The sequence below is a fragment of the Nerophis lumbriciformis genome, linkage group LG35, assembly GCF_033978685.3.
Source record: "Nerophis lumbriciformis linkage group LG35, RoL_Nlum_v2.1, whole genome shotgun sequence".
Taxonomy (NCBI): Eukaryota; Metazoa; Chordata; class Actinopteri; order Syngnathiformes; family Syngnathidae; genus Nerophis; species Nerophis lumbriciformis.
The window spans coordinates 25,907,075-25,979,163 of record NC_084582.2 but is presented as its reverse complement, the minus strand read 5'-3'; the positions used below and the strand labels follow the sequence as shown (position 1 = coordinate 25,979,163).

The following is a 72,089-nucleotide window of genomic DNA, read 5'->3' as shown; positions in this document are numbered from 1 at the left end:
AGAAGGAGTGACACACGGGGAGGAGGACAGGACAGAGGAGGGGGGGGGACAAGAGAAGGAGTGACACACAGGGAGGAGGACAGGACAGAGGAGGGGGGGGGACAAGAGAAGGAGTGACACACGGGGAGGAGGACAGGACAGAGGAGGGGGGGGACAAGAGAAGGAGTGACACACGGGGAGGAGGACAGGACAGAGGAGGGAGGGGGACAAGAGAAGGAGTGACACACGGGGAGGAGGACAGGACAGAGGAGGAGGGGGGGACAAGAGAAGGAGTGACACATGGGGAGGAGGACAGGACAGAGGAGGAGGGGGGGACAAGAGAAGGAGTGACACATGGGGAGGAGGACAGGACAGAGGAGGAGGGGGGGACAAGAGAAGGAGTGACACACGGGGAGGAGGACAGGACAGAGGAGGAGGGGGGGACAAGAAAAGGAGTGACACACGGGGAGGAGGACAGCACAGAGGAGGAGGGGGGGACAAGAGAAGGAGTGACACACGGGGAGGAGGACAGGACAGAGGAGGAGGGGGGGACAAGAAAAGGAGTGACACACCGGGAGGAGGACAGGACAGAGGAGGAGGGGGGACAAGAAAAGGAGTGACACACGAGGAGGAGGACAGCAGGGGATGGAGATAACGTTGGCCAAACAAAGAAAGAGGAGAGATGAGTGTGAGATCCAGAGACTGATGAGGCCTGATAGAAATGCACTGAGACAGTAGTGCGGTGTGTGTGTGTGTGTGTGTGTGTGTGTGTGTGTGTGTGTGTGTGTGTGTGTGTGTGTGTGTGTGTGTGTGTGTGTGTGTGTGTGTGTGCGTGTGTGTGTGTGTGTGTGTGTGCGTGTTGCATTGCAGCGTGCAATCAAGCAGCCCTGTGGCGCTGACATATGTTGGCAGTTGGAGGATAAAACTCCGCTCACTTCCAACTCTGCCAGCCTCGCTCACAACCTGCACTGGGAGCAGCAGGGCAGGGCGGACCCTCGCTCAGCCAGACCTTTCCGTCCTGACCACGGCTTGGAGACACTGCGTCTCATTGTGTGTCCGTTCCCCCCCCCACTCCCACCATCCCACTACCACCGCCGCCACCCGCCGCCCTCCCCTCCTTTCCTGCCTCCCTTCCCCACTGTTAGGAAATGTGTCGGAGGCGAGCGGAAACAACGCCGCATCTTTGCTGAGGTCACTTTTCTGCGTGTGGATTAACTGAGGTGGAGGCAGGCCCACTGCGGCTACCCCCCCCTCTAAGGAAAACACAAACGTCTCCGCTTCCTTGAAGAGCTCAGGCTCATCTTGCCCTCTGGTTGTATTTTGGTGACACCGGGGGGGGGGGTTCAAAGGGGACTGTTGACCTTTGACCTTTAAAGCTATTCAAGGCGGCCGACGTCTATAAACGTCTTCACTTACTCTTGCTGCAGAAAAAAACATCAGTGAACGTGTCGTTCAGTCCTGTAGGCCAGTGGTCCCCAACCACCGGTCCGTGGATCCATTGGTACCGGGCCGCACCAGAAATGTAAAAAAAATAAAATTGATTAAAAAAAATTTTTTTTTTAATTAATCAGTCAATCAATGTTTATTTATATAGCCCTAAATCACAAGTGTCTCAAAGGGCTGCACAAGCCACAACAACATCCTCGGTATAGAGCCCACATAAGGGCAAGGAAAAACTCACCCCAGTGGGATGTTGATGTGAATGACTATGAGAAACCTTGGAGAGGACTGCATATGTGGGTGACCCCCCCCCCCTTTAGGAGAGACCGAATGCAATGGATGTCGAGTGGGTCTGACATAATATTGTGAAAGTACAGTCCATAGTGGATCCAACATAATAGTAAGAGTCCAGTCCATAGTGGGGCCAGCAGGAGACTATCCCGAGCGGCGCAGAGATGTTCCCAACCGATGCACAGGCGAGCGGTCCACCCCGGGTCCCGACTCTGGACAGCCAGCACTTCATCCATGGCCACTGGACCTGTGTAACTCCCCCTCCACAAGAGATAGGGGGGAGCAGAGGAGAAAGAAAAGAAACGGCAGATCAACTGGTCTAAAAAAGGGGCGCTATTTAAAGGCTAGAGTATACAAATAAGTTTTAAGATGGGACTTAAATGCTTCTACTGAGGTAGCATCTCTAACTGTTACCGCGAGGGCATTCCATAGTACTGGAGCCCGAATTAAATCAACATAAAAAACACAAGATACACTTACAATTAGTGCACCAACCCAAAAAACCTTCCTCCCCCATTTACACTCATTCACACAAAAGGTTAGTTTCTTTTTGTTATTAATATTTCTGGTTCCTACATTATATATCAGTATATATCAATACAGTCTGCAGGGATACAGTCCGTAAGCACACATGATTGTATTTTTTTATGACAAAAAAACCCCCCCAAAAAACATACCATACCCCCCCTTTTGACCACTCCTCCTGACAAAATTGGTGCAGTTCAGCTAAATTTGCTGGTTTTCTGACATGGACTTGTTTCTTCAGCATTGTCCACACGTTTAAGTCAGGACTTTGGGAAGGCCATTCTAAAACATTAATTCTAGCCTGATTTAGCCATTCCTTTACCACTTTTGACGTGTGTTTGGGGTCATTGTCTTGTTGGAACACCCAACTGCGCCCAAGACCCAACCTCCGGGCTGATGATTTTAGGTTGTCCTGCAGAATTTGGAGGTAATCCTCCTTTTTCATTGTCCCATTTACTCTCTCTAAAGCAGTTCCATTGGCAGCAAAACAGGCCCAGAGCATAATACTACCACCATTATGCTTGACGGTAGGAGTGGTGTTCCTGGGATTAAAGGCCTCACCTTTTCTCCTCCAAACATATTGCTGGGTATTGTGGCCAAACAGCTCAATTTTTGTTTCATCTGACCAAAGAACTTTCCTCCAGAAGGTCTTATCTTTGTCCATTTGATGTCAGATGAAACAGAAATTGAGCTGTTTGGTAACACAGGTAAAAATGTAATCTGCAGGAGAGAGTTCAAAGGGGACTGTTGACCTTTGACCTTCAAAGCTATTCAAGGTGGCTGTAGAAGAGGCCAACATCTATAAACATCTTCACTCACTCTTGCTGCAGAAAAAACATCAGTGAACGTGTCGTTTACTCCTGTTGGCGATGTTTTGGTCGAGCTACGTCACTACAAAGATGAGTGAGGGAGACTCCGACTGGTGTGCTCTCTGGCAAATTTCACTTTAAAATACACTCTGACTGGATTTTAGATAAAACTGTTACCACATTTTGAGCAATTAATGACGTGCATTCAAATACAACTTTAAACTGTGTGACATTCTAACAATAAAATTGCATTTGTGTCCAAATATTGGTGTCTTTTTTTAAGTAAATGTAAATGATCCAAGTGAGTAATAACCTGTGTCATGATTAATTCAAATTCAAAAGTGTGATTAATCTGATTAAAATAAATAATCACTTAACATTATGTGTTCTTTGTAACCGTATCACCAAAAAGCATGTAGAATTTCATTAAATCCAACAAAATATGCTATTTGCACGCATGTGGGCATAGTTTAGAAAACAAACATTGATTTGTACTTCTTTTATTGTTTGGCAAAGTAACTAAACAAGTAAACAATTAATATTAAACATGGCTGGGGTGTATCAATGTATATTCTATCTGTTTTTATTTTGCAGGACTGAGGGCTGAGTGGACATGCACAGACTTAAACACTCTAAATTATTATTCAGGGTTGGTAAAGATCAATCAATCAATCAATGTTTTTTTATATAGCCCTAAATCACAAGTGTCTCAAAGGGCTGCACAAGCCACAACGACATCCTCGGTTCAGATCCCACGTCAGGGCAAGGAAAAATACTTTGACTTGCTGTTTGTTTGAACCCACTTATACAAAATATGAACAGTGTATGACGTTTTATGGAACCGTTGAGCGCAAAATGGTGATTCAACTGTCAATGTAAACAAGGAAGTAAGGATGCGTTGCTAAATGTTTACACACTATATTACCCAGAAGACTTAGCGTTGCAGACAGGAACCAGAAGAGGATTTGAGCTATGAGTGAGTCGAGAGTTAGAGCAATAAAGAGCAGAGATATTGTTACACATCGGTTAGGGTTAGGGTTAGGGTTAGTGTTAGGGTTAGGGTTGGGGTTAGGATTAATCCTAACCCTAGGGTTAGGGTTAGGGTTAGGGTTAGGATTAATCCTAACCCCAACCCCAACCCTAACCCTAACTCTAGCCCCAACCCTAACCCTAACCCTAACCCTAACCCTAACCCTAACCCTTTGTAAACACAAGAAGCAAGCAGGTTTTGATTAGACAATAACGCCACATGTCGGTTGTTGGCGTGATTCCAGGATGCGGAGAAGGTAGGCAGGCAACTCGCAGGGAGGAGGTCATTTGATTAGGTACCAGGCAGACGAAAAGTGACACAGGATGAGCAAGCAGTGAAGAAGGGAACTAAGTGGAACTAAATAGAACTAATTAACATAGTGGGACAGGTCTGCTGATAGCAGAAGGCACAGGAAGTAGAGGTGCCGCAAAACACAGAGACCAAACAGAAAATACCACCAGGAAAAGTAATCTTACCAAAAACAGGAACATAAGACAATGTTTGTTTCGCCCAAATGAGAGGGGAAATTGTAGAAGTTTTCGCTCGTTGACATCGCAGTGTGGTGGCCAGTAGCTAACGAGCTAAATCTGTTATGCGTCTTAGCCAGGGGGTGTCAAACTCATTTTTGATGGGGGGCCACATGGAGAAAAATCTACTCCCAAGTGGGCCGGACTGGTAAAATCACGGCACGATAACGTAAAAATAAAGACAACTTCAGATTGTTTTCTTTGTTTAAAAATAGAACAAGCACATTCTGAAATTGTACAAATCATAATGTTGTTGGGTTTTTTATAAACTTACACTACCCTAATTAATTAACACCAATGAGTTAACTGTTGAACATTATCGCATAATTTTTATCAGAAAATATAAATAACGACAAATAAAGATAAAATACTATTGACTGCAACATGTACCATATTTTTTGGACTGTAAGTCGCAGTTTTTTCATAGTTTGGCCGGGGGTGCGACTTATACTCAGGAGCGACTTATGTGTGAAATTATTAACACATTACCGTAAAATATCAAATAATATTATTTAGCTCATTCACGCAAGAGACTAGACGTATAAGATTTCATGGGATTTAGCGATTAGGAGTGACAGATTGTATAGCATGTTCTATATGTTATAGTTATTTGAATGACTCTTACCATAATATGTTACGTTAACATACCAGTTGGTTATTTATGCCTCATATAACGTACACTTATTCAGCCTGTTGTTCACTATTCTTTATTTATTTTAAATTGCCTTTCAAATGTCTATTCTTGGTGTTGGCTTTTATCAAATAAATTTCCCCCAAAAATGCGACTTATATATGTTTTTTTCCTTCTTTATTATGCATTTTCGGCCGGTGCGACTTATACTCCGGAGCGACTTATACTCCGAAAAATACGGTATGTATTGTTTGTTTGTAATGCTGCCTTTTAATGAGAGCCACAGTGTCTGATATCATTCACATTGAACCTTTTCATCCAATCTAATAAGGTGTTGTCATCTCTTACATATGTATTGGATTTCTCTCATTACATAATAAACATTGAGTCATTCAGGGCCATTTCACACTTTTGGCTGTCATTTTTAGGCAGGGTCTTTCAGAGGTAATGTGTGCACAAAATTCTGTTAATCTTTAGCCTGCTGCTGCTCGCAGAGAAGCGGGGAGGGGGAAAAAAAAGCCACCGTGGCTCCAGGAAGTTAAGCAAAGCGCTGAGATAAAGTCTGCCTGCCTGCAGCGATAGTTCATTGCGGCCTCTTGTCACGCCATCTCATGATGCGGAATCGATTGTTACCACTGAGGATTGAGCTCCAAGTGGCCTTCGCTCCCCCATTTGCATCACTCCCGAGAGCATTTCCTTTTTAACGCAGGGATAAATCATGAATAGAGCCGTTGGTTTGCTTGATTTATAGCAAACATACACAAATAACAGATGAGAAAAATGAGAAATTTATTCTGCTTTACTGAGTGATCAATTCAGGAAACAGTTAAATCTACCAAAATAATCTCCAAAAATTAGAGATGTACGATAATGGCTTTTTTGCCCATATCTGATATTCCGATTATGTCCAACCCTTAATTACCGATTCCGATATCAACCGATACCGATATAAACAGTCGTGGAATTAACACATTATTATGCCTAATTTTGTTGTGATGCCCCGCTGGATGCATTAAACAATGTAACTTTACCATGAATTGATTAACGTGGACTTAAACAAGTTGAAAAACTTATTGGGGTGTTACCATTTAGTGGTCAATTGTACGGAATATGTACTGTACTATGCAATCTACTAATACAAGTTTCAATCAATCAATCAAAAACAAGGTTTTCCAAAATAAGAGAACAACTTCAACTCCAGTTATGGAAATAAGAGCCAATATGGCACTGCCATATTTATTATTGAAGTCACAAAGTGCATTCATTATTTTAACATGCCTCAAAACAGCATCTTGGAATATGGGACATGCTCGCCCTGAGATAATCCTAATACCCACTAAAACTATGGGAAATACTATACTTTGACTTTCACAAAGTGCATTATTTTTTTTAAACATGCGTCAAAACAACAGCTACAAAAACAATGAAGGCACCCAGCTTCAGTGCAGAGTATACTAGAGCATACTTGCCAACCTTGAGACCTTCGAAGTCGGGAGATGGGGGGGTTGAGGTGGGTCCCGGAAGCGTTAGTGCTGCAAGGGGTTCTGGGTATTTGTTCTGTTGTGTTTATGTTGTGCTACGGTGCGGATGTTCTCCCGAAATGTGTTTGTCATTCTTGTTTGGTGTGGGTTCACAGTGTGGCGCATATTTGTAACAGTGTTAAAGTTGTTTATACGGCCACCCCCAGTGTGACCTGTATGGCTGTTGATCAAGCATGCCTTGCATTCACATTTGTGTGTGTAAAAGCTGCATATATTTTGTGGCTGGGCCGGCACGCTGTTTGTATGGAGGAAAAGCGGACGTGACAACAGGTTGTAGTGGACGCTAAAGGCAGTGCCTTTAAGGCACGCCTCTAATAATGTTATCCGGGTGGAAATCGAGAGAATGGTTTCCCCGGGAGATTTTCGGGAGGGGCACTGAAATTCGGGAGTCTCCCGGGAAAATCGGGAGATTGTAACCGATACCGATGATTTCCGATATTACATTTTAAAGCATTTATCGGCCTATCGGCCTGCCGATATTATCGGACATTTCTACCAAAAATGGTTATTGAATAATTAACACGTAGATTTTTTAAACATTTGTTTCAGAACTATGAGAAAAGTGAGACATAAAAGTCTAATATGTGTCATTTGCCTGTTGAGACTTTCTCAAAACAAACTTACATTTCTGCCTTTTTACTAGTCAAAATCTGATAATACACGTATTGAAGCATTCAAAATGTGTATCGGCCAATCTCATCTCTCTCAATCTCTAACTTTTTGTACAAGGTTTCTTAATTCATTTGCAGTGATGGGTAGGGATGTATACCGAGTACCGTTAGTATTTTGGTACCGGTTCCTAATTAGGTCGTTTGAGTAACAGGACTGAAAGTAAAAGGAGTGGGTTTTTAGTAGAGATACTTTAAAATGCTTTAAAATGTAATATCGGAAATGATCGGTATCGTTTTTTTAATTATCGGTATCGTTTTTTTTAAATTGTTTTTTCTATTTTTATTAAATCAACATAAAAAAACACAAGATACACTTACAATTAGTGCACCAAGCCAAAAAACCTCCCCCCCATTTACACTCATTCACACAAAAGGGTTGTTTCTTTCTGTTATTAATATTCTGGTTCCTACATTATATATCAATATATATCAATACAGTCTGCAAGGGATACAGTCCGTAAGCACACATGATTGTGCGTGCTGCTGGTCCACTAATAGTACTAACCTTTAACACTTAATTTTACTCATTTTCATTAATTACTAGTTTCTATGTAACTGTTTTTATGTTGTTTTACTTTCTTTTTTATTCAAGAAAATATTTTTAATTTATTTATCTTATTTTATTTTATAATTTTTTTTAAAAAGGACCTTACCTTCACCATACCTGGTTGTCCAAATTAGGCATAATAATGTGTTAATTCCACGACTGTATACATCGGTATCGGTTGATATCGGTATTGGTAATTAAGAGTTGGACAATATCGGAATATCGGATACCGGCAAAAAAGCCATTATCGGACATCCCTAGTTTTTAGCATAGAATTAGCAAATATGTATGTTGACACTAAGCACTAAAGTGATTCAACCAAAAAAATATAAAAATGAGAATAATTTAAGTAACAGGATAGAGATACTTCATATAATTGAATAAACAAAACAATACATGTTAGAATTTACTTTTGGCTTTTTCGTGGCCTGCGGAGAGTCTAATGATGCAACTTCCTGTGGACCATGTGACTTGAAGAATATTCAACATTTTTTAGAGGGGCTAAAAGGGCTGGGTGAAAAACCTAGACATACTTGCCAACCTTGAGACCTGGGGGGCGTGGTTGGGGGCGTGGTTAAGAGGGGAGGAGTATATTTACAGCTAGAATTCATCAAGTCAAGTATTTCATATATATATATATATATATATATATATATATATATATATATATATATATATATATATATATATATATATATATATATAAAATAAATACTTGACTTTCAGTGAATTCTAGCTATGTGTATATATATATATATGTATATATATATAAATAAATAAATAAAAGAAATACTTGAATTTCAGTGTTCATTTATTTACACATATACACACACATAACACTCATCTACTCATTGTTGAGTTAAGGGTTGAATTGTCCATCCTTGTTCTATTCTCTGTCACTATTTTTCTAACCATGCTGAACACCCTCTCTGATTATGCATTCTGCTTCGTCTCCTTGTTGTGTGCGCAGTTGTGTACTGCACTCTCTAAAAGCCGTAGATGTTATTGTCACATATGCATGTACAGTAGATGGCAGTATTGTCCTGTTTAAGAGTGTCACGACGTTGCTGTTTATGGCAGACGAACTGCTTTACGGTAGACGAAAACGTGACTGCTGTTGTTGTGTGTTGTTGCCGCACTGGGAGGACGTTAATGAAACTGCCGAAGCGCCGCCTGAATTTCATGAGATTTTCGGGAGAAAATCTGTCCCGGGAGGTTTTCGGGAGAGGCGCTGAATTTCGGGAGTCTCCCGGAAAATCCGGGATTGTTGGCAAGTATGACCCTAGGACACAATTAAAGTGTGATTTTTTACTTAATTATTGTTGTTGTTGTTTAAAAAAAAAAAGAAAAAAAAGAAGTATAGTTGGAATAGGGAGTAACATAAAACATACAAACTAGGGCTGTCAAAAATAACGGGGTAACACGTGATTAATATCAAAAAATTATCACATTAATCATGTGTAGTTTCAAATTAATCACATATTTCATTTTGACTTTGACTTTATGACAGTAGGATGAGTGAGAAGACTCCGATTGCTCCGCTCGCTGGAATATGTCACTTCAAAATGCATCCTTGACTTTATATAAAACTGTTACCAAGTCTTTCATGGATAAATGACGAACAATCAAGTAAAACATTAAAAAAATAATTGTGCATTACATTCTGACAATAAAATAGCGTTTGTGTCCAAATATCAGGGTCAGTTTTTAGGTTACTTCAAATGATCTGAGCAAGTGATATACTGTGATGATTCCCAATTAAACCAAATTCAAAATGCAGTGGTTCTCAAACTTTTTTTTCACCAAGTACCACCTCAGAAAACACTTGGCTTACCAGGTACCACCTTAATGACCAATGTCAAAATACAGTCACGTAGTATGCATAAATATTCATTGAAAACAAGGCAGAGGTTTTATTTAAAAAAAAGTATATTTAATATTCTTGGCCACTGTAACATTACACACAGTTTGAACAGTCACACTGTGTTTGAATATTTATCTAAGTGATTTTTTTTGGCGTACTACTAGATGGAGCGTACCACAGTTTGTGTAATGTGAATAAACGATTATATATTTCATTGGGAAATCTAATTTTAAAGTTTGGTATTGATTTATCTTTATTGAATATGCAACCAGATCCACGTGCAGTACACTTTCCTTAATGAAAACAATATTCAACAGTACATTTTATTGTGCATTCATACATTATATTTCCTGGGGACTCAAATGCCCCAATAAATAACATATGTAAAAGAGGTATGTAATAGAGACTGTAATAAAAGACTAGAGTAGTCTGCATTAAAGGGTTGTTACTAATAACAAGATGGTTTCTTTAATGAGCAGAAATGAAAAACTCATCATGAGTTTTTGGTCTTGCGAGAATCATCATTGATGCCTCGAGGCGTACTTTGAACAAAAAGGGTTTGGAACGGCCGGCAGAGACATACCAAAGATGTCACACAGTCGAAGGTGTGTGTTTGTGTTGTTTTTTGTGACGATGAACCATAATGCAGTTTTCAGAAATGTGTGTTTGTAATAGATAACATCATCTAATGCAGTGTTTTTCAACCTTTTTTGAGCCAAGGCACATTTTTTGCGTTGAAAACATTCGGAGGCACACCACCAGCAGAAATCATTAAAAAACAAAACTCAGTTGACAGTGAAAAGTCATTGTCGCAAGTGTTGGATATGAATTCAAACCATAACCAAGCATGCATCACTATAGCTCTTGTCTCAAAGTAGGAGTACTGTCACCACCTGTCACATCACGCCCTGACCTATTTGGAGTTTATTGCTGTTTTCCTGTGTGTAGTGTTTTAGTTCTTGTCTTGCGCTCCTATTTTGGTGGCTTTTTCTCTTTTTTTTGGTATTTTCCAGTAGCAGTTTCATGTCTTCCTTTGAGCGATATTTCCTGTATCTACTTTGTTTTAGGAGTAAAGAATATTTCAGTTGTTTTTATCCTTCTTTGTGGGGACATTGTTGATTGTCATGTACATTGTGGACGCCGTCTTTGTTCCACAGTAAGTCTTTACTGTCGTCCAGCATTCTGTTTTTGTTTACTTTGTAGCCAGTTCAGTTTTAGTTTCGTTCCGCATAGCCTTCCCTAAGCTTCAATGCCTTTTCTTAGGGGCACTCACCTTTTGTTTATTTTTGGTTTAAGCATTAGATACCTTTTTACCTGCACACTGCCTCCCGCTGTTTCCGACATCTACAAAGCAATTAGCTACTGGCTGCCACCTACTGATATGGAAGAGTATTACACGGTTACTCTGCCGAGCTCTAGACAGCACCGACACTCAGCAACAACACATCATTTGCAGACTATAATTACTGCTTTGCAAAAAATGTTTTTAACCCAAATAGGTGAAATTAGATAATCTCCCACGGCACACCAGACTGTATCTCACGGCACACTAGTGTGCCGCGGCACAGTGGTTGAAAAACACTGATCTAATGCGATCAAGTGCCATAAAATGACTTTTTAACTGTAATCATGTAAAATCAAGTTTGGATTGTCACACACACGCACACGCACACTAACACAAACACAAACACACACACACACACAACAATGTTGTGAAGCAATTTCTGATTAGCAGAGGAGGAAAATCAATGCAAAGTTGCAATCAGCTGAGTGCTGACAACAGAAGACGAACTGATGTGACCTTTCACCCAAACATAAGCATCCTCATTAGGACTCTTGTTTGACTAAGAGAAATTATCCCCGCAAGTCTGAAGTGGATCGCTTGAAAAATGCAACCAGTTAGGGTTCATAGCTTAAATGGCTCCCTGTTGACAAACATCCTGACTTGATGAGCACACATACCGTGATTTCCAGGTTACAGCTTGTATTCTTCTGACGCCACGTCCGGCTCATTCAATATGTGTGACTCGAAGTGACGGGCCTGTTGTCAAAACGTTCTGGGGGGCATTTTGTCTTTCCCGAAGAAAAATGCTTCATGCCTGCGTTGTTTTAGGCTGTTGGAAAAGCGAAAAAGGATAAAAGTATCTTCAGAGTTCCTCAAAAGGTAATCAAGAAGGGCGAAAGAGTGCAGGATTTTACAAAAAAACGACAAGACAAGTGGCACGCACTCTATTTCAAGAGTTTGCAGTGGTCACTTCGTTAAAAACTTTGTTTGATATACTTTTAACTAGGGATGTCCGATAATGGCTTTTTTGCCGATATTCAATATTCCGATATTGTCCAACTCTTAATTACCGATACCGATATCAACCGATACCGATATATACAGTCGTGGAATTACCACATTATTATGCCTAATTTGGACAACCAGGTTTGGTGACGATAAGGTCCTTTTTTAAAAAAATAATAAAATAAAATAAGATAAATCAATTAAAAACATTTTCTTGAATAAAAAAGAAAGTAAAACAATATAAAAACAGTTACATAGAAACTAGTAAATAATGAAAACGAGTAAAATTAACTGTTGAAGGTTAGTACTATTAGTGGACCAGCATGTGTGCTTACGGACTGTATCCCTTGCAGACTGTATTGATATATATTGATATATAATGTAGGAACCACAATATTAATAACAGAAAGAAACAACCCTTTTGTGTGAATGAGTGTGAATGGGGGAGGGAGGTTTTTTGGGTTGGTGCACTAATTGTAAGTGTATCTTGTGTTTTTTATGTTGATTTAATAAAAAAAAACAAAAAAACAAAAAACAAAAACAAAACAAAAACGATACCGATAATAAAAAAAATGATACCAATAATTTCCAATATTACATTTATCGGCCGATAATATCGGCAGGCCAATATCATCGGACATCTCTACTTTTAACGTTTAGAATTGACTATTTAAGTATTAACTTGATATTATATGTATTTGATCTTGTTTCGGAGTTTAAAACGCATTTTTGCTACGAGTGTTTCGTAAAGCATCATCTCGGCGAGTCCACATAACCCAAAACCAGTGAAGTTGGCACGTTGTGTAATTTGTAAATAAAAACAGAATACAATGATTTGCAAATCCTTTTCAACTTATATTCAATTGAATAGACTGCAAAGACAAGATATTTCATGTTCAAACTGAGAAACGTAATTTTTATTTGCAAATAATCTGTGACGATCGGTCACTTAATTTCTGTTTGGTTCCTTGTTTTTGTATTTACTTCCCGTCGGTGCTCTTATTTTGTTCCATTTCCTGTTTGTTCTGCGGAGCACTGTTTTTTGATTGGCAGCCGGTCCACACCAGCTGCCAATCAGCATATGTTCTATTTATGCCTTGTCTCGAGCACTCCTCGGTGCTCGAAGATCGCTTTATGTTGTGGAACGTTTTCGTGCAAGACTGCTTCATTTTCTGTTGAATGAGATTAAAAGTCATCTTACCTCCTCTTCGCTTTCCTGGTTCCTGCATCTTGGGGTCACAAAAACGGCAGCCATGCGAGTTCCTAACATAATCATTAACTTGGAATTTAATGGCATTGCGAAAAAAGTTGACACAGGGGCATTTTTACCACTGTGTTACATGGCCTTTCCTTTTAACAACACTCCGTAAACATTTGGGAACTGAGGAGACCAATTTTTTAAGCTTTTCAGGTGGAATTCTTTCCCATTCTTGCTTGATGTACATCTTAAGTTGTTCAACAGTCCGGGGTCTCCGTTGTGGTATTTTAGGCTTCATATTGCGCCACACATTTTCAATGGGAGACAGATCAGGACTACAGGCAGGCCAGTCTAGTACCTGCACTCTTTTACTATGAAGCCACGTGGTTGTAACACGTTGGTAACGTTGCTTGGATGGCAACATATGTTGTGCATATGGTGAGCAAAACCTGAAAGAGTTAAGCTTTTACCAAAGGCAACAATCGTAAATGAAGCTTTTAGCACATACACAACGTTGACATCTGCAGTTATATTTTGATAAAGACGGGGAAAACACGCATACTCGTAATCGGCGCTTGCAACAACAATAAGGCAACAAACATGGCTGTAGACACAAAGTTATATCATGAAATGCAACCTAACCCGAGCAAAAGCGATGCATATTTATCAGAGGGAGTCTTGATACCAATGTCCTTAACCCAGTCACACACAAATAAGTTGTAGACTTCTATGCTTTTCCTAGTGTTTGTCTGTTTTGTCGTGCAGAATGACATCTGCAGCACCAGATTGTTCGACATGTCTGGGAACACGACGGATAATCCTTGAGATCACTCGACAAATCTTTTTTTTTGATAACACATAGGGATTGAATCCATTGCATAGTTCTTGTTGGTATCTGCTTTTAATGGTAAGATCCAGGCCCTCTTTGCTTACTCAGATAGTTTGCACTCAGCTTCTGCACAGTTGCCATGTTATGTATATTATGTATATATTCGTATATATGTTAGATTTTTTATCGCTATATTAGTCTATTTATACCTGCATTGTCCTTTCCATCCTTACACTTTCCATCATTGTAACTGAGCTACTGTGTTGAACAACTTCCCTTGTGGATCATTAAAGTTTGTCTAAGTCTAAGTTGGTTTGGTTGACCACCACTCCGTGTGCTTCCGTTCGAAAGTCATGTGACGGAATACAACCTATAGAGCGCACCGGTATTTAAGCCGCACCCACCAAATTTTAGAAGAAAAAAACATGTTTACCGGTACATATATTAGTTGTACTGGACCGTGACTGCGTGGGTTCCCTCCGGGTACTCCGGCTTCCTCCCACTTCCAAAGACATGCACCTGGGGATAAGTTGATTGGCAACACTAAATTGGCCCTAGTGTGTGAATGTTGTCTGTCTATCTGTGTTGGCCCTGCGATGAGGTGGCGACTTGTCCAGGGTGTACCCCGCCTTCCACCCGATTGTAGCTGAGATAGGCTCCAGCGCCCCCCGCGACCCCAAAGGGAATAAGCGGTAGAAAATGGATGGATGGATGGACCATAAGCTGCAGACATATACTGTTACAAAAAATATTTTGTAAATGTTTATTTCATCCATCCATTTTCTACCGCTTGTCCTGTTCGGGGTCGCGGAGGGTGCTGGAGCCTATCTCAGCTGCATTCGGGCGGAAGGCGGGGTACACCCTGGACAAGTCGCCACCTCATCTTCTAAACCTTAATTGTTTCCAACTGGAGCCTGTCACATGGCAGTAAAACGGCTGGTCAAACAAAACAGAAGTCATCGTCATGGACCCAAGAGCCGCAGAAGCTAGCTCTCCAATCATTATTCAACAGGAAGTACATTTTCAATCCGCAGCACCTGCAGAGAACTCGTACAAAAGATGGCGCTGTAGTACAAAATAATAACACACCTTTTCAGTGTCTTTGTCGCCGTAATATGAAAACTATTCATGGCCGTTAGCAAAGAAAAATCCATGAATTAGCCGCACCGTTTCATAGGCCGCAAGGGGCAAAGCGTAGGAAAAAAGTAATGGCTTGTAGTCCGAAAATTACGCTAAGTAGTGGCATCCTGATACAACTTCTACCTTCCGATACAATACCGATATTGGAGCCAGGAGTATTGGCTGATACCGATATTGATCTGTTTTCCGCAGGTATCATGCATACTTTGAATAGTTTGTAGTGTGAAATGTCAGAAAAGGTTTGGTCAAGTGAAATTAGTCAAACAGAAAACCATGGTAGGTATAAGAAACATTAACCTATTTATTATTAACCATCTGCAATGGACTTTTGCTTTCTTTAGGTAAAAGTGGAGCAGTCACTTTTTTTGGCGACACCTAGTGGCCACAATAATTAGTTAAATTAAGCTCACGACGCAGCAAGTTGAATGATGCGGACACGTTTGTTACTGTATACTTTCTAATATGCCTTGGAGATTTTGTATGTGTAAGTAATATGCAACTATAATATATATCTTGATAAATGTTGTGTTTGGTTGTTAAATTAAGAATATTTATTACGCATGTCTAGCTTGTGTGCTATTGTGTGCTTTGCTGTTAGCTAGCTCCTAGGCCTATAGCCATACCATGTTTACCTTATGTAAATGACTTCATGTGCTTATCGGAGCACATTTAGATGTTAACTGGCTGTCCAAATTTGCACAAGTAAACATGCTGCAGGACTGCTTGTATCGAAGCAAATATTGGACATTTTTGATGCAAGCCGATATGACCTATTCTTGTTGTTTTGCTTATATTGGACCAATATCAATATCAGATTGGTATAAGTATATATTTTTTACTTTGCCTCCTTGTGGCGTCTCCTAGAAAATATAGCACATATAGTTAAAACTGCCACTGACTGCAACCATTGGAGAAGTGACAAGAAACATGCAATAATTTGGCCTCAGATTTGGTGGCCGACCCGGTGAGCATGATTTAAAAGTCCTCATCATGTGACTTCAGCAAATCACATGAGATGTCAGCTCAGTGGTTTTTCTTCTTCTTGTAATGCTACCAATGGTGACCAAGAAAAAAAAGTGTGATGATGACCATAGAACCTGATATGATGTGGTAATGCAGCAATGAAAGTGGTAGTCTGTATATGGCTACAAGTTACAACAATATTAATAAAAAATATACAACAATATTCATACAAAAATGCACACCTCAGAGGCAGTTGTGATCAGTTTTGACAGGAAGAGACTCATCTCCCAGCACACACAGTCCTTTGTCCTTGATCTTGATGAATATTCTTCGAAACCAAATTATCATTTAAACGTTTTAATGTAGCACAATTACACTTTTTAATACCCAATTTATAATGTAAATTTTATTATGTTTACACTTTCTAAGGAAGGCTTTACAGTCGCAACATTTCGATATATATATATATATATATATATATATACCGTATTTTTTCGGACTATAAGTCGCAGTTTTTTTCATAGTTTGGCCGGGGGTGCGACTTATACTCAGGAGCGACTTATGTGTGAAATTATTAACACATTACCGTAAATGATCAAATAATATTATTTAGCTCATTCACGTAAGAGACTAGACGTATAAGATTTCATGGGATTTAGCGATTAGGAGTGACGTTTGGTAAACGTATAGCATGTTCTATATGTTATAGTTATTTGAATGACTCTTACCATAATATGTTACGTTAACATACCAGTTGGTTATTTATGCCTCATGTAACGCACACTTATTCAGCCTGTTGTTCACTATTCTTTATTTATTTTAAATTGCCTTTCAAATGTCTATTCTTGGTGTTCGGTTTTATCAAATACATTTCCCCCAAAAATGCGACTTATATTCCAGTGCGACTTATATGTGTTTTTTTCCTTCTTTATTAGGCATTTTCGGCCGGTGCAACTTATACTCCGGAGCGATTTATAGTCCGAAAAATACGATATATATATATATATATATATATATATATATATATATATATATATATAGAGAGAGAGAGAGAGAGAGAGAGAGAGAGAGAGAGAGAGAGAGAGAGAGAGAGAGAGAGAGAGAGAGTACACGCCAAAAGTTTGGACACACCTTCTCATTTCAATGTGATTTCTTTATTTTCATGACTATTTACATTGCAGATTGTCACTGAAGGCATCAAAACTATGACACCTGGGAAGTGAAAACCCTTTCAGGTGACTACCTCTTAAAGCTCATTGAGAGAATGCCAAGAGTGTGCAAAGCAGTAATCAGAGCAAAGGGTGACTATTTAGAAAAAAATTGAATATAATACATGTTTTCAGTTATTTGACCTTTTTTTGTTAAGTACATAACTACACATGTGTTCATTCATAGTTTTGATGGCTTCAGTGACAATCTACGATGTAAATAGTCATGAAAATAAAGACACTTTGAATGAGAAGGTGTGTCCAAACTTTATATATATATATATATATATATATATATATATATATATATATATATATATATATTGTAGGAGACAGAATGAAGGTTTTTGGGTCGCAATTTGTGAGGGGTGTGTCTGCAGGGCTGAAGGAAGGTGCTGGTCATGTGGGCATGGCCATGGGTGTGTCATATGCATACAGGAAGTATTTAAAAGACTAGCATATATATATATATATATATATGTAAATATACATATATATATATATATATATATATATATATATATATATATATATATATATATATATATATATATATATATATATGTACATACATATATATATATATATATATATATATATATATATATATATATATATATATATATACTGAAAACCATTATTGAATAATTTATTTCCAATTAATTCATTTTAGTATAAAACAGGCAATCGAACGACATTAAATTAGATTTAAAAAAAGTATAAAAATAATTTCATATAAAAAAAAGGTCCGGAAAAACTTTTGCAATTCTGCTCGAGTCCCAAATTTAGCCAGGGGCAGTCCTGGGTGTTTTGTCCAATCAACAGTTACCTGCACGTTTTCCGATCTACTACAGTATTTATCCACATTAACACTTGTATTAATATATTGTATCATGTTTTCTACGAATATGTTGTTGTATTATGTTTTTGTAATATTATGTTGTTGTATTATGGCAGGACATGATCTCGGGTGTCCAGCCGGTGATCTTGGCCAGGTGCTTTGTCACAACACATGAGAAGTGTCCTGATTTCTCCATCTGCGCCAGACACTAAAAACACCTGCACACTCTTACCAGACGCACACACACAGGGGCACACCCACACACACACACACACACACACACACACTCACACACACCCATATGCATTGACGTGCACTTTTCTTGTGTGACAAAGTCGAGCACTGCGGTCCCCACAATGCCTGCCTGGGAAACCCAACACTGTCCTGCTAAATATAGTGGGCCTTTTCACACTGCGGGCATGTGTGTCAGGTCACATGATCCAAGATATGAGGCGTACACACACACACACACACACACACACACACACACACACACACACACACACACACACACACACACACACACACACACACACACACACACACACACACACACACACACACACAGACAGTGTTCTCACACACACAGACGCCAAATCCTGAGGCTGAGGGTGCGGAGGTGGTGAGGGAATGCGAGGCGCTTTAATGAGTTGGCTGTGACGTGTTGCTTCTCCCGTGACCCGACTCCCAGTTGCTCCGTCTCCTCGAGCGTCTCGCCCTCTGTCTCTGCGTCTTAACCACGCGCTAATCAGCTTTATGTGCTCGCCGTTTGATCTCTGGTGGGCTGTTTGGCTGCTGAATAGACAATCATTGTGCGAGTCGCCGCTATCAACAACTTCTCTGTGTCCAACCCTATCAGGCCACCCCCAACCCCACTCGGAATGCCTTCACGGCTTTGGTAAAGTACAAAATAAAGTCTTTCGTTCTGTTTTTTCCTATATTCTAGCTCATTTGGAGAGTATGAGTACGTTCATGTGGGTGCTCTCCGGCTCATGTCACGGTACACTGACTTCTGTTTTGATGTGGTTTTCTCTGGTCTAGAACGCCCCAATAGGGACACAGTGCAGTTCGGTCTGTCAATATTTGACATGGTTTGACTCCTTGTAGTGTGTGTTGATGTACACCCGCACGCTGGACAAGAGGAAACAGGTCTGACTACAAACTTTGATAAACAGACCCATTCCACCACAATCTACTACATTAGCTACACTGTAATGTCACAATATCAGCTAAGCCAGGGGTGTCAAACGTACGGCCCGAGGTCTGGATTAGGCCCGTTGGATGAGTTTGTTAAGTGTAAAAATGTACCTGAAATTTTTGAATGAAAGAAACAGCTGTTCTGAATGTGTCCACTGGATGTCACAATAGCAATTCTTTGTATCTTTGTAGATGATGCTACATATGCACAAAATAAACCACATGATGTTAGTACAAACCCCGTTTCCATATGAGTTGGGAAATTGTGTTAGATGTAAATATAAACGGAATACAATGATTTGTAAATCCTTTTCAACCCATATTCAGTTGAATATGCTACAAAGACAACATATTTGATGTTCAAACTGATGAACATTTTTTTTTTTGCAAATAATCATTAACTTTAGAATTTCATGCCAGCAACACGTGGCAAAGAAGTTGGGAAAGGTGGCAATAAATACTGATAAAGTTGAGGAATGCTCATCAAACACTTATTTGGAACTACTATTACTACTACTACTATTACTACTACTACTATTACTACTACTACTATTACTACTATTTGGAACCTACTCAGTGGCCTAGTGGTTAGAGTGTCCGCCCTGAGATCGGTAGGTTGTGAGTTCAAACCCCGGCCGAGTCATACCAAAGACTATAAAAATGGGACTCATTACCTCCCTGCTTGGCACTCAGCATCAAGGGTTGGAATTGGGGGTTAAATCACCAAAAATGATTCCCGGGCGCGGCAACCGCTGCTGCCCAGTGCTCCCCTCACCTCCCAGGGGGTGATCAAGGGTGATGGGTCAAATGCACAGAATAATTTCGCCACAACTAGTGTGTGTGTGACAATCATTGGTACTTTTACTTTAACATCCCACAGGTGAACAGACAAATTGGGAACAGGTGGGTGCCAAGATTGGGAATAAAAGTAGATTCCATGAAATGCTCAGTCATTCACAAACAAGGATGGGGCGAGAGTCACCACTTTGTCAACAAATGCGTGAGCAAATTGTTGAACAGTCTAAGAAAAACCTTTCTCAACCAACTATTGCAAGGAATTTAGGGATTTCACCATCTACGGTCCGTAATATCATCAAAGGGTTCAGAGAATCTGGAGAAATCACTGCACGTAAGCAGCTAAGACCGTGACCTTCGATCCCTCAGGCTGTACTGCATCAACAAGCGACATCAGTGTGTAAAGGATATCACCACATGGGCTCAGGAACACTTCAGAAACCCACTCTCAGTAACTACAGTTGGTCGCTACATCTGTAAGTGCAAGTTGAAACTCTCCTATGCAAGGCGAAAACCGTTTATCAACAACACCCAGAAACGCCGTCGGCTTCGCTGGGCCTGAGCTCATCTAAGATGGACTGATACAAAGTGGAAAAGTGTTCTGTGGTCTGACGAGTCCACATTTCAAATTGTTTTTGGAAACTGTGGACGTCGTGTCCTCCAGACCAAAGAGGAAAAGAACCATCTGGATTGTTGTAGGCGCAAAGTTGAAAAGCCAGCATCTGTGATGGTATGGGGGTGTATTAGTGCCCAAGACATGGGTAACTTACACATCTGTGAAGGCGCCATTAATGCTGAAAGGTACATACAGGTTTTGGAGCAACATATGTTGCCATCCAAGCAACGTTACCATGGACGCCCCTGCTTATTTCAGCAAGACAATGCCAAGCCACGTGTTACATCAACGTGGCTTCATAGTAAAAGAGTGCGGGTACTAGACTGGCCTGCCTGTAGTCCAGACCTGTCTCCCATTGAAAATGTGTGGCGCATTATGAAGCCTAAAATACCACAACGGAGACCCCCGGACTGTTGAACAACTTAAGCTGGACATCAAGCAAGAATGGGAAAGAATTCCACCTGAGAAGTTTAAAGAATGTGTCTCCTCAGTTCCCAAATGTTTACTGAGTGTTGTTAAAAGGAAAGGCCATGTAACACAGTGGTGAACATGCCCGTTCCCAACTACTTTGGCACGTGTTGCAGCCATGAAATTCTAAGTTAATTATTATTTGCAAAGAAAAAAAAAGTTTACGAGTTTGAACATCAAATATCTTGTGTTTGTAGTGCATTCAATTGAATATGGGTTGAAAAGGATTCGCAAATCATTGTATTCCGTTTATATTTACATCTAACACAATTTCCCAACTCATATGGAAACGGGGTTTGTATAAATAACAACAAATAAAGATAGAATACTATTTACCGCAGTATGTCAGTGTAAAAAAATAAAACCCAACAACATTATGATTTGTATAATTTCAGAATGTGCTTGTTCTATTTTTAAACAAAGAAAACAATCTGAAGTTGTCTTTATTTTTAAGTTATAATGCCGTGATTTTACCACTTGGGAGTAGATTTTCCTCCATGTGGCCCCCGATCTAAAATGAGTTTGACACCCCTGAGCTAAACTGTCACACTCCACAGCATTAGCTCCACTGTAACAATCCACAACATTCCCTACACTCACTACGTTTCCATGCACTAAATTAGTCTGATTTCTCAAATAGTTTTTTGTTGTTGTTGTATTTTACGTCTTCGTATGAAGTCCAAGTGTCCATACACACTCTCTAATGCGACTATTGGTCATATGTCATGTGCCTCCCATACACTGGGGGGCGCTTCTCTCACTTTAGCGTGGTTAAATAAATTCCTTTTCCGGTTGACCTATGACGTCACGCTAGGCACCTGCGGATTCTTTCAACTTGTTTTTAGTGATGTCCGCTGTAATATTGGCACAGATTACAAATATTACGTCCCTAATGGCTATGCTGATGTTAAATAATAAACACTATCAAGAAATGATCTTGGATTGTGCGACAAGTATGACGCTACTACCAAGACTGTATCGGGGCGGATGCAGGTCGGATGCAAGGAAAGACTGGTGGAAGAGATTTTCGAAATAAATCTTGGACGAAAATCATTTTGAAGCATGAAGAGGTTTGTGTACACTTCATTATTCACCTTTAATATACCTGCTTCATTATATTTCATCTCATTCGTATTTTGTTCAGGAGTCCGAATTAAGTCGAATTAAGCTACCTTCTTAAATAAATCTGTTTCTTTTCTTCTACCATCAATGCACGTCAAAATGTTATGTTCTTTTAATTTGTGAAGCAAATATAAAATATCCTCTTCATTACAATTGCTGCTTTGTTTTTATTGAATGGTATCTGCTTCCGATTTGTATCCCGCGCGTTGAAACTGGCGCATGCGCAATACAAAGGATCCCCTCCGGCCGCACATACTCACTCCAGGGATCTAGTTTCCAATCGCATAATCCAGGTGTGTTTAGTCCGGCTTTTCAAAGACCGAACACCATCAGAATAAGGTGTTTCCATGGGCCATAGGTGGCTCAATTAGAGACAAACTATTTCAGAAATTGAACTAATTTAGTGCTTTGACTCGTACTGATGATCACAATCCTCAACATTAGCTACACTGTCACAATCCACAACATTAGCTACACTGTCACAATGTGCCAACATTAGCTACACTGTCACAATCTACAACATTAACTACACTGTCAATATGTGACAACATTATCTACGCTGTCACAATGTGACAATATTAGCTACACTGTCACAATCTACAACATTAACTACGCTGTCACAATGTGACAACATTATCTACACTGTCCCAATCCACAACATTAGCTACACTGTCAAAAACCACAACATTAGCTACACTGTCACAATGTGACAACATTAGCTACACTGTCAAAACCCACAACATTAGCTACACTGTCACAATGTGACAACATTAGCTACACTGTCACAATGTGACAACATTAGCTACACTGTCACAATCCACAACATTAGCTACACTGTCACAATGTGACAACATTATCTACACTGTCACAATCCACAACATTAGCTACACTGTCACAATGTGACAACATTAGCTACACTGTCAATATGTGACAACATTATCTACGCTGTCACAATGTGACAATATTAGCTACACTGTCACAATCTACAACATTAACTACACTGTCAATATGTGACAACATTATCTACGCTGTCACAATGTGACAATATTAGCTACACTGTCACAATCTACAACATTAACTACGCTGTCACAATGTGACAACATTATCTACACTGTCCCAATCCACAACATTAGCTACACTGTCAAAAACCACAACATTAGCTACACTGTCACAATGTGACAACATTAGCTATACTGTCAAAACCCACAACATTAGCTACACTGTCACAATGTGACAACATTAGCTACACTGTCACAATGTGACAACATTAGCTACACTGTCACAATCCACAACATTAGCTACACTGTCACAATGTGACAACATTATCTACACTGTCCCAATCCACAACATTAGCTACACTGTCAAAAACCACAACATTAGCTACACTGTCACAATGTGACAACATTAGCTACACTGTCAAAACCCACAACATTAGCTACACTGTCACAATGTGACAACATTAGCTACACTGTCACAATGTGACAACATTAGCTACACTGTCACAATCCACAACATTAGCTACACTGTCACAATGTGACAACATTATCTACACTGTCCCAATCCACAACATTAGCTACACTGTCAATATGTGACAACATTATCTACACTGTCCCAATCCACAACATTAGCTACACTGTCACAATGTGCCAACATTAGCTACACTGTCACAATCTACAACATTAACTACACTGTCAATATGTGACAACATTATCTACGCTGTCACAATGTGACAATATTAGCTACACTGTCACAATCTACAACATTAACTACGCTGTCACAATGTGACAACATTATCTACACTGTCCCAATCCACAACATTAGCTACACTGTCAAAAACCACAACATTAGCTACACTGTCACAATGTGACAACATTAGCTACACTGTCAAAACCCACAACATTAGCTACACTGTCACAATGTGACAACATTAGCTACACTGTCACAATGTGACAACATTAGCTACACTGTCACAATCCACAACATTAGCTACACTGTCAAAATGTGACAACATTATCTACACTGTCCCAATCCACAACATTAGCTACACTGTCAAAAACCACAACATTAGCTACACTGTCACAATGTCACAACATTAGCTACACTGTCAAAAACCACAACATTAGCTACACTGTCACAATGTGACAACATTAGCTACACTGTCAAAACCCACAACATTAGCTACACTGTCACAATGTGACAACATTAGCTACACTGTCACAATGTGACAACATTAGCTACACTGTCACAATCCACAACATTAGCTACACTGTCACAATGTGACAACATTATCTACACTGTCCCAATCCACAACATTAGCTACACTGTCAATATGTGACAACATTATCTACACTGTCCCAATCCACAACATTAGCTACACTGTCACAATGTGCCAACAATAGCTACACTGTCACAATCTACAACATTAACTACACTGTCAATATGTGACAACATTATCTACGCTGTCACAATGTGACAATATTAGCTACACTGTCACAATCTACAACATTAACTACGCTGTCACAATGTGACAACATTATCTACACTGTCCCAATCCACAACATTAGCTACACTGTCAAAAACCACAACATTAGCTACACTGTCACAATGTGACAACATTAGCTACACTGTCAAAACCCACAACATTAGCTACACTGTCACAATGTAACAACATTAGCTACACTGTCACAATGTGACAACATTAGCTACACTGTCACAATCCACAACATTAGCTACACTGTCACAATGTGACAACATTATCTACACTGTCCCAATCCACAACATTAGCTACACTGTCAAAAACCACAACATTAGCTACACTGTCACAATGTCACAACATTAGCTACACTGTCAAAACCCACAACATTAGCTACACTGTCACAATGTGACAACATTAGCTACACTGTCACAATGTGACAACATTAGCTACACTGTCACAATCCACAACATTAGCTACACTGTCACAATCCACAACATTAGCTACACTGTCAATATGTGACAACATTATCTACACTGTCCCAATCCACAACATTAGCTACACTGTCATAATGTGACAACATTAGCTACACTGTTACAATCCACAACATTAGCTACACTGTCACAATGTGACAACATTAGCTACACTGTCACAATCCACAACATTAGCTACACTGTCACAATGTGACAACATTAGCTACACTGTCACAATCCACAACATTAGCTACACTGTCACAATCCACAACATTAGCTACACTGTCAAAATCCGCAACATTAGCTACACTGTCACAATGTGACAACATTAGCTACACTGTCACAATGTGACAACATTAGCTACACTGTTACAATCCACAACATTAGCTACACTGTCACAATGTGACAACATTAGCTACACTGTCACAATCCACAACATTAGCTACACTGTCACAATCCACAACATTAGCTACACTGTCAAAATCCGCAACATTAGCTACACTGTCACAATGTGACAACATTAGCTACACTGTCACAATGTGACAACATTAGCTACACTGTCACAATCCACAACATTAGCTACACTGTCACAATCCACAACATTAGCTACACTGTCACAATGTGACAACATTAGCTACACTGTCACAATCCACAACATTAGCTACACTGTCACAATCCACAACATTAGCTACACTGTCACAATGTGCCAACATTAGCTACACTGTCACAATCTACAACATTAACTACACTGTCAATATGTGACAACATTATCTACGCTGTCACAATGTGACAATATTAGCTACACTGTCACAATCTACAACATTAACTACGCTGTCACAATGTGACAACATTATCTACACTGTCCCAATCCACAACATTAGCTACACTGTCAAAAACCACAACATTAGCTACACTGTCACAATGTGACAACATTAGCTATACTGTCAAAACCCACAACATTAGCTACACTGTCACAATGTGACAACATTAGCTACACTGTCACAATGTGACAACATTAGCTACACTGTCACAATCCACAACATTAGCTACACTGTCACAATGTGACAACATTATCTACACTGTCCCAATCCACAACATTAGCTACACTGTCAAAAACCACAACATTAGCTACACTGTCACAATGTGACAACATTAGCTACACTGTCAAAACCCACAACATTAGCTACACTGTCACAATGTGACAACATTAGCTACACTGTCACAATGTGACAACATTAGCTACACTGTCACAATCCACAACATTAGCTACACTGTCACAATGTGACAACATTATCTACACTGTCCCAATCCACAACATTAGCTACACTGTCAATATGTGACAACATTATCTACACTGTCCCAATCCACAACATTAGCTACACTGTCACAATGTGCCAACATTAGCTACACTGTCACAATCTACAACATTAACTACACTGTCCATATGTGACAACATTATCTACGCTGTCACAATGTGACAATATTAGCTACACTGTCACAATCTACAACATTAACTACGCTGTCACAATGTGACAACATTATCTACACTGTCCCAATCCACAACATTAGCTACACTGTCAAAAACCACAACATTAGCTACACTGTCACAATGTGACAACATTAGCTACACTGTCAAAACCCACAACATTAGCTACACTGTCACAATGTGACAACATTAGCTACACTGTCACAATGTGACAACATTAGCTACACTGTCACAATCCACAACATTAGCTACACTGTCACAATGTGACAACATTATCTACACTGTCCCAATCCACAACATTAGCTACACTGTCAAAAACCACAACATTAGCTACACTGTCACAATGTCACAACATTAGCTACATTGTCAAAAACCACAACATTAGCTACACTGTCACAATGTGACAACATTAGCTACACTGTCAAAACCCACAACATTAGCTACACTGTCACAATGTGACAACATTAGCTACACTGTCACAATGTGACAACATTAGCTACACTGTCACAATCCACAACATTAGCTACACTGTCACAATGTGACAACATTATCTACACTGTCCCAATCCACAACATTAGCTACACTGTCAATATGTGACAACATTATCTACACTGTCCCAATCCACAACATTAGCTACACTGTCACAATGTGCCAACAATAGCTACACTGTCACAATCTACAACATTAACTACACTGTCAACATGTGACAACATTATCTACGCTGTCACAATGTGACAATATTAGCTACACTGTCACAATCTACAACATTAACTACGCTGTCACAATGTGACAACATTATCTACACTGTCCCAATCCACAACATTAGCTACACTGTCAAAAACCACAACATTAGCTACACTGTCACAATGTGACAACATTAGCTACACTGTCAAAACCCACAACATTAGCTACACTGTCACAATGTAACAACATTAGCTACACTGTCACAATGTGACAACATTAGCTACACTGTCACAATCCACAACATTAGCTACACTGTCACAATGTGACAACATTATCTACACTGTCCCAATCCACAACATTAGCTACACTGTCAAAAACCACAACATTAGCTACACTGTCACAATGTCACAACATTAGCTACACTGTCAAAACCCACAACATTAGCTACACTGTCACAATGTGACAACATTAGCTACACTGTCACAATGTGACAACATTAGCTACACTGTCACAATCCACAACATTAGCTACACTGTCACAATGTGACAACATTATCTACACTGTCCCAATCCACAACATTAGCTACACTGTCAATATGTGACAACATTATCTACACTGTACCAATCCACAACATTAGCTACACTGTCATAATGTGACAACATTAGCTACACTGTTACAATCCACAACATTAGCTACACTGTCACAATGTGACAACATTAGCTACACTGTCACAATCCACAACATTAGCTACACTGTCACAATGTGACAACATTAGCTACACTGTCACAATCCACAACATTAGCTACACTGTCACAATCCACAACATTAGCTACACTGTCAAAATCCGCAACATTAGCTACACTGTCACAATGTGACAACATTAGCTACACTGTCACAATGTGACAACATTAGCTACACTGTTACAATCCACAACATTAGCTACACTGTCACAATGTGACATTAGCTACACTGTCACAATCCACAACATTAGCTACACTGTCACAATCCACAACATTAGCTACACTGTCAAAATCCGCAACATTAGCTACACTGTCACAATGTGACAACATTAGCTACACTGTCACAATGTGACAACATTAGCTACACTGTCACAATCCACAACATTAGCTACACTGTCACAATCCACAACATTAGCTACACTGTCACAATGTGACAACATTAGCTACACTGTCACAATCCACAACATTAGCTACACTGTCACAATCCACAACATTAGCTACACTGTCAAAATCCACAACATTAGCTACACTGTCACAATGTGCCAACATTAGCTACACTGTCAAAATCCACAACATTAGCTACACTGTCACAATCCACAACATTAGCTACACTGTCACAATGTGACAACATTAGCTACACTGTCACAATCCACAACATTAGCTACACTGTCACAATGTGACAACATTAGCTACACTGTCACAATCCACAACATTAGCTACACTTTCACAATGTGACAACATTAGCTACACTGTCACAATCCACAACATTAGCTACACTGTCAAAATCCACAACATTAGCTACACTGTCACAATGTGACAACATTATCTATACTGTCCCAATCCACAACATTAGCTACACTGTCACAATGTGACAACATTAGCTACACTGTCACAATGTGACAACATTAGCTACACTGTCACAATCCACAACATTAGCTACACTGTCACAATGTGACAACATTATCTACACTGTCACAATGTGACAACATTATCTACACTGTCCCAATCCACAACATTAGCTACACTGTCAAAATCCACAACATTAGCTACACTGTCAATTTGTGACAACATTATCTACACTGTCCCAATCCACAACATTAGCTACACTGTCATAATGTGACAACATTAGCTACACTGTTACAATCCACAACATTAGCTACACTGTCACAATGTGACAACATTAGCTACACTGTCACAATCCACAACATTAGCTACACTGTCACAATCCACAACATTAGCTACACTGTCAAAATCCACAACATTAGCTACACTGTCACAATGTGACAACATTAGCTACACTGTCACAATGTGACAACATTAGCTACACTGTCACAATCCACAACATTATCTACACTGTCACAATCCACAACATTAGCTACACTGTCACAATGTGACAACATTAGCTACACTGTCACAATCCACAACATTAGCTACACTGTCAAAATCCACAACATTAGCTACACTGTCACAATGTGACAACATTAGCTACACTGTCAAAATCCACAACATTAGCTACACTGTCACAATCCACAACATTAGCTACACTGTCACAATGTGACAACATTAGCTACACTGTCACAATCCACAACATTAGCTACACTGTCACAATGTGACAACATTAGCTACACTGTCACAATCCACAACATTAGCTACACTGTCACAATGTGACAACATTAGCTACACTGTCACAATCCACAACATTAGCTACACTGTCAAAATCCACAACATTAGCTACACTGTCACAATGTGACAACATTAGCTACACTGTCAAAATCCACAACATTAGCTACACTGTCACAATCCACAACATTAGCTACACTGTCACAACGTGACAACATTAGCTACACTGTCACAATCCACAACATTAGCTACACTGTCACAATGTGACAACATTAGCTACACTGTCACAATCCACAACATTAGCTACACTGTCAAAATCCACAACATTAGCTACACTGTCACAGTCCACAACAATAGATACACTGTAACAATCCACAGTAGCTACACTGTCACAATCCACATTAGTTACACTATCACAATCCACAACATTAACTACACTGTCACAATCCACAACATTAACTACACTGTCACAATTCACAACATTAACTACACTTTCACAATCCTCAACATTAACTACACTGTCACAATCCACAACATTAACTACACTGTCACAATTCACAACATTAACTACACTTTCACAATCCACAACATTAACTACACTGTTACAATCCACATTAGTTACACTATTGCTATCCACAACATTAGCTACTCTGTCACAATCTACAACATTAGCTACACTGTCAATATGTGACAACATTATCTACACTGTCACAATCCACAACATTAGCTACACTGTCACAATGTGACAACATTAGCTACACTGTCACAATCCACAACATTAGCTTCACTGTCAAAATCCACAACATTAGCTACACTGTCAATATGTGACAACATTATCTACACTGTCACAATCCACAACATTAGCTACACTGTCACAACGTGACAACATTAGCTACACTGTCACAATCCACAACATTAGCTACACTGTCACAATGTGACAACATTAGCTACACTGTCACAATCCACAACATTAGCTACACTGTCAAAATCCACAACATTAGCTACACTGTCACAGTCCACAACAATAGATACACTGTAACAATCCACAGTAGCTACACTGTCACAATCCACATTAGTTACACTATCACAATCCACAACATTAACTACACTGTCACAATCCACAACATTAACTACACTGTCACAATTCACAACATTAACTACACTTTCACAATCCTCAACATTAACTACACTGTCACAATCCACAACATTAACTACACTGTCACAATTCACAACATTAACTACACTTTCACAATCCACAACATTAACTACACTGTCACAATCCACATTAGTTACACTATTGCTATCCACAACATTAGCTACTCTGTCACAATCTACAACATTAGCTACACTGTCAATATGTGACAACATTATCTACACTGTCACAATCCACAACATTAGCTACACTGTCACAATGTGACAACATTAGCTACACTGTCACAATCCACAACATTAGCTTCACTGTCAAAATCCACAACATTAGCTACACTGTCACAATGTGACAACATTAGCTACACTGTCACAATGTGACAACATTAGCTACACTGTCACAATCCACAACATTAGCTTCACTGTCAAAATCCACAACATTAGCTACACTGTCACAATCCACAACATTAACTACACTGTCACAATCCACATTAGTTACACTATTGCTATCCACAACATTAGCTACTCTGTCACAATCTACAACATTAGCTACACTGTCAATATGTGACAACATTATCTACACTGTCACAATCCACAACATTAGCTACACTGTCACAATGTGACAACATTAGCTACACTGTCAAAATCCACAACATTAGCTACACTGTCACAATCCACAACAATAGATACACTTTCACAATCCACAACATTAACTACACTGTCACAATCCACATTAGTTACACTATTGCTATCCACAACATTAGCTACACTCTAACAAACCACAGCATTAACTACACTTTCACAATCCACAGCATTAACTACACTTTCACAATCCACAACATTAACTACACTGTCACAATTCACATTAGTTACACTATTGCGATCCACAGCATTATCTACACTGTCACAATCTAATGAGAACTAATACTAAAATACTGCTCCATATCAGTGTGTTTATTATTGTGTGTTGTTTGCTGCAGCATTTTCACACCACAGGCTGTGGAACAAGGTTAACAAAATATTAAGAATATCTTACCTAATAATGTTGTGATGTTTCAATGGAAGAAAATGTCACAAGATTTTCTCCTCATTGATCTTTATCAGCATCTTCAACTTTGCCTCTCTGTCTTTCTTTTGATGTGTCACTCGTTTTACCTGAGGTCCCAAAAAAAAAGGCCCGAGTTGGCCCTTTTTCTTTCCTCTTTATTCACACTTTAAATTTTGGTGAAATAATTTTTTTTAATGTTTTAATCAAACTTGAATTATTTTGATGCAGGTTTTTTTTATAAAAACGAGTTAATGGGAAATAAATTGTGTGGTAATTCCTTTTTTTGTGCAAAATATCTAATTAAACATTTATTTACATATCTTTATGATAAATCTCCGACCGGGATTAGATCCCAGCATTACTGTTTACACTAATGCCGACAATGCAAATGTCTGGGTGAATTTGCCATTATATTCCTATCAGTGACGGAGCAGGAAGGGGCTTCGTTTACGGTAAACTATCATATGAAACACCATGTCACTCATTAATTAACATTTTAGATGCGCTTATTCATGCAAAACGGGACCGCCCCATGGGTCGTGGGGCCCTATTCAGACCACATGATCTGCGCTGGCTTAATTGGGGCCCCAAGAAGAATACAATTTTGAGGTCCCCGGGCCACATTATAAAGTTTTACATGCATGCAAAATGCGATCTTTGGTGTGCACGAGTGACGGGCAGAACAGTTCAATGTGCTGCCACTAGATATCAGAAGGTACATAATTAGCCTTGAAGAAGTGATGAAGGACTTGGTCAAATAAAATAGTACCTCGTTTTTTGTTGTATCAATATGTTACAAAAGCTTTGACAAAAGCTGAAACGTACAGAAGCAATTTTTGCTATAAGAATACATGCAAATACACTTATTCTGTTACATACATCCAAAATGTTAATACACAAAACATTTGAGGTAGATTATTTATACTTTCACATGCAGAAAACAATGGCAATTACAAATAAATGAAGGACTTTTACCTTCGCCGTTATTGGAATCTAGGGATATTAATCTCACAATTCTTACAAACTTAAGAAATCACGATTCAATTCGATTCCCATTCTTGGGCCGGCAATTCGATTCAGAACCAGTTCTTGACTCAACAAGATGATCTATTTGAACTGATTCTTGCAATAGAACATTTGGTATATTAATTGTATGAAAAACTTTTCAAAACGGGTCACAGGCTACACAAAGTAAGCGCTGAAACGGACGAAAAGACGACTTTTTCAAAATAAAGTTTTAACATGTTGTTATAATAAATAAGAATGGCAATTTGGATGTCAATCGATATTTTCCAGGACCCCTATTGAAAACTCTTGTTGGCATAGCGCTCGTACTTTGCTACGAGCGCTGTTTCTCACCTTTTTTTTTTTTAAATCAAAATGCTGGTACTCACAACTTTTTTTGGCCCCATAGTGGCTCGCTGTATTCTTTGTTTGGGCACTCCATTTAATTTTTGGTGAAACTATTTGTTAAAAACCATGACATTTGTTAAGGAACATGCCTCCCTCACTCCTTTTTGAGTGCGCCTTTTTTTTTGTTCAATCAATCAATCAATCAATCAAAGTTTATTCATATAGCCCTTAATCACGAGTGTCTCAAAGGGCTGCACAAGCCACAACGACATCCTCGGCTCAGATCCCACATCAGGGCAAGGAAAAACTCAACCCAATGGGTTACAATGAGAAACCTTGGAGGGGACCGCAGATTTGGGAACCCAAAGTTAAGTTAAGTTGTTATTCTTATTTATTTGTTGCTGTGCGTTGGGGTCCCACTCTGGCTGACAGGTTGTGAAACACTGACCTAGGATATGGTGTCTGGAAGCAGTAGAAAAATGGAATAATGTCAACTTGCAATAAGCGGTCTTGTTCCACCAGTGCAGTAGTTTCACTGATGTTTTATTTATTTATAAAAGCCAACATTCAAGGGAAATCTGGTGGATTTTTAACAGCGTCACATTCTAACAAAGGAGTCAACTCACGACAGTCTTCATATCAAAGCCCTAAAATACTTTACAGCAGGTCAGTTGTGAGTGATGTGTTGAGAGCAGAGGTGGGTAGTAACGCACTACATTTACTCCGTTACATCTACTTGAGTAACTTTTGGGATAAATTGTACTTCTAAGAGTAGTTTTAATGCAACATACTTTTACTTTTACTTGAGTATATTTATAGAGAAGAAACGCTACTTTTACTCCGCTCCATTTATCTACATTCAGCTCGCTACTCGCTACTAATTTTTATCGATCTGTTAATGCACGCTTTGTTTGTTTTGGTTTGTCAGACAGACCTTCAAAGTAGGATCTGTCGCATGCCTGCGTTTCACCAATCAAATGCAGTCACTGGTGACGTTTGACTCCGTTTCACCAATCAAACAGAGCCAGGCGGTCACATGATTAACTGCACATAAAGTTTCAGCTTACATGAACTCAACGTCAAATTTGAGGAAGCACATGGCGGTAAGTAATGTTAGTAGATATTTTGGCTGTCACCGTAGGCTGATGTTAGCTTCCCTGCTATGAATCACTGTCAAATGTACATCGTGTGGGGACATTTATTAATGCACTGCAGCCTCATAGACACACACACACACACACACACACACACACACACACACACACACACACACACACACACACACACACACACACACACTCACTCACGCATGCTTAGAAACACCAATCAGAAGTGCACAGTGTGTTCCCAGTTTATGGTTTGCGTAAAGGCTAACTTGTTATTTTCCTTTGTAATCTCTGCCGACTGAGCCTATGGTGCTGTTAAGTTATTGTGGCTCAATTTGCCTTAATTTTTTTAATGTAAATGTATTATTATTTAATATTTATTATTGTTTAAGTTGCTTAAGAGATATTCCTGGCTCTGAATTTGCTCATTGCTATTTTTATGTTTTTGTGCATTATTTGTTGCCGTGATCATTAAACGAACAGGTTACTCATCAGTTACTCAGTACTTGAGTAGTTTTTTTTCACAACATACTTTTTGCTTTTACTCAAGTAAATATTTGGGTGACTACTCCTTACTTTTACTTGAGTAATAAATCTCTAAAGTAACAGTACTCTTACTTGAGTACAATTTCTGGCTACTATACCCACCTCTGGTTGAGAGCAAGTGACTTTCAAACGTTCACAAAAAGATATTTGTTAAAGGTACGGAATAAAGGGTGAGTAGCTCAACTATTCATAATGTACTTTTTATACATGTCAAAAGTCTGAGTAACCATTTTGGTCCACTATTACTTTTCAGAAAGTGTAACAACTGTTAACAAAAGTGCAAAAAAGTAGAGGAGCGTCATAGCGATTCTTATAAACAGCATTATTTATCCACGTCCTCACTAAGCTTCTTCTTGGCCTATGTGACATTTTTTTGTGTGTCAAGGTAGCACAGTAACTGATACTCAGTAATATACTTTGAAACACATCCAGGTCACAAAAGTACAACTAATGAAATCAGAATAAGAAAAACGTGTAATTGAAATATGCATTAAACATTAAAAACTCAATTATGTTGTCCTAATAGAAAATGATTGTCCTTATCTTTGCACAATATTCAGTTCACCTTCTGGGTCTGAGCGAGGATCCTCCTGGACCCCCGCCCATGTCAACGAGTTACGGAGTCATCCTGGGCGTCGAACATGTGACGCTAATCAGCATGAGTGTTTTGGTGTGACAGCAGAATGTCAGGTGGAGTCCTAATGGATCAAGGGAGCACCTCTGGTCAGTAGATGAGCAGGTTTGGCAGGTAGAGGAGGTTTGGTGAAGCTGAGACGATCAGACACAAATGTTTTTTTGAGTTGGGCCACTCTGCCGCCATATTCTGACGTCTTCTCTTCAATGAAAATACCTGAGAAAAACAGAAGGGAATCATGAAGTAAATGATTTGAACTGGCTTCATTTGTAAAACCAAACATCAAGACACATATTTATAGCAATAGCTAACAGGAATCGGAGTTACAATAAAACAGTATCTGAGCTGTATTGGTTTTGGTACTGGTGTGCCTGGATGGATGGATGGATGGATGGATGGATGGATGGATGGATGTGCCTGTGGCCAAACTGTATTATGCGGAATCCCTCAGGGATCCATTCTAAGACATCTATTATCGACTATACCAGAATGATCATTGCTTCTCTAGTTGATAAATGAGCTGTTTTTGTTTTTTTGTCAGTTCCGTTTATGTCAACAACCCGTCAATGTCAACCCCCGGTCCTCTTCTTATTACTAAAAAGATCTTGCTTGAATTGACGTCGACATACAAAAACATGCACCTGGGGATAGGTTGATTGGCAACACTAAATTGGCCCTAGTGTGTGAATGTGAGTGTGAATGTTGTCTGTCTATCTGTGTTGGCCCTGCGATGAGGTGGCGACTTGTCCAGGGTGTACCCTGCCTTCCGCCCGAATGCAGCTGAGATAGGCTCCAGCACCCCCCGTGACCCCAAAAGGGACGAGCAGTAGAAAATGGATGGATGGATACATAATTTCATTGACAAGAAGCATCAAAGTCACTATTTAGCATTAAAACATGCACAGTTCCTGTTCACAGCAAAGTAGGCTTCAAAATAAAAGCATGGCAGCATTATATTCTGGATTGTATTACAAAAAATGCTAAAAACAACCAAATGCATGCATTATATATATTCTTTTACATTGTTAGCCATCGGAAGACAGATCTGTGCATATATTAAGGTTTTATTGTTATTGTAATCAAGACATACAACAAAAATAGCGCAAAACTCTTTCAAATAAAAGGAAAACTCCCGCATGTTCCAAAATCCTTTATTTGTGACTTTTCTGCTTATGTTTCTGGTCAAAGTCATAAGTCATTGTGCAAACAATGGATGGTTTCACTTTTAATTTTGGCTATGTCAAACACTAGTCAGCCAGTCACCATAGCCATAACCACCTCATAAATATTCACATATTTTTTTCCGCTTATCCTTTTCAGGGTTGCAGCAACTTGCAGGGAAGCTGGAGTCTATCCCAGCTGACATAGAGTGACAGGGAGGCTACTCAGTGGCCTAGTGGTTAGAGTGTCCGCCCTGAGATCGGTAGGTTGTGAGTTCAAATCCCGGCCGAGTCATACCAAAGACTATAAAAATGGGACCCATTACCTCCCTGCTTGGCACTCAGCATCAAGGGTTGGAATTGGGGGTTAAATCACCAAAATGATTCCCGGGCGCGGCCACCGCTGCTGCCCACTGCTCCCCTCACCTCCCAGGGGGTGATCAAGGGTGATGGGTCAAATGCAGAGAATAATCTCGCCACACCTAGTGTGTGTGTGACAATCATTGGTACTTTAACTTTTTTAACTTTAACTTTAACATGTGGGCAGGTCAGTCCATGCAGACATACAACATCATGTAGAAGTTTGTTGTGTTTGTTCATTTTTCCTGAATTTAAATAAGACCAAGTAAGTTCAAATGTTTCTTACATGACAACAGCTTTCTAAAAACGGGGACATTTTGTGTTTATGTTTTTGAAGTGTCACATGCATGCAGATGACAAACCTCCATTGCACAAAGGCGCTGTAATATGCATGCCAGGCCACTAGCTGGCGATAGTGAGCAATGCAACTGCACTGGACACGGCAGGAGTGGAGTAAATGTACACTTAACGGAAGTAGGTTAAGCAGTTGTTAAACTTAGCTTAAATATGTTTAATGTTGTTTTCAGGTACTGGTTTTTAGTTTGTGTTTGATTGGATGGATAAAATACAAAAAATACCAGCAAAAATGGGAAAACGATAGAGCAAAAAGAAAACATTTAAACAGAACAAGCTAATGAGCTAGCAAAAGCCAGCAAGACAAAAGTTATTTTTTCAAAATTAAAGACAGATATAAACATATCGAAATGGTCCTCTGACAGCCAAAATGAAACCAATCAGAAAAGAAAAAAAACAAAAAACAGTTTTCAGTTAAAATTAGTCTTGCAGTGGAAACAAATACCAGGCTTTCACAGCATTTAACGGTATTTTTCCACAGTAAAATACTGTAACACAATTTACTGTAACATTACAACAAATGACTGTGAAAATCATGACACCCTCATATTTCAAAGTAAATTACTGTAATCATTGTCCTCTGTAACATCACAACAAATGACTGTCTTATGGGGTTCCGTAGACTACGTTGCTAACTCCTGTACAGTAGGTGGCAGCATGTTGTTAATCTGAAAGACTAATAAACAATAAACTGTTTTGAATTGTGAAGTCACAGCATTTAGTTGTACTTTTTATTGTAGTGAATTTAAAGATCGCAAATATTTTGCTGTAATCGACTGTAAAATGTTCCTGTGAAAGTAATGCAATTATTAGCTAAGCTAGTCAGGTTACTTTTAGACCTCCACCCCAGATCACACCTCACTCCAACCCACTTCTCCAAAGTGGGCTGGCTCAGGGTGGAGGACAGAGTAAAACAACTTGCACTGAGCCTAGTCTATAAAATCCGCTACACCTCCCTGATACCAAAGTACATGTCAAACTACTTCCTTAACGCAAATGACCGCCATAACCACAACATCAGGGGGAGTTCCACTAACCACGTTAAACCCAGATTCCGATCTAACAAAGGTCTAAACTCATTCTCCTTCTATGCCACATCCATATGGAATGCACTCCCAACAAGTGTAAAAGTAAGTGCATCTCTATCCTTCTTCAAAACCGCACTAAAACAACACCTCCAGGCAACCTCAACCCTTGACTAACACCCTCCCCCTTCCACATCCCACCTCCCCGGATTGTAAATAACCAAATGTAAATAATCAAATGTATTTCTAATGTATATACTTGTTCTTATGCTATCTGAACTCACTATGTTCTCTGCTTGCTGAACATATCCTACCAAGTCAGACCTATGTCCATTTCTCTGATGATGCAATTGTTGATGACTGAAGTGCTGATATCAACCAAACCCTCCTCATCCCACCCCCCGGATTGTAAATAATGTAAATAATTCAATGTATATACTCTGATGAATATCTTGTGTGATGACTGTATTATTATGATAGAATATATTTGTACCATGAATTAATTACGTGGAGCCCGACTTAAACAAGTTGAAAAACCTATTGGGGTGTTACCATGTAGCGATCAATTGTACGGAATATGTACTGTACTGTGCAATCTACTAATAAAAGTTTCAATCAATCAATCAAAAGCCAGTATTTTGCTGTGATTTTACAATGAAGGGTTTTAGTGTGCGTAAACATCAACTTAGAATTTCTATCATTTTAAGAAGACCATCAAAGTTAATAATAATTACTCATTTTGTTTGGCTACTCCTTTTCAAATAAATCAATCATATTTATCATCTTTATGTTATGACATATTTTGCATCCATTAATGTCTACCACAGAACCTCCGAAGGGAACATTGACCACTCGTTCTCACCACCAAGCCTCTCTTGTTTTCTCACCTCTGGCTTGTGTGCTGACCCTCTCTGCGCCTGACAGCTGGGCTTTGAGTGCTGCTTTGTTGCCATGGCTACTAAGATGGGGCCTGTAGAGAGGAGCCCAGTCGCCGAGGTTGTCCGAGCTGCTGCCTGATTCACTGTCGCTGCCCTCATCGGGGTCCTTCAGGTCGTCATCGGCGCTGCAGGAGTCCGTCTCGTCCTCGGATGATTGGTGGTTCTGTGCCCAGAGAAGCACCATGTTAAGATCTGTGGGGGTTTATCTTATTGGCCGGGCTTACGAACACGTCCGCTCACAGTGGTCGTGTCCATGCAGGGAGGATGGCTTTCTTCTGTTAATCCAAGCTGCTGGGCCTCTTTTCCTGCCTGCACGTCTGCTGTCTGGATGCCATTCATACGATCATGTTGGAGTCTGAGGCGGGGGGGGGGGGGACAATCACAGAACAATCAGGCCAACCTTTGAGTCGCCTCATTGAAACACATAACTTGAAGAATCAGCAAACTGCTAGCATCAGTTCACTGTCCATCTCATCAAAGGCTGTGAGTGACGTCATAATGGGGACAGAGAGCTGGCGTCATGTTTTTATGAGCAACATGTCAACATGACTACAGTGGTGCTATTGTTTAACTGCACTGCATCATCATTTTGGCGTTCATTAAGGTTAATTACACATCTGCACTTTTTTTTTTTTTTTTTACTATCCAACAATGCTTCCCTTATTTATTTATTCATATTACTGTAAAATAAGTACCGTATTTTTCGGACTATAAGTCACAGTTTTTTTCATAGTTTGGCCGGGGGTGCGACTTATACTCAGGAGCGACTTATGTGTGAAATTATTAACACATTACCGTAAAATATCAAATAATATTATTTAGCTCATTCGCATAAGAGACTAGACGTATAAGATTTCATGGGATTTAGCGATTAGGAGTGACAGATTGTTTGGTAAACGTATAGCATGTTCTATATGTTATAGTTATTTGAATGACTCTTACCATAATATGTTACGTTAACATACCAGTTGGTTATTTATGCCTCATATAACGTACACTTATTCAGCCTGTTGTTCACTATTCTTTATTTATTTTAAATTGCCTTTCAAATGTCTATTCTTGGTGTTGGGTTTTATCAAATAAATTTCCCCAAAAAATGCGACTTATTCTCCAGTGCGACTTATATATGTTTTTTTCCTTCTTTATTATGCATTTTCGGCCGGTGCGACTTATACTCCGGAGCGACTTATAGTCCGAAAAATACGGTAATGGTTATTATATAGGGGATTTATCTCCAGAAAGCTATGGGACAGCTTCACTATTATTCTTCTTTTGAAAACCAGCAACCTATATTTGTTTTATTTCTTTTGTCAGAGTTACACATTTCCAATAATATATTGTCCCGCTATCCATAATACAAGTGTTCACTGTAGATCCTTGGGGCGCCAGTTGAATAGTACTTTTTATAATTTTCTTTTATTATTTAAAAAATGATACATGAGTAGCTCTTAAAATGAACTTACATTACATTAATATAATTGTTGTTATTATTGAACTTTTTTAAAATATGTATTGGCACATTTTCAGAATGTATTACTATTATTTTTATTGTAATAATAATGACAACAACAACAATAATCCATTCATCCATCCATCCATTTTCTACCGCTTGTCCCTTTCGGGGTAGCGGGGGGTCGCAGGAGCCTATCTCAGCTGCATTCGGGCGGTATGCGGGGTACACCCTGGACAAGTCGCCACCTCATCGCAGAACAACAATAATAATAATTATGTACCATTAATAAAAAATTATAATAATTAGTAATAATAATTATGCATCATTAATAGCAACAATGGTACTATTGATAATTATTATAATTAACAATTATGTATTATTAATAGCAATAATAATAATATTAATAATGATTATTATTATTATTATTAAACTATTCTAAACGTGTGTTGGCCCAGCTGTCCATCCATCCGTTTACCACCGCTTGTCCCTCTCGGGGTCGCGAGGGTGCTGGAGCCTATCTCAGCTGCATTCGTGCGGAAGGCGGGGTACACCCTGGACAAGTCACCACCTCATCACAGGGCTAACGCAGATAGACAGACAACATTCACACTCACATTCACACACTAGGGCCAATTTAGTGTTGCCAGTCCACCTATCCCCAGGTGCATGTCTTTGGAGGTAGGAGGAAGCCGGAGTACCAGGAGGGAACCCACGCAGTCACGGGGAGAACATGCAAACTCCATACAGAAAGACCCCAAGCCAGGGGATGGAACCCAGGTTCTTCTTATTGTGAGGCACCAGCATTAACCCCTGGTTCACCATGCTGCCCTTGTATTGGCCCATTTTAGGAACATTTATTCTATTTGTTTATTTTCTATTTATTTATTATTTATTTGTACATTTATTTTAGTACAAGGTTCCAACGGCTCATTTGTTGACTCATTTCAGTAACAGGACTGAAAGTAACAGGAGTGAGATTTTAGCTTGGAATTAGCTACCGTATTTTTCGGAGTATAAGTCGCACCGGAGTATAAGTCGCACCTGCCGAAAATGCATAATAAAGAAGGGAAAAAACATATATAAGTCGCACTGGAGTATAAGACGCATTTTTTGGGGAAATGTATTTGATAAAACCCAACACCAAGAATAGACATTTAAAAGGCAATTTAATAAATAAAGAATAGTGAACAACAGGCTGAATAAGTGTACGTTATATGACGCATAAATAAGCAACTGGTATGTTAACGTAACATATTATGGTAAGAGTCATTCAAATAACTATAACATATAGAACATGCTATACATTTACCAAACAATCTGTCACTCCTAATCGCTAAATCCCATGAAATCTTATACGTCTAGTCTCTTACGTGAATGAGCTAAATAATATTATTTGATATTTTACGGTAATGTGGTAATAATTTCACACATAAGTCACTCCTGAGTATAAGTCGCACCCCTGGCCAAACTATGAAAAAAACCGCGATTTATAGTCCGAAAAATACGGTAATTGTCTTTTAAAGGGGACCTATTATGCAAAAACAATTTTTCTTACCTATTTTTGGGATTTGCATATAAGTCCCGAAAATTTGATATCAAACCCTGGAGGCTTTGCGGAGATATTTATTAAATATTCTTGCCTTCCTTCATATTTCTTTCAATAGAGCCGTTTGAAATTTGCTCTGACTTGTGATATTTTCTGACTTTTGACGTCAGCGGATGTCTCCATACATAACAGAATTTTACCCAAAGACCTGTGCGCGAATCCGTCATTGTAGTCCGACATTGTAGTCAGTAAGTGCTTTCTTTTTCTCCCCCCTCTTGCTGCGGAGAAGACTGGCTCGTACATGCACATGCATCCCCCACTGTTGCCCTTTCCGATATAAATAAACATATATTTATAATATATCTGTCAGTAGACTCGATATGGAAGCGCTGAAAACTACAACAAAGATGACGGCGAGAAGACGCAGTCGAAGTAGAACTATGTAAATAAAAAAATACAAAGCGGTTTGAACATGGTAAAACCTAACCTATGCAAAAAAAGACAAAAGCACCATTAATACATGTTATGTAAACCACAAGGAAGTGTTTAAAATGTAGAAAAAAATCATATTGTGACCCCTTTAACTGTAATTTTAGACACCATAATTATTATTATTTTTTTTTTTAAACCTCGCTCCCTTCTGTTTTTGTCCGTCCCTACCAGCTGCTTTTTCTTCCAAGATCCTTGTTGATGATGTTAATTTGGTTGGATTTTACTCTTTTGAATGTTTATTAAGGATTTTAGTACAGTTGGAGAGTGGCTTCTGTGTGTGTGCGCGCATGTTGCCAGCACAGTTCAGTTGTTACTAAATAGAAAGTTGATCCATCACGTCCTTGCTATGTTTGTGTACAGCACTTTATATTGTGTTCAAAGTCTACACACCTTCACTAAAATATGGACTTTTATTGAGGCTGGAACCCATTGTTCATATTTACAATGTTTCTTCTGGGGAACTCTGCTTCACTGCACAAACTTTTAGATATACAAACCATGCTCAAAAACCAATTAAGTTCGTAAATCGAGGTTACAATACATTCTAAATGTGTATTTATTTCATTTTTGTGCAATACTAATACATCTGTTGACTCATTTCAGCAGCAGGACTGAAAGTAACAGGAGTGAGTTTTAGCAAATACATGAAATATAGCCACATGATATTTTTGCTAATTATATGTTGACATTACAGTGATTCAACCCCCCAAAAATCTGAGAAATAAAATTAAGGTAACAGGACTGCTGCAATTTTTAACCCAGTCATAGTTGAAATATCAAATATATAGAAAATAAATGAATAAACTGACTTCTAGCCTTCTAATAGTCTGCAGATAATCTGAATGATGTAACTTTCTGTGGACCATGTGATTTATGGAATATCCCAAATGTTTCAGAGGAAGTCATGTGCAAAGTGAGTGAAAACCCATGGAATAAGGTGTGAATTTGTCTGAATTGTTTTTGTTTTCTTTAAGACATCAAGTCAAAGCATTCTTGAGATTAAAAAGTAACACAGCTATTAAATAATAAACATTTTTGATTGGCCCTGCGATGAGGTGGCGACTTGTCCAGGGTGTACCCCGCCTTCCGCCCGATTGTAGCTGAGATAGGCTCCAGCGCCCCCCGCGACCCCAAAGGGAATAAGCGGTAGAAAATGGATGGATGAATGGCATTTTTGATTGATGTAAATCAGGATATTCCAAAATAAAGTCACAGTTTGGAAGAGGGCACAGGCAACATTGTTCAATTTAAAATGCATTATTTTAAACTGCATTTATTAAATATGCATTTAGATCAATATTCATAACCCTTTTTTTCCCCTCTACAGTTAATCCTTTCATGCATTTATACTTTTTATTTCCTGAATGGGACCAATTCAGTCTACCAACACAGGAAGTGATTGGTAGATCTGTTTGTTTCTACTCCTTTTTAGAAAGGTGGAAAGTACTTGAATGTGATCTTGCATGCATATATATATATATACATATAAAAACTATTACCATAACTGATGGGAGCTGTTTACTTAGCTACAAAAGGTCACCAATATTTTGTGAGCACAACCACAAGAATAAACTTACTGCAAAGGCAATACCCACTATATTGTTAATTAGTTCTACAACATGTCTGTATTAGAACAGAATAAACATATGGAGTAGTTCTATGTTATACTTGGCTATGTATGTGTAAAGCACTCACTTTTTAAAATGATGGACATTATTATTAAATAATATGCTGCGTTCAATTGCTCTTTCTGTCTTTTGTAGTTGAATTCACAAATCAAACAAACCTAATCCGAAATGCATCATTCACACTGCACCATGTGACATTTCAACAGAATTCTATTTTTATTAGTGTGCTAACCTGTTGTTCATCATGGTCTGGAGAAGTTTGGAGGACCTGAACACATCGACCTCTCCGATCACAAAGACGCTGACGTCTCCATCGCGACCGAGCAGCCAGCTCACACGCTTACTGGATGCTGCAAGCAACAACAAAAAGAAAAACAAGCGGTACAAAATAGATGGATGCAACTTCAGATTGTCATCTTTCTGTATGACTGAAAAAAAGATTGAGACTGTTATGAAGGCTTGCATCCAGAAGATGGTGCTGTCCTTTAAGTTTCATCCTCCCGGAGCCTCTGTGGGTTGAATATTCCTGCCCCTTTATTTCACAAAATCATGTTTGTTTTGGTGAAGACTCATAATGTGAGTCTACTTTTCTAAACTGAACACATATATATAAACGCCGCACTTTTGTTTTTGCTCCCATTTTTCATGAGCAGAACTCAAAAATGTAAAACTTTTACTATATACACAAAGACCTATTTCGCTCAAATATTGTTCACAAATTTGTATACAAATCTGTGTTAGTGAGCACTTCTTCTTTGCCAAAATAGTCCAAGATGCTAATTAAACAGCATGATAATTGCACACATGTGCCTTTGGCCGCCCACGGTAAAAGTAACAGTTTTGCTTTATTATGGTCTGGGGGCGTCAGAAAACTAGTCGTGTCTGGTGTGAGCACCATTTGCCTCACACAGTTGATCAGCATAGAGTTGATCAGGTTGTTGGTTGTGGCCTGTGGAATGTTGGTCCACTCCTCTTCAAAGACTGTGCCAAGTTGCTGGATATTGGCAGGAAGTGGAACACATTGTCGTATACGCCGATCCACGGCATCCCAAACATGCTCAATGGGTGACATGTCCAGTGAGTATGCTGGCCTTGCAAGAACTGGGATGTTTTCAGCTTCCAGGAATTGCGTACAGATCCTTGCAACGTGGGGTCGTGCATTGTCATGCTGCAACATGAGGTGATGGTCTGGGGTGAATGGCATGCAGATGAGCTTCCCTGAGGCGGTTTCTCACAGTTTGTGAAACAATTATTTGAGATGATCATAGAGGTGCACCTGCTGCAGGTGGAGGTCCTAGGCTGGTGTTGTTACATTTGGTCTGTGGTTGTGGGGCCGGTTGGATGTACTGCCAAATTCTCTGAAACGCCTTTGGCGATGGCTTATGGTAGATAAATGAACATTCAATTCACGGCCAACAGCTCTGGTGGATTTCCTGCCGTCTGCAATACAACTGCACGCACCCTTAAAACTTGCAACATCTGTGGCATTTTGCCGCGTGATAAAACTGCACATTTTAGAGTGTCCTTTCATTGTGGGCAGCCTAAGTCATATCTGTGCAATAATCATGCTGTTTCATCAGCATCTTGATATGCCACACCATGGGGACGGCGTGGCGAAGTTGGGAGAGTGGCCGTGCCAGCAACCTGAGGGTTACTAGTTCAATCCCCACCTTCTACTATCCTAGTCGCGTCTGTTGTGTCCTTGAGCAAGACACTTCACCCTTGCTCCTGATGGGTCCTGGTTAGCGCCTTGCATGGCAGCTCCCGCCATCAGTGTGTGAATGTGTGTGTGAATGGGTAAATGTGGAAATAGTGTCAAAGCGCTTTGAGTTCCTTAAAAAGGTAGAAAAGCGCTATACAAGTACAACCCATTTACCATTTACCAGTGAGGTAGGGTGAATGATCTTGACAAAGAAGAAATGCTCACTAACACAGATTTAGACACATTTGTGAACAATATTTGAGAGAAATAGGTATTTTGTGTATATAGTAAAAGATTTAGATTTTTGAGTTCCATCCATCCATTTTCTATCGCTTGTCCCTCTTTGGGTTGCGGGGGTGCTGGGGCCTATCCCGACTGCACTCAAGCAGAAGGCGAAGTACACCCTGGACAAGTCGCCACCTCATCGCAGGGCCAACACAGATAGACAGACAACATTCACACACTAGGGCCAATCTAGTGTTGCCAATCAACCTATCCCCCAGGTGCATGTCTTTGGAGGAGGGAGGAAGCCGGAAACAGCTGTAAATGTCACAAGAACATGACAAAAGACTATTTTGATAGTAGGCCTTGATTGATAATCCATCACTCCTGCTTATGGTTATGTTGTCATACATTTATACATGCTGAGGATCAAACTATGATTCACCAATCCGTCGACCTACTCTATAGTATTCTACCTTACTCATCTCACTAAGTTACAATAGTACTAATTCTCTCACTTGCAGGCATTCCCACTTCCAAAGCTGCAGATGTCATATTCCAATTATTGTTTTTAGTGCTATAGCACAGTAGAAGTAAACATCAGGAATTGTAGTACACATCAATTGATCATAGTAATATCACTTTCAACTTTTTTAGTTTGTTATTGTCCCCTGTAGTAGGCACTCATGCTCTCAGAGGCAACGCAAACAATATTGTTAGAGTTCTCATAATTACTTTCAGTAGTAGCAGTAATACCAATAATATGCTATGGATGTTGTCATTCATCCAGGTCATTGTATTCTCATGCCCTGCGAATATCATAATGTTAATAACAAAGCGTCATCATCATTATTGCACTTGTGGAGAGGAAGTTTTTCCTTGCCTCTGTCCCCAAAGTGCTTGCTAATGTTGGGTTCATTCTAGGCGTCAGTGCCTTGAAATAACTTTTGTTGTGAATTAGCGCAATATAAATTAATTTGATTTGACCATTCAATGAGAAATTGACATTTGAAAAAGTATGTCTAAAGAAGCCAGATGAGGTGATTCGGGCATCTGGTCAGGATGCCACCCGAACAACTCCCTAGGGAGGTGTTTAGGGCACGTCCGACCGGTAGGAGGCCATGGGGAAGACCCAGGACACGTTGGGAAGACTATGTCTCCCGGCTGGCCTGGGAACGCCTCGGGATCCCCCGGGAAGAGCTGGACCAAGTGGCTGGGGAGAGGGAAGTCTGGGCTTCCCTGCTTAGGCTGCTGCCCCCGCGACCCGACCTCGGATAAGCGGGAGAAGATGGGTGGATGGATGGATGTCTAAAGTTGTTTGGGTAACACTTTAGTACGTGGAACATATGCACCATTAATTAGTTGTTTATTAAAGTAACAAAGACTTAATTTAGAGTTATATGGACACTAGGGGAACATATAAGGGTTAGGGTTAGGGTTACTAATAAGCAATAATTCTGAGGTTATTGAGGGAAGACTCTTAATTAATGGCTTACTGGTTGGCCATGCAGAAAAAGGCATTAATAAGTACTTAATAATGACTAATTAAAAAACAATATGTTACTAATTTGCATGTTAATAAGCAACCAATTAATGGTGAATATGTGTTCCCCATACTAAAGTGTTACCGTTGTTTGTATAGATACAAACTTTTTTGCACCCTTTTAAATGGTGCAAAAGACTATCTTTACTTGAAAAACAAATATTTTATATTAAAATGTATAAGTGCACATTGAAAATGTGGCTTTGGGATGAATCATTTTGGGCTTTCCTGTCATTTTTAATTTTAATTTAAGCATATTTAATTCTCCAGTTTTGTCATTTATTATTATTATTGTTGAAAAGAAGCTATCTTTAGCAGTTATTTGATGAGTTGACAACACAGTAGGCAAGAACAGCCCCATTGAGACAGTTGTTTTCCATCCCATTAGTCCTTCTGAGGTATTGCACCTGCGATGGCATCAGGGTGCGGTTGGAGAATACAAAAGAGCTGCTTTGTCAAGCAGGCTGGATGAATTCAGATGTATAAACAAGGGTAGCTTTGTTAGAGGTTATGTATTTATTACAGTCACGCAGGTGCATGAGAGCGCAACGTCTCACGCTGAGGTCAGCGAACCAGTCGTGCTGTGTCTGGGAAACACACCTTTTAGTTTGCACATACTGAGCAGTCCAAAGAGCGGCCCAGGGGGCATTATATTTACTGGCCCTCGGCATACTCTAGAAACAAAATTAAACTAAAAAAAAAAAAAAGCATAGCAGAATTGGGAAAGGTAAATAGAAAACATAAAGACACAATGTTGTGCAAAAAGCTGAAATGTTAGTATTAAATTTGACTAGGGCTGTCAAATGGTTATTATTTTAAATCAGATTAATCATATTTTGAAATTAATCATGATTAATCACAGGTGATTACTCGCTTGCAGAATTCAAATGGACTGAAGAAAAGACCCCAATATTTGTACACAAATGCAATTTTATTATCAGAATGTCATTCAGGAACATTTGCACAAAACTTTTATCTAATGTTCTTTCTGGCTGGATTTTGGAGTGACAATTCGCCAGTGAGTACACCAGTTAAAGTCTCCCCATTCATTTTTGTATACTGATTGATCTGATCAATGACCGTTTTACGGTTAAGGTAAAAGAGCTTGTACGGTCAAAACAAATTGCATGATTAATCAAAGTGTCCATCCATCCATTTTCTACCGCTTATTCCCTTCGGGGTCGCGGGGTAATCAAAGTGTGCTCATGATTTTTTTTTTTTTTTTTATTAATAGCGTGATACTTTTAACTGCCATCCGGGAACAAATAAAGTTTTTTTTTAATAGAATTTAATTAAATTGAATGAGTTAACTTGTTAATTTTGACATCCCTATTTATAACACAAGGATGTTTTAGTTGTTCCCACAAAACTGTCATGTTGCTGTGGTTTTGTGCCCACATAATTTATTAGGATAAAGCTAAACAAATACAGTGGTGCCTCGTTTACTGCTGTTAAAGTTGTTCCGGACAAGACTGTGACACCTGAATTTCTGCGAAGTTACATACAAATGGCAGAATTACTATTATATTATTCTAATTTTATCTTTATATACTACAAACCCCGTTTCCATATGAGTTGGGAAATTGTGTTACATGTAAATATAAACGGAATACAATGATTTGCAAATCCTTTTCAACCCATATTCAATTGAATGCACTACAAAGACAAGATATTTGATGTTCAAACTCATAAACTTTATTTTTTTTTTGCAAATAATAATTAACTTAGAATTTCATGGCTGCAACACGTGCCAAAGTAATTGGGAAAGGGCATGTTCACCACTGTGTTACATGGCCTTTCCTTTTAACAACACTCAGTAAACGTTTGGGAACTGGGGAGACACATTTTTTAAGCTTCTCAGGTGGAATTATTTCCCATTCTTGCTTGATGTACAGCTTAAGTTGTTCAACAGTCCGGGGGTCTCTGTTGTGGCTTCATAATGCGCCACACATTTTCAACGGGAGACAGGTCTGGATTACAAGCAGGCCAGTCTAGTACCCGCACTCTTTTACTATGAAGCCAAGTTGATGTAACACGTGGCTTGGCATTGTCTTGCTAAAATAAGCAGGGGCGTCCATGGTAACGTTGCTTGGATGGCAACATATGTTGCTCCAAAACCTGTATGTACCTTTCAGCATAAATGGCGCCTTCACAGATGTGTAAGTTACCCATGTCTTGGGCACTAAAACACCCCCATACCATCACACATGCTGGCTTTTCAACTTTGCGCCTATAACAATCCGAATGGTTCTTTTTCTCTTTGGTCTGGAGGACACGACGTCCACAGTTTCCAAAAACAATTTGAAATGTGGACTCGTCAGACCACAGAACACTTTTCCACTTTGCATCAGTCCATCTTAGATGAGCTCAGGCCCAGCAAAGCCGACAGCGTTTCTGGGTGTTGTTGATAAACGGATTTTGCCTTGCATAGGAGAGTTTTAACTTGCACTTACAGATGTAGCGACCAACTGTAGTTACTGACAGTGGGTTTCTGAAGTGTTCCTGAGCCCATGTGGTGATATCCTTTACACACTGATGTCGCTTGTTGATGCAGTACAGCCTGAGGGATCGAAGGTCACGGGCTTAGCTGCTTACGTGCAGTGATTTCTCCAGATTCTCTGAACCCTTTGTTGATATTACGGACCGTAGATGGTGAAATCCCTAAATTCCTTGCAATAGCTCGTTGAGAAATGTTGTTCTTAAACTGTTGGACACTTTGCTCATGCATTTGTTGACAAAGTGGTGACCCTCGCCCCATCCTTGTTTGTGAATGACTGAGCATTTCATGGAATCTACTTTTATACTCAATCATGGCACCCACCTGTTCCCAATTTGCCTGTTCACCTGTGGGACGTTCCAAATAAGTGTTTGATGAGCATTCCTCAACTTTATCAGTATTTATTGCCACCTTTCCCAACTTCTTTGTCACATGTTGCTGGCATGAAATTCTAAAGTTAATGATTGTTTGCAAAAAAAAAATAATGTTTATCAGTTTGAACATCAAATATGTTGTCTTTGTAGCATATTCAACTGAATATGGGTTGAAAATTATTTGCAAATCATTGTATTCCGTTGATATTTACATCAAACACAATTTCCCAACGCATATGGAAACGGGGTTTGTATTTAGCATGGCATTTATAAAGGGGTCCTTGGAAAAGGTTCTCGCTTGGAAGGGGTCTGCGGTCCTGTATAATGAAATTAATGGGTCCCTTACTCACACCTTTAAGTTTTGTGGTACTCTTTAGTTTGATTATTAGGGTATGATGATTATTATCATCATTAAAAGCAGTAGTAGCAGCCGTGGCGCCCTGTAGAGAATGAAATGCATATAACCCATGTGGCCTATGGCTAAAACTGCATAGTAGTAGCAGTATTCAATGGTAAATTTTGTAATCAGGTGTTTTCACCATCCGCAGCACATGTAACGGCAGATCGGTGTCTGCATTGAATGTTGTGTAACACAAACAGACTTGGTTGCTTCTCAGGTGACAAGGCAGAGTTTGGGTACACAAAGACAGTAACCTAATATATGGTTCAGATCGCAGGGGCTTAGTCAGTGCTCCTCAGTAGCAAGCCAGTAAATGGATTGGAGGAGTGCTGATAGCGGCTGTCAGTTACACACAGATACACAAACAAACACACACAATTTTATTGTGTGTCTGGACCAGTATAGCCAGTTCAGGCTATCCTCTGGGAAGGAATAAATAAGAAAGACTTATCAGAGGAGGATGTTTACAAGGGGAGAGCCGGGAAGACTGAGTATGTTTTGCCGTGTGTAATCTATTATTAACACCTTAATCAGATCGCTAACACATGCGAGTGTTACTCCAAACCAAATATTTTCTGTTACGCCCCCACGAGGTACGAAACATTTTTTTTGCGCCGCTCCCCCCCACTCTCCACCGTGACTATAAATAGTATAATTTGACCAATTCCTCTCAAATATTGTTCACACATCTGTCTAAATCTGTGTTAGTGAGCATTTCTTCTTTGCCAAGATGATCCATCCTACCTCCCAGGTGTGGCATATCAAGATGCTCATTAAACAGCATGAATATTGCACAGATATGCCTTAGGCTGCCCACAATAAAAAGCCACTCTAAAATGTGCAGTTTTATCACACAGCACAATGCCACAGATGTCCCAAGTTTTGAGGGAGCGTGCAGTTGGCATGCTGACTGCAGGAAATCCACCAGAGCTGTTGCCCGTGAATTGAATGATTATTTCTCTACCATAAGCCATCTCCAAAGGCGTTTCAGAGAATTTGGCAGTACATCCAACTGGCCTCACAACCGCAGACCACATGTAACCACACCAGCCCAGGACCTCCACCTCCAGCAGGTGCACCTTCATGATTGTCTGACATTAGCCACCCGGACAGCTGCTGCAACAGTTGGTTTGCATAATCAAAGAATTTCTGCACAAACTGGGAGAATATTTTTTGCGCCCCCCCCCCCCCTCTGCATAACATTGTAAGTTTATTAACATTAATGGAAAAAACACACCATTACCGTCTGCCACCGTGGTTACAGTGAAGTCAATGCTACATACGCTTCATCATATTCTGGTACGGCAAAAAAAGCATGTTTCCCAAGGTCACACGTGCCCCCACCTGCCATCGCACCGCACCCCCTCCAGAGGGGGCCGGCCCACTATCTGAGAAGGACTGCTCCAAACCATGTGTGTGTGTGTGTGTGTGTGTGTGTGTGTGTGTCATTCCTCATATGTAGTTAACTGCAATACTGTTTTAATGTGTGTTAATTGTAGTAACAATCCAAAATGTAAATACTCTAATGAAATGTACCAATAATGTACCGGTATAGCTCGGTTGGTAGAGCAGCCGTGCCAGCAACTTGAGGGTTGCAGGTTCGATCCCTGCTTCCGCCATCCTAGTCACTGCCGTTGTGTCCTTGGGCAAGACACTTTATCCACCTGCTCCCAGTGCCACCCACACTGCTTTAAATGTAACTTAGATATTGGGTTTCACTATGTAAAAGCGCTTTGAGTCATTAGAGAAAAGCGCTATATAAATATAATTCACTTCACAATAGATTTGTACATTCATTATAACTATATATTTTGGATCAATTGACAGTTTTTGCCAAAAATTCACACTATCCCTCCTTGCCGAAAAATGGAGAAACTCATAAAAGTGTGATAAATTATATGTGTTTTGGGTATTTAATTTTTACATTTAAAATTTTTTTTTTTTTTTTTTTTTACTTTAAACTCTTTAAATCTTTCAGAAGCTTCCAAACTATCCATAGATATTAAATTGTTGTTGTTGTTTTTTATGTCTTATATTTTACTCTCTGTTTGTGAGAAAAAAATACATTATTTATTGAAACAAAAAAATATTGCTCAGTGGAATATTTGAGATTAGGTACTAGGGGTGTCTCGATCCAATATCGATATTGGATATTGGTCCGATATTTGCAAAAAAACTATTAATTGTTTTTCGGGACTTATACACAAAAACAGGTAATAATAGATAATTAAAAAAAAGCTGGTTTAGAATAATAATTCCCCGTTAAAGACAACATAAAGCCTTTCCAGACAGTTAACAGTAAATACAGAAGGTTTTTCATATCTCTTTGTTCTTAGTTTGAGTGATTTCACTTGCTCAAGCCTTTTCTAACATTCCACACTACAGAACAATAAATGTATGTATGATTTAATTGGCCAGTACTCAAGGCTCCAATATTGGTGTCAGAAGTGAAAAAATTGTATTGTGACACCCCTAATTATAATGCTGCATATATTTATTATTGTTCTTGTGATTAGAAGTGCACTGCATCATACCGACTGTTGTTTGTAATGTTTTCCTACCCCATTAGAGGGTCATAAAGATACACTCAGTAACACTGCAAACCACAATAATAAACACAGCAAAAGAAAGCCAACAATTGTGGTGTAAAATGGGCATGTGTTAAGAAATATGTGGTTGCCAAAATAACACAAAAGGCAGAAATAATGTACCCTACTGGTGTATGTCTGGACCCCGAGATGCAGAGACGTCAGGCAAGTTCAGAAAATAAGCCCTTATCATTAAGTAAAGCGCAGGCGTACGAAGATCAACAATGAAAAGCGCAAAGGAAACAGAGTAAACGATCCAAAAGACAGGGCTGGAATAAGAAGCATTGTAATTGGCAACCAGGGCCAGGTGTGTCCTAATTGCCAATCAGGGACCGCTGAGGGAGCCTTGGCTCAGATCGGAGCAATGGAGGCAAACAGGAAGTGGAACGAAAAATTAGAGTGCTGGACCAGAAATAATACAAAATACAATAAACTAAAACTACTAAATAAATAAAAATACCTAAAAAAAACTGCCATGTGAGTTCATTTGACTAATAAAGTTGGTTTAAAGCAATGGTGTCCAAAGTGCAGCCCAGGGCATTTTTTCAGCTCTTTTTTATTTGTAAATATTGAGTTAATTATCAATAAGATATACTGTATACCAGGGGTGCTCATTACGTCGATCGCGAGCTACCGGTCGATCGTGGAGGGTGTGTCAGTCGATCACCAGCCAGGCATTAAAAAAATAGTCCTAAAAATGAGCGATCATAAATCTTCACTATGACGTCACTTTCATCACTTGATTGACATTCACGGCACCCGAGGGTCTTCTGAGATGACGCTGGCTGCTGCCAGATCATTAAAATTACCGACAGGAAGGTGAGAAACACTTTATTTCAACAGACTCTGGCGCCGTACCTGTCGTCAAAACTCCAAAGACTGACTGCACAGTTGCACAATAAAAGTGCTGCTTCATCCTGCCTGCGCTAACAAAATAAGAGTCTCGGAAAGCTGGCGTGCACAAGCTAGCAAGCTACGGAGTTTGCCGACAATGTATTTCTTGTAAAGTGTATACAAAGGAGTATGGAAGCTGGACGAATAAGATGGCAAAAACCAACCACTTTCATGTGGTATTGGACAGAAAGGAGGACTTTTTTTCTCCTCCATTCGAAAATGCGGACGTTATCAGCACTACTGTCTGATTCCAATCAATGCAAGTCATCAGAATCAGGTAATACACCAACTTATATTCTTGTCTTCATGAAAGAAAGGAATCTATATGTGTTAAACATGCTTGTATTATCTTTAAACACTTTTAACTTATTAACAATATTAACTATATGTGTTAAACATGCTTGTATTATCTTTAAACACCTTAAACTTATTACCAATATTAACTATGAGTGTTAAACATGCTTCTATTATATTTAAACACTTTTAACTTATTAACAATATTAACTATATGTGTTAAACATGCTTGTATTATCTTTAAACACCTTAAACTTATTACCAATATTAACTATAAGTGTTAAACATGCTTGTATTATCTTTAAACACCTTTAACTTGTTAACAATATTAACTATATGTATTAAACATGCTTGTATTATCATTAAACACCTTTAATTTATTAACAATATTAACTATATGTTTTAAACATGCTTGTATTATCATTAAACACCTTTAACTTGTTAACAAAAACATATATTTCATAAATAAGTAAATATAAATGATATATATGAATGAGGTAGATCCCCACGACTTGATCAATTGAAAAGTACCTCGCCTCCAGAAAAAGTGTGAGCACCCCTGCTGTATACTATTAGCTCCACCAGTTAGTTAATAACATAACTCAAAAAGTTATTGGTGGCTTTTGATAAAACTTTTAGGAAATGTCAGAAAAGAGATAAGGAACAAGTGACTTGATTTTGGGGGTGATGCGGATTATTTCTACTACGTTACCTTTCATTTAAGGTAGAACCAAAAACGGATTAACTCGCCGGAATTGAAAGACAATAGAACATACATCCATAAACGTGGATGCACATGCAAAAGTGCAATATATTTATCTGTACAGTAATCTGTTTATTTATATCTGCACCTTATTGCTCTTTTATCCAACGAGCTAATGCAACGGAATTTCGTTCTTATCTGTACTGTAAAGTTCAAATTTGAATGACAATAAAAGGAAGTTTAAGTCTACGTCTAACGTCTCTGCGTCTATGCTAGCAGCCGTGCCTCCAGGCAAAGAGACAAAGAGAGTGAATGACTGACACGGGAGTTCACTCCGTTGATTTCATTCCGTTACTGAACAAATGCACACAGGTGCTGAGGCCGATGCAAAGAGTGAACCCTCTTGCAGCCTGTTTAGAAGTAACAGGTGAACAAAACAAACAGACTTGGTCATTTCATTAATTATTTGATTCACTGGGGGGCTGTTTGTCTGTCTGTTAGTTCGCAACATACACTGCAAAAAGTCAGTGGTCAAAAACAATAAAAAAAATAAAAAAAATTAGGGGTATTTTATTTGAACTAAGCAAAATTATCTGCCAATAGAACAAGAAAATTCGGCTTGTCAAGGCTTTCCGAAACAAGTAAAATTAGCTAACCTCAATGAACCCACAAATACCTTAAAATAAGTATACTCTCACTAATAACAACTGTACTACTATATGAGTACGTATTTTCTATTGTTTCATTGAAAATAAAACAGCAAAGTCCATTTGGCTGTTATCTGTTTTAAATATGAGACAACATTGCGTCAAAATCATGATTTTTTTTTTTCATGCTTGAAGTAAGAAATTATTACTTTAAAAAAGTAGTTTAAAGGCCTACTGAAACCCACTACTACCGACCACGCAGTCTGATAGTTTATACATCAATGATGAAATCTTAACATTGCAACACATGCCAATACGGCCGGGTTAGCTTACTAAAGTGCAATTTTAATTTTTGCGCCGAAATATCCTGCTGAAAACGTTTCGGTATGATGACGTCTGCGCGTGACGTCGCGGATTGTAGAGGACATTTTGGGACAGCATGGTGGCCAGCTATTAAGTCGTCTGTTTTCATCGCAAAATTCCACAGTATTCTGGACATCTGTGTTGGTGAATCTTTTGCAATTTGTTCAATGAACAATGGAGACAGCAAAGAAGAAAGCTGTAGGTGGGAAGCGGTGTATTGCGGGCGGCTGCAGCAACACAAACACAGCCGGTGTTTCATTGTTTACATTCCCGAAAGATGACAGTCAAGCTTTACCATTGGCCTGTGGAGAACTGGGACAACAGAGACTCTTACCAGGAGGACTTTGAGTTAGATGCGCAGACGCGGTACCGTGAGTACGCATGCAGCTGCGGCTTCCAAACATTTGATCGCTTGCCCGTACATGCGTGCCGCTATGTGCATGTCACGTACGTAACTTTGGGGACTTGGGAGAAATATATGTGCTGTATGAACTTTGGGGAGGTGAACGGTACTTTGGGCTGTGGGATTGAGTGTGTTGTGCAGGTGTTTGAGTTGTATTGGCGGGTTATATGGACGGGAGGGGGGAGGTGTTTGTTATGCGGGATTCATTTGTGGCCTATTAAATATAAGCCTGGTTGTGTTGTGGCTAATAGAGTATATATATGTCTTGTGTTTATTTACTGTTTTAGTCATTCCCAGCTGAATATCAGGTCCCACCCGCCTCTCACAGCATCTTCCCTATCTGATTCGCTCCCACTGCCCTTTAGTCCTTCACTCTCACTTTCCTCATCCACGAATCTTTCATCCTCGCTCAAATTAATGGGGAAATCGTCGCTTTCTCGGTCGGAATCGCTCTCGCTGCTGGTGGCCATGATTGTAAACAATGTGCAGATGTGAGGAGCTCCACAACCTGTGACGTCACGCTACTCGTCTGCTACTTCCGGTACAGGCAAGGCTTTTTTATCAGCGACCAAAAGTTGCGAACTTTATCGTCGATGTTCTCTACTAAATCCTTTCAGCAAAAATATGGCAATATCGCGAAATGATCAAGTATGACACATAGAATGGACCTGCTATCCCCGTTTAAATAAGAAAATCTCATTTCAGTAGGCCTTTAATACTTGTGAGTGTTGATGACACAGCTTTGCATCAGTTGATATTCTAATTTCAAGCATGTTTTACTCAATATAGGTCATAAAATCTCAGCAACAAGCTGTAATATCTTACTGAGATCATTTAGGACCAAAACACTTAAAACAAGTAAAACACTCTAACATAAAATCTGCTTAGTGAGAAGAATGATCTTATCAGACAGAAAATAAGCAAATATCACCCTTATTGGAGATATTTAATCTTACTTAGATTTCAATTTTTGCAGTGTAGCTGAAAAATGCATGGGCGGATGTTGTTTTTTAGCATATTTAATGTGCAAAATGTATCAAAATGGAGCACGTTAGGACACCTCTGCTTTATTTGGCGACTTCATATCTGCATTTGTTGGAGGAGTAAAGACTACATTCCTCAAAAACCCTACTGCTGCTGGTTCCTTATCTCTAACAGTTCCCGGCAACGTTACCTTTCTTTGACCTGCTGACGACAATGTCCTCTCCTTCCCGCTCCTCCCTTTCCCTCCAGCGGCGTACCTGCTCCTCTCTCATCTTGAGGAAAAGGATCCTCTTCTGTTCTTCGCTCAGGGCCTCCAGCACCTCTGGCTCCACCCACATATCCTCCAGGATTTTAGCCAGCATCCTGAGGCTGTGTCTCCAGCAGGCACCAGAACTGACCGTCAGCCCCGTAGACGTTCTGTCCACTCGGTCTTGTTTCACTGGTGGCTTAATAAGGTGTGCTCGAGCTCAGGTTGCGTGCTCTGAGACGGAGTTATGGATCAGGTAGAAGATGCCCTGGTGTCTTTTTGTCCGACTGTCCTGAGGTGCAGGTGTGTCTGGATGGACTCTCCGTAGGGCTGGTACTCTGATTTCTGAAAAGACAGCGAGGTTGTTCACTGCAACTCCATTCAGCAGAACACAATTGGTCAATACAACAGTCTGTGTGTGTGTTTCTGTGTGTGTGTGTGTGTGTGTGTGTGTGTGTTTTGTTTGCTGTGCATACAGCAGTGTTTCCCGACATTTACTGAGACAAGACTCATATTTTACATCAGAAAAATCTCCCTGCACACAATCAAACGTGTCAAGACTTATTTTGTTGTAGAAATGGCAACAGATGGATACACAGGTTTATTATTATCAACGTTCCCTCTAAGGTGCGCGCCTGTGCAATTGCGCACTGCTCAAGCGTCCTTGCGCACGGCAAATCTATGCCACGCACAAAATCAAATAAAAAAATAAGCGCATAACAATTTTCGACACACGGACACGACAGAGAAAACGGTTTTCGTCATCATTGTTCAAATATTGTAACGTCTGTCGAGACGCTTTGAGGACATGAATTCCATCCATCACTTTACTGAGCAAAACTCTTTATTGTCGGCCATAAACACATCACCAAAACATTAGTAAAAAAAGTGATATCTAGCAAAAGTGGTCATTTTCTGCAGTACAAACCAGACCAAAAGCAACTTTGTTATATCAACAGCAGCTGCTCGCTCTTTCTCACTTGCACCAACACATGCACATATGGCACTTAGCCAGTGATGCGTTTACAGCCACACAAAAAGTCGGACAATTCCAACACCACACATAAAGTGTCATTCCAGATCGTTACACTATGATTTACCAATCAAATGTGTGCTTATTCTAGTGTCATTTATTAGGAATCTTAATTTATAAATATTAATCATTAAATGCTGTTAGTATATTAAATAAATACTAATAAAAATATATTTTTTTACAAACAGGAAGTTGCAGGAATGTACATATGATCCCTGCTTACATCTCATTGTGCAACATGTGAATGTTTTAATGGGAACTAAATGCAATGTCTGAAAGGGGTACAAATTATTTCCAAAGCAGGACCTCCACCCAGACAAACAATACAAGTACACAGTTCATGAAAAACAATATTTTTTGTTATTGTCATTGTAAGTGGGCCTAAACACTTATATTAGAAATGGAAATGACTGCTGTCATTTGATTATAATAATAAGAGAATGTTGTCTGTCTATCTGTGTTGGCCCTGCGATGAGGTGGGGACTTGTCCAGGGTGTACCCCGCCTTCCGCCCCAATGCAGCTGAGATAGGCTCCAGCACCCCCCGCGACTTCGAAAGGGACAAGCGGTAGAAAATGGATGGATGGATGGAGATTGAACTTGTTATTTAGTCAGGTTTGGGACAGGTGTGCTGCTGGTGTAGCCACAGTGTGCACGTCTAATGTTGCTCACATGGGCTCCACTGAATGCTCAGGGAGTTTTTGCGTTTGCTCACACACATGAAAAATTAGAGGGAACATTGATTATTATCCTCCTGCCATCTATTGGAAGAACATTTATTTATTCTGACCTGTTACTACATGTTGCTAGTATGGATACATTAACAACTGTACATTATTGTGGTAAATAAATAATATTTTACCAATGAACATTGCTTCCAGGATTTTTGCTGGCTTTTTGTGATTGTCGCGGCCTAAAATATCTAATTTCACCGCAGCTTTTTCAAAACGTTGCGTAAAAGTTGCAATATTTTAGGCTAATTGTATTCAATAACATTGCATCAGCTAAGTGTTCTTTGAAAAGGAAATGTGTGGTCACATTAAAAATGATTTCAAAAGCTTTTATTTTTTATTGAATGAGTATTAAGTGATGGGTACTTCACATTTTAATCAACACGGTACCAATTCCTTGTACCTGGGAATCGGTACCGGTACACAACGTTTCCAATTTTTAGTACTTCTGTGTTCATGCGTTAATAAATGTTAATTTGTTCAACATTAAAGTTGTATTTTTTCATTTAACATTTAACACTGAGCTGATAATGATAACGGTGCTACCCAGTTGTTACATCTTGTTTTCTTATACTTTTGAGTCTCATTTGCAAGTGTTGTATCAGTAGTTAATAGGCTTTAATGTGTTGCTTAGTCAGGGAGTAGTCTTTGCCAACAACACTTGAATCTGCTTTGACCAAAAAAACGGAAACTTTTTGTTTATTAAAAAAAAAAAAAAAAAAAAGATAAATAAAAAAAAAAAAAATTTTTTTATATATATATATATATATATATATATATATATATATATATATATATATATATATATATATATATATATATATATATTTTTTTTTTAAATTTTATTTATTTAAATTTATTTATTTATTTATTTTTAACTTGGGACTTCCTGCGGGCCGGATTGTGGACACTTGGGCCGTAGTTTAGGGACCCCTGCTCTAATCCTTACATACCAGAGGAGAGGAAGGAAGAATCCCTACTATTACTACAACTACTACTACTATCTCTGCATGATGAATGATTATTTGTAATAGGGTAAACTATTTTTGTTTCATAGCAATAAAAGGAGATGTATCATTTTATTATTCTGATGTAATTTAATTTTTTATTGCAGGTCAGTGCCACTTACCCACATGATATACATGTCATGTTACAATGCATAAGTACTTTTTATGTCTGTGGATCGTGCATGGAACAGCGCCAGGTCGTCTATTTTTGGAGGGCGTAGCAAGAGCGCTTATCGTAGACAGACCCTAACCCCGATGGCATGGCTTGAGCGCAGGCAGTGTGCCCCCAGCTCTAAGGAGTGGTGAAACAGTGCACGGTTTATGTGGAAAAAGTAATCACTTTTAAATTTTGTTTTGTTCACATTCTCTTGTTTCTTAAATGTAGCGGCTGGTTTGTGTTTTTGGTACCATATTTTCTGGGTTGTTGATAAATTGTTACCGCATCAAAATCAGTGTTATAAATTATTACCCAATCAGTGTTGGGTTAGTTACTGAAAACCAGTAACTAGTTACAGTTACTTTATTTCAAAAGTAACTCAGTTACTAACTCAGTTACTTACACCAAAAAGTAATGCGTTACTGTGAAAAGTAACTATTTAGTTACTTATTTTTTTCTTCTTTTTTTTTTTTAAGGCTCCCATTAATGCCCTTTTAGCCTTCATTTCAGTACTGTTATTGCACTGGAGAATAATACAATCTGTTGATCAACTTGACATTCATTTGCATCACTGAATTCAGAAAGAAATGTGGTCTACATACAACACACAAAGATAGGTTTCAAAGGACCAATTTATTTCAGGCCAGAACAAATTGACAAAACTATTTTAAATAGCTTCAACATAACATACATAAGTAACAAACAGCATAATAACAACATAGCTGTAAAGCTGGCTTCACCCAAGGAAGGCACACATGACAGACACAAAGCCTAACCAGGCATTTTTTCTCTCTCAAGGAATTCGGAAATAAAATCATGTATTCAGGAGATCAACACTGTACTGAATCCCAGAACACTCTACACATTTCCCCAGTTTTAGTTTAGAGATAAGGAAAGATTGCCCTGGCCCACTAGGATCCCTCTTTATGTTTGTGGGGATCGAACCTGGAACATGAACTATTGACCTAATAAAGGCTGTAATTACCTTATCTAAAGTATTTCACTTTGCAACTAATTTTTGGAAAAATTGCCTATTTTGTGTTTTTCCCATAATAGTATTTATATGATATTACAAAAAGAGCATTACACACACACACACACACACACACACACACACACACACACACACACACACACACACACACACACACACACACACACACACACACACACACACACACACACACACATTTATTTTGTATTTTGTATTTATTTTTGTTAATATGTGTGTGTGTGTGAATGTGAGTGTGAATGTTGTCTGTCTATCTGTGTTGGCCCTGTGATGAGCTGGCGACTTGTCCAGGGTGTACCCCGCCTTCCGCCCGATTGTAGCTGAGATAGGCTCCAGCGCCCCCCGCAACCCCAAAGGGAATAAGCGGTAGAAAATGGATGGATGGATGGATGTGTGTGTGTGTGAATGTGAGTGTGAATGTTGTCTGTCTATCTGTGTTGGCCCTGTGATGAGGTGGAGACTTGTCCAGGGTGTACCCCGCCTTCTGCCCGAGTGCAGCTAGGATAATAAGTAGTGAAGTAAGAAGTTGGTAAAGCAAAAGTGGGTAGTTGAAAGAGCAACATTTTTGTTTGTGGTTTTAGTCAGATGGAAGCGAAAGTGGAAGACTACCCGTTATCCACCTTTTCATTTCTGTGTCCTTTACAGTAACACACATTTTGCTGGTGCAATCACAACCTGGCAAAGTCTTGCAGGGTCTGACTGAAGTGACACACTATGACCAGTACCGTACATACTAGTGAAAATGTGTTTTCAAAAACTGCGAGGCAAACAAGTTATATATCGACTGCAGTCTTACTCGAAAAGCTTTATAATTAATCTGACTCACAAGCGCTCATATGCACAAACCGTTTTCCAGCAAATAACCCCCACACGTAACACTGGTAGCCATTAACAGCCCAGTTAGTCATTACAAGGAAGTCCTCAAAAAGCAAATTCCTGGCAGTTACTTTATTCCCCCTTCAAAGTGTGCGTAAACAACAATTCAAAAAGGAATGACTCAGGATGAGCCAATGGAATTGAAGGTATTTGATAAGGTTCAGCCAATGGCTGCAGGAGGGCGGTCAGACAGTGTTGACACAGGTGAAACATCAGGCCTGACTTTGGGGCTTCAGGTGTGGCCACGTGTCAGCCAGATTTGGAGCTAAGCATTAAGCTAAACCAGTGGTTCTTAACCTTGTTGGAGGTACCAAACCCCACTAGTTTCATATACCGTATTTTTCGGACTATAAGTCGCAGTTTTTTTCATAGTTTGGCCGACTTATACTCAGGAGCGACTTATGTGTGAAATTACAATACATAAATAACACATTACCGTAAAATATCAAATAATATTATTTAGCTCATTGACGTAAGAGACTAGACGTATAAGATTTCATGGGATTTAGCGATTAGGAGTGACAGATTGTATAGCATGTTCTATATGTTATAGTTATTTGAATGACTCTTACCATAATATGTTACGTTAACATACCAGTTGGTTATTTATGCCTCATATAACGTACACTTATTCAGCCTGTTGTTCACTATTCTTTATTTATTTTAAATTGCCTTTCAAATGTCTATTCTTAATGTTGGGTTTTATCAAATACATTTCCCCAAAAAATGCGACTTACACTCTAGTGCGACTTAAATGTTTTTTTCCTTCTTTATTGTGCATTTTCGGCAGGTGCGACTTATACTCCGAAAAATACGGAAAGCATTCACCGAACCCTTCTTTAGTGAAAAATAAAATGTTTTTTTTTTTTTCAAATTCAAGAAAAAGTCATATGTTTTTTTACTGGTGCACAAAATGAACCGTGCATGAACATCACCTTGTTCAAAGAACAAAACCAACACAGTGCATAAACTCACAACAAATTACACACCTTACACACATTACCATGAATTGATTTATGTGGACCCCGACTTAAACAAGTTGAAAAACTTATTTGGGTGTTACCATTTAGTGGTCAATTGTACGGAATATGTACTGTACTGTGTCCTTTGCAATCTACTAGTCAAAGTTTCAATCGATCAATCAAACAACCTGCAAATCAGATGGAAAATTAGAGGGAACATTGTTTGGGGGTATCCATAATACGTCGCTAGTGAGACGTTTTTATTTATACGATAAGTCGGATGTGTCTTTACCATCCGTGAGGCCGACTCACCGAACCCCTAGGCAGGGACGTGCACATGATTATAGAGGGGCAGGGGCTCAAAGTCAGAAAAGGGCAGGACATTTTTTTTTTTGGTCCTTTACACAATATGGAAATTAATGTAAAATTAAATTTGCTAATAGGAAGCTAACTACTTAGCTATGTGTCCTTTGTAGGTAAAAGTGATTGCCATTTCTTTTGTGTCAACAAATGATTGTCATAATGAGTTAATTCACATTATCATAGTCTTGGAAGACATGAAAAGCAACAAAACACTGGTTTATTATTAGACACAGTGCATTTTATTTAGAAAATTAACCCGGTGTTTTATTTTGTATTTTGTACACTACTTCCTGTCCCGCACGATCCGCTCTGCTCTGTGCGGAGTTGATGTGTCGTGCTCAATTGATGCGCCGTGCTCCAACGTCCGGCAAAAACAGAAGCTGACACATTGAATAATAGAATAATACAGCGTTTTTCTGAAATATTACCCATATTAGATGCTGAATTAGTGGACGGCGACTAGACCATAACTCACAGGTTCAAGTTGCTCCACTGTCACGTCTCCCCAGGGGCGCAGTTGGCTCTCTCTCCTCTTACTTACTCACTCACTCGCCCTCTCTCTCTCTTTCTGGCGGAAGCGGCAGGCTTAAACAACCCGGTATTACAAGAAAACGTGGAGTTTTTGTACCGCTGTTTTTTTTTTTTTTTTTTTTTTTACATCCCTGACAGGAATTTATTACTGTTGTTTACAGAAAAAAAAAAAAAAAACACACACACAGGCAGAGGGCACTTTTTAAGACGAGGCAAAAAAGGGCAGCGGCTCAAGCACCCATAGGGCCCTATGTGTGCACGTGCCTGCCCCTAGGGTTCGATCGAACCCAGGTTAAGAACCACTGAGCTAAACCTTTCAGCAGGGGTGCTCTTCAACGTTTGTGGGTCTTACAAAGCTGCACACAATTATTTTCTGCCTCTAACAGCTGATTCCAAATTAGATATTGACTTAAAACCTTTAAATGTAATCCTAACTACCACATATTGAGATAAGAATAATGGTGGGTGAAGTTTTTTCCACAACAACCTGCAGACACAATCGCCATGGAAAGATTATTTTAAATAATTGACAAGACACTCTCCAAATAGCTAATGCAAAATGTAGCAGCTTGTTGATGATTGGCCTGCACCATATTTAAAAATGAAATATAATAACTTCACAAAATGGCTCAAAATGTTTTGAAATTTCAAAACAAAAAATATTAGCACAAACTGTATTCAAACAAAAACATAACAGAATAAAGTCTGTTTAGCTTTCACAATTACTTATTTAATCCAATAAAAATAATTGTTTTGGCCGGAGTAAGATGACTGTCCGTGTCATACACAAACACATGACTGTAGCGTGCACACGTACACAAAAGCAGTCCCAGTTTTGAACAGGTTAAAACCAATAATATGTGCTTTATGTACCAGAAAAACAGCTTATGCTTCAGCTTTGTGTAACAAAGCAAATTATTAAGTTATTAAAAGTACTTTAGTGTGCCCCTCATCCTGTTTTGTTAAATTCTGATATAGATTGACTTTAATATTATTTTTAGAATATGTAACGGCCTGAAAATGACTTCCAGGTTTCAGTTTGGACACCTCTACTTTAACTTATTATAATATTAATACAGTTTGCTTTTTAGGAGGAGTAAGAAAAAAAACATAAAAACAACAATCATCATCTTGGAAGCTCTATTATTATATATTCATCCTTACTTTCTTTTAGTTTTAAAATTCTCTCAGCCGCTTTGTGAATTGTTGTGAACATCCTGGCTAAGCTATGCCATACCTTGCTATAGAACAGGCCTGGGCAATTATTTTGACTCGGGGGCCACATTTAGAGAAAAAAATGTGTCTGGGGGCCGGTGTATCTATTTTTAAGAACACTAATACAAAACCTCACAATAATGTCTGATTGAATGCTAAAAACATTATGACAGACAGCCTTGAAAAACGTAATGGAATTTTACATTTTTCTATGAACGATAAAACACTGAATATTGACAAAATATGAATGTCACACCCCCTTACGATCGACATATTTGGCAATCAAGTGAAACGCAACAAAAATGCAACAAACAGTGAAATATGAACGCGAAGGGTACAAAATAAACCCACTTACAATCTGGTTTATCTGATATATCACTAAGCTTTAGAACTTTGTTGTGAAAATCTCCTTCCGCGTCTGTGGAAACGCTTCCCGCCCACACTGCTTGGTGTCTCGTATTTGGGAATGTCCGGCAGGCCAGATTGAAAAGCTTAACGGGCCCATGTGGCCCCCGGGCCTTAATTTGCCCAGTATTTGCGATAGAAAGATGTCGGCGACAATCAATCAATCAATCAATCAATGTTTATTTATATAGCCCTAAATCACAAGTGTCTCAAAGGGCTGCACAAGCCACAACGACATCCTCGGTACAAAGCCCACATAAGGGCAAGGAAAAACTCACCCCAGTGGGACGTCGATGTGAATGACTATGAGAAACCTTGGAGAGGACCGCATATGTGGGTAACCCCCCCCCCCCCCTCTAGCTCACGTACGGCTCTGCCCTCGGCAAAATGATGATGTCACACTTTGGGGTGTCCAGATCCGATAGGGATACCGGACATCGGCCCGTTATCAGGAGAAAAGTGACAAGTATCAGATGGTATTGCCTTGCATGTGAAATCTCTGATTTAAGCTCTGATACAAGCAGACCTGCAGCATTGTTTACTTGTGCAAAGCTGGACAGCCATTGAACATCTACTGTACATGTGCTCCAATAAGCACACAAAGTTGGTCTTTTCTTGTATTTTAGTCAAGTCTTTTACAAACGGTAAAATGGTGGTCTATAGGGTACAAGGAACTAGCTGCTACACAACAGCTAAGCACACCATAGCACCCAATCTATAGACAAACACATTAAGTGTCCTTATTTGAACTATACTGTAGTCTAAAACACAACATTTGTCAATATAAACAAGTATTAAAGAATTATAGTTCTATATTACTTACACATACAAAGTCTCCAGAGCAGAAAGAAGCCTATTAGAAAGTATCCAGTAACAAACGTGTCTGCATCATTCAACTTCCTGCAACTCATGACCCCAGTTTGTTGAATTATTGAGGCCACGACGTGTCATCAAAAAAACAAGGCTCGACTTCAAAAGCATAAATTTGTCATAAGGTTAGTGTTTTTCATACCTACCTTTGTTCTCTGAGTAATTTCACTTGATCAAATATGTTCTAATAGTACACTACAAAATAAAACAACTACAGTCGAGGTCAAAAGTTTACATAAAGAACATAATGTCATGGCTGTCTTGAGTTTCCAATAATTTCTACAACTCTTATTTTTTTGTGATAGAGTGATTGGAGCACATACTTGTTGGTCACAAAAACATTCATGAAGTTTGGTTCTTTTATGAATGTATTATGAGTCTACTGAAAATGTGACTAAATCTGCTGGGTCAAAAGTATACATACAGCAATGTTAATATTTGGTTACATGTCACTTGGCAGGTTTCACTGCAATACGGCGCTTTTGGTAGCCATCCACAAGCTTCTAGTTGAATTTTTGACCACTCCTCTTGACAAAATTGGTGTAGTTCAGCTAAATTTGTTGGTTTTCTGACATGGACTTGTTTCTTCAGCATTGTCTACACGTTTAAGTCAGGACTTTGGGAAGGCCATTCTAAAACCTTAATTCTAGCCTGATTTAGCCATTCCCTTACCACTTTTGACGTGTGTTTGGGGTCATTGTCCTGTTGGAACACCCAACTGCGCCCAAGACCCAACCTCAGTGAAAAATTTGGAGGTAATCCTCCTTTTTCATTGTCCCATTTACTCTCTGTAAAGCACCAGTTCCATTGGCAGCAAAACAGGTCCAGAGCATAATACTACCACCACCATGCTTGACGGTAGGATTGGTGTTCCTGGGATTCAAGGCCTCACCTTTTCTCCTCCAAACCTATTGCTGGGTATTGTGGCCAAACAGCTCAATGTTTGTCACATGTACAAATATATGACCTTCTGGAGGAAAGTTCTGTGGTGAGGTGAAACAAAAATGTAGCTATTTGGCCACAATACCCAGCAATATGTTGAGTATTATAAACATATTGACAACCTACTGACAAACCAAAAAGAGCGCAAGACATTCAGTTAATGAAGAATTGCACACTAACCTCAGGTTCAATTTGCAATTTCAGCAATTTTTACTAAATTGTAGAGAAAATAAATGTAAAACATAGTCCAAGCTCACCTATCACTCTGAGCAGAAAAGGCAGTAAAACATGAATGAATGAATGAAGTTACAGTGTGTTGAGCCCACCAGCTTTATCAATTTGGATTTCAACTTTACTTTAACTTATTTCTCATTTCATATAAAAGGAAGTTGGTCTATACTTGCAGTAATGAAGCATGCACATTAAACCAGGGGTGTCAAACGTACGGCCCGCGGGATGAGTTTGCTAAGTATAAAAGTGAGCTGAAATTTTATAATGAAAGAAACTGCTGTTCTAGATGTGTCCACTAGATGTCGCAATGGCAATTATTTTTATCTTTCTATATTATGCTACATATGTACAAAAAAAAATAAACCACATGATGCTAGTGCACCAGTCGAGGAAAATGAGCAAAATACATTAATAGCATCCTGTAATTTGATTTTGATATTACTTTTTTTATCGTGTTAGATTGAAAATGAACACCAATGAGTTGACTGATGAACGTTATCACATAATATTCTCAGAAAGTATAAATAACGACAAATAAAGATAGAATACTATTAACCGCAACATGTAAGTGTAGAAAAACCCCCAGCAACATTATGATTTGTACATTTTGAATGAATGAATGAATTGATTTATTCCGGCAGACAGACATACATAGCAACACTTCATCACTCTTTGTAATTTGACAGACATGCAACGGCACCCACCGGAAAAAAGCAAGAATGCTTATCCATGTCCCGCCCCTCATTTACAATCAACTTATTTGTTGGTTATATAGTCCAAGTTTCAACAGCAGATTTGATGGATACATGACAATTTCAGAACAAGTATAACATATGATAATGGATGATAATGACAAGTCGGTTTACATACACCAATATGGATATATTTTGTTGGATTCATTCATTTTTTTTTCCTTTGTTATTTATTTATCTATTTTTTCTTTTTTTGTTGGTTTCTTAGTCCACACAGATTCATGATTTTTCAGAATGTGCTTGTTCTATTTTTAAACAAAGAAAACAATCTGAAGTTGTCTTTAGTTTGAAGTTATCGTGCCGTGGTTTTACCAGTCCGGCCCACTTGGGAGTCGATATTTCTCCATGTGGCCCCCGATCTAAAATGAGTTTGACACCCCTGCATTAAACATTGCTGCATGGAGGATCAACATCCACAGGCCTAACTCTGTGGTTGCCATGTCAAGACAAAGCATCCCCCCTCTGGCTGCGCTCCAACATGCAAATAGTCTTGGCTTGTGCCTCTGCTCACACCATGCAGGGAACAGAAAGCCGGGGGAGCAGAGCGTGCGAGAGAGAGAGGGTCAAGGTGTGTGCAAGGCATACTGAGAGAAGAGTTTGGAAAGTCCCTCCGTGTGACAACACAGTGGATGTTTTCAGAGGGCGCGGGAGATAAATGACTGGCCGGAGAATAGCCATCGCAACAAAGACGCCAAGAGAATGAGAGTGGACTTACTCAGCGGCCGCCAGCTGCCGGCATCTCCTCGTACCGATTGAGTCGTGTGATGAGTGTGTGACGTGGGAGCATGGAGCTGTGTGTGCAAGTCTGTGTGTGTGTGTGTGAGGTCAGTCGTCAGAGGGCTGGAATGCAGGCGCAGCTTTACTCTGCTGCATTTGTAGCCAACACCAGTGGGACGGCCTGACATCAGCGCATTCATCTTTTTCCCTCCTCCTCTCTGCGTATCACCTTTGAGACAATGACACACAGCACTTGCATGAGGCAAAACCCACACAAAACGTTGCATAATGCATAAATGGTTTGAACAAACTTTTACAATCAGCGACATGGGGGAATGTGGACGGCACAAACAGGAAATGGGAGCAGGGCACGTTCTAGGCTACCGCTAAATTATTATCTCCAATGATTGTGTCTGCTTCACAGCAACTGGCTTGTTTTTCAGTCTCCTTCCGTTGTTTTCTTCCTGCAGGAAGTCCTGCTGGCTTCGTGTGAAAGCAGTAATCACAACACCACATGTGCGGGAAGGAATGTGCATAGTTAGGACTCAGCTGATGACAGGTTGTTGGCACGTTCATCAAGCATCCAGGCATTGTGTTTCTTTGGCCTTCCCGCCTTACAGCGACATACCTGAGTGCACTTGCTCCTAAATAATTAGTGCATGGAGCCAGCCAGCCATCCATTTTCTATACCACTGCTGCTCATTAGGGCCACGGGGAAGATGGAGCCTATCCCAGCTGACGTCCTGAAGCTGCCGCCGCCAGGGGAGTGAAGTGACGAAGGCGTGTGATGTTGGGGGTATGGTACGTGTGTCTGTGTTGCATATTTTGCGTATTTTTATCTTTTAAAGCAGTGTTTTTCAACCACTGTGCCGCGGCACACTATTGTGCCGTGGGATACAGTCACCTATTTGGATTTAAAATGTTTTTTGCAAACCAGTAATTATTATCTGCAAATGATGTGTTGTTGTTGAGTGTCGGTGCTGTCTATAGTTTGGCAGAGTAACCGTGTAATACTCATATACCCATATCAGTAGGTGGCAGCCGGTAGCTAATTGCTTTGTAGATGTCGGAAACAGCGGGAGGCAGTGTGCAGGTAAAAAGGTATCTAATGCTTAAACCAAAAATAAACAAAAGGTGAGTGCCCCTAAGAATAGTCATTGAAGCTTAGGGAAGGCTATGCAGATGAAACCAAAACTGAACTGGCTGCAAAGTTAACAAAAACAGAATGCTGGACGACAGCAAAGACTTACTGTGGAGCAAAGACTTATTGTGGAGCAAAGACGGCGTCCACAATGTACATCCGAACATGATATGACAATCAACAATGTCCCCACAAAGAAGAATAAAAACAACTGAAAACTTCTTGATTGCTAAAACAAAGTAGATGCGGGAAATATCGCTCAAAGGAAAACATGAAACTTCTATAGGAAAAAAACAAAAAAAGAGAAAAAGCCACCAAAATAGGAGCACAAGACAAGAACTAAAACACTACACACAAGAAAACAGCAAAAAACTCAAAATAAGTCACGGCGTGACAAGAGCTATATTGATGCATGATTGGTTATGGTTTAAAGTAGGGATGTCCGATAATGGCTTTTTGCCGATATCCGATATTCCGATATTGTCCAACTCTTTAAT

At 39.3% G+C, this 72,089-nt stretch overlaps 1 protein-coding gene across 1 annotated transcript; it reads right to left on the bottom strand.

Annotated features, from left to right (window-relative positions):
* Positions 1-34,052: 34,052 nt before the first annotated feature.
* Positions 34,053-70,572, bottom strand: LOC133575124 (uncharacterized). Its single transcript, XM_061927599.2, has 6 exons — positions 70,450-70,572; positions 58,592-58,993; positions 45,020-45,137; positions 39,909-40,023; positions 39,618-39,831; positions 34,053-36,047 (listed from the first exon to the last, which is right to left on the bottom strand). Exons 2-6 carry the CDS (start codon positions 58,761-58,763, stop codon positions 35,896-35,898), a joined length of 771 nt encoding a protein of 256 aa, XP_061783583.2. The 5' UTR covers positions 58,764-58,993; positions 70,450-70,572; the 3' UTR covers positions 34,053-35,895.
* Between the last annotated feature and the right edge of the window lie 1,517 nt (positions 70,573-72,089).

What these genes read in the sequence shown, in the direction of transcription:
- LOC133575124 (XM_061927599.2), bottom strand. Translation starts at nt 58,763, where the DNA reads ATGCTGGCTAAAATCCTGGAGGATATGTGGGTGGAGCCAGAGGTGCTG. An exon ending in CAGACCATGATGAACAACAG is followed by an intron (nt 40,024 to 45,019) that starts GTTAGCACACTA and finishes CCCCCGCCTCAG; the next exon opens with ACTCCAACATGATCGTATGA. An exon ending in CCTGCATGGACACGACCACT is followed by an intron (nt 39,832 to 39,908) that starts GTGAGCGGACGT and finishes CTCTGGGCACAG; the next exon opens with AACCACCAATCATCCGAGGA.